This window comes from Sus scrofa, chromosome 2 (assembly GCF_000003025.6).
Source record: "Sus scrofa isolate TJ Tabasco breed Duroc chromosome 2, Sscrofa11.1, whole genome shotgun sequence".
Classification (NCBI taxonomy): Eukaryota; Metazoa; Chordata; class Mammalia; order Artiodactyla; family Suidae; genus Sus; species Sus scrofa.
In genome coordinates this window covers 61,417,558-61,476,504 of record NC_010444.4, presented here as the reverse complement: position 1 = coordinate 61,476,504, position 58,947 = coordinate 61,417,558, and the positions used below count along the sequence as shown (strand labels likewise).

General features: G+C 50.5%; 3 protein-coding genes across 6 annotated transcripts in view; all 3 read left to right on the top strand.

Annotated features, from left to right (window-relative positions):
• TPM4 (tropomyosin 4) overlaps window positions 1–22,784 on the top strand; it is a 23,061-nt gene extending 277 nt beyond the window's left edge. Inside the window, exons 1-9 of one of the 3 annotated variants that reach the window (XM_005661198.1) lie at window positions 1–28; window positions 5,314–5,439; window positions 10,517–10,650; window positions 13,001–13,118; window positions 13,683–13,753; window positions 14,814–14,889; window positions 16,594–16,656; window positions 16,742–16,811; window positions 21,344–22,784. The exon at window positions 1–28 is cut by the window's left edge and continues 277 nt beyond it. In XM_005661198.1, coding sequence (XP_005661255.1) covers window positions 1–28; window positions 5,314–5,439; window positions 10,517–10,650; window positions 13,001–13,118; window positions 13,683–13,753; window positions 14,814–14,889; window positions 16,594–16,656; window positions 16,742–16,811; window positions 21,344–21,426 — 769 coding nt within the window. In that variant the 3' untranslated portion in view covers window positions 21,427–22,784. 3 annotated transcript variants of the gene reach the window in all.
• Window positions 26,154–45,825, top strand: RAB8A (RAB8A, member RAS oncogene family). The gene is given in 8 exon segments (NM_001243802.1): window positions 26,154–26,302; window positions 30,952–31,012; window positions 32,791–32,851; window positions 36,683–36,760; window positions 38,242–38,331; window positions 38,832–38,897; window positions 40,390–40,440; window positions 44,455–45,825. Coding segments are annotated over 8 exon segments (624 nt in total). The 5' UTR covers window positions 26,154–26,178; the 3' UTR covers window positions 44,548–45,825.
• HSH2D (hematopoietic SH2 domain containing) lies at window positions 45,710–58,463 on the top strand. 2 transcript variants are annotated; one of them, XM_021077864.1, is made up of 7 exons: window positions 45,710–47,451; window positions 49,361–49,677; window positions 51,814–51,961; window positions 53,449–53,538; window positions 54,463–54,628; window positions 55,182–55,313; window positions 57,766–58,463. In XM_021077864.1, exons 3-7 carry the CDS (start codon window positions 51,837–51,839, stop codon window positions 58,330–58,332), a joined length of 1,080 nt encoding a protein of 359 aa, XP_020933523.1. In that variant the 5' UTR covers window positions 45,710–47,451; window positions 49,361–49,677; window positions 51,814–51,836; the 3' UTR covers window positions 58,333–58,463. The 2 variants fall into 2 exon arrangements, with proteins under 2 accessions (XP_020933523.1, NP_001230755.1); NM_001243826.1 differs by lacking the exon at window positions 45,710–47,451 and having other exon boundaries at window positions 49,612–49,677.

Genomic DNA, 58,947 nt, shown 5'->3' with positions numbered 1-58,947 from the left:
GAAAGCTGCTGAGGAGAAGTGCAAGCAGGTGAGGTAACTCCCTGGGCCACCCCGCGGGTTGCCTAGCACCCTCTCTGAGCTGGGGAGGTTCTGGGGTCCAGGGTGGGGGTCTGGGAAACCTTGGTACGTGGGGGTTGGGCGGAGACAAGGGGTGATGCTCTAGCTGAGAAAGAAGTGAGGGGACCATTGTCTTCCCTGGAGGGGTCCCCGAGCTGAGAGAGAGGGAGCCAGCTGGACCCACTTCCTAGCGGGGACCGTAGGAGCAAAGAGACTGAGAAAGTGTGAGAAACCGTGTGAGAAAGCAGGGGTGTTTGTGTGGGCTGGTTGTGTGTGTGCAAATGTGAGTGTGCGGAGGTGTTTTGTGGTGAGTGTATGCTGGGGGAGCTGAACTAGATGGGGGATGCTCTGAGTGTGTGTGAAAGCGTTTGAGCATTTGTGTGTCCACATGTGCTGTGTGTGTTTCGGCTATGTGAAGGGGTGAAGGTGACGGAGAATATGTGTGCAGAGGGTGGCCTGAGCATGTGGCTGTTGGAAAGTGGGTATGAAAGAGGGAGGTGTTTGTGAGTCTGTGTGTGTGTGTTGATGGTGATATTGGCAGCGGTTTGTGGCGGGGGGGGGGGGGGTGGGGGAACTGGTTGTGTATCTGCTTGTGCTAAAGTTTCGTGGCACTAATGGAATGTGCATTTGTCAGGTTGAGTGTGTGTGTGTGTTGAGGTGACTGAGCTGGTTTTGTGTGTGTGTGTATGTGTGTGTGTCAGGACAGGTGCAGGCCTGTCAGGGTGACTGTGTTTCTGTTGTGGCATCTGTGTGGGTGACCCAGGGCCCGTGTCAGGACATACTCAGGTGTGACTGTGAGTGACTGCCCAGGGAAGGTGGCCAAGTGTGGGTGTGTGCGGGAGTGGGAGGGCGCTGTGACAGGCTGCAGGGGCAGCTGGGTGATGGGGTCTGGGTTGCATGGAGATTAAGGGTGAACCTGAGAATCCCAAGATGTCACTGTGTATCTGGGGTGCCCTTGCTGTGAGCCTGACAGGGGAAGGCCAGGGTGCCTGTGGCAGGCAGAGGCCCTGGACCCTGAGCTTTGGGGACAAGATTCTCAGGAGGCTGGGGAAATAAGGGTACACCAGGGACCTAATGGAAGGACAGTGGGCAGAGGGCTGGGCAGTCCCAAGGCCATGGCTTAGAGCAGAGCTGAAGTCAGTTGTCTGGGTCTAGGTGGCCAGAGCAGCCAGTGAGAGGGAAGAAGGGGGCTCTGCCCCACAAGGTTCATCCACACCCCTGGCGCCAAGCCCTCAGGGGCATCAGGGTCTTGGATAAGCCCCAGGATGGTGACACCAAGTGCCCAGCCCTGCCCAGCCCAGGCGCCAGGCCAGCTCAGCAGGTAAAAATGCAGGCTCTGAGCTCAGACTGGCTCAGTTCATAGCTCAGTCACTGAGCACCCTAGGGCAAACACCGTCACCTCTCTGTGCCTTGGTGGCCACATGTGTGAGATGGGGAAGTGACTGGTGCCTCTCTCACCACCTTGGGAGGACTAGAAGTAACCATGCAGGTGGAGCTCTTGGCCTGGTACCTGGTGCAGTGTAGGTGCTCAATAAACTCAGGATTCTTTCCTGCCCTGCCCATGGGCCTCCCCATCCCCCAGTGTCCCAGAGCTGCCCTAACAGGCTGACACATCCGTACAGGACAGCCCCACCCCAGTGCTCCCTGCCACAAACCTTCCTCCTCCCTCCCTGGCAAACACAAACGCCCATCCTGTGCTGACCCAGAGCTGCCGGCTTCCATCCATCTTTTAGCCCTTACCACAGGGGGCTTAGCTAGGGAATCAGAGAAAAGCAACTTCATGGCTCTAATTTTCACTAAGGTGTGAGTGACTGATACAGTATATTCTACCAAAGCAGACACAAGTTCAAAAAGGAAGGCTTCTCAAAACCCAGTCAGCTGCCTGGCCAGGGACAGTTTCTCTGGTCTCCAGCTGGATGTTCATTCTGTTCTTTTTTTCCCCCACAAAGCTGCCCACTAAAGCAGATGTGTGCTCAAATCCAGCCTAGGTCATCTTCTAGCTCTGGGATTCTGGGCAGACTGCTGCCCCTCTCTGAGCCCTCAGTGTTCTCACCTGAGAAGTGGGGACAGGGCATGGAACCCGAGATTCCAAAGGTCTAAAGTAGAAGCCTGAGCCCCATAGTGCAGATGGTCGGTTCTGCCTGGGAACAAAGGCAGAGGGTTGTAAAGATTTAACTTATCCAGAGTGCCTTATGCTGCTGGGGCCAGAGAGCATGGGGGACTCTCAGGGACACTGCAGCAAAGTCCCAGTTGCAAGCCCTCTCTGTACAGTATGGGGATAGGACCAGGAGGCCCAGCCTGCCCACTTCCTGCCCGATCCACTCCCAGGGCAGTGACATCCGCCACAACTGGCCTTTGACCCCACATCCTGCCTCAGCCCTGCCCAAAAGCCCCATTTACAGGGACAAAGATATATGGTCCGTGACCCTCCAGGCTGTTTTACAGGCAGGGAAACTGAGGCCCTAGAAGGAAGTGACTTGAGAGAGACTTTCCAGAGCCAGGGCAAGGCTCACCTCCACCCCACCCTCACCCCAGCAAGGCACCACGCACCCTTATCTGCTTTGTGTGTGGAATTCAGACAGAGGGAAGGAACCCAAACTGTGTCAGTTTTATTTATTTTTCAGACCCAACACCAGCCACTGAAGGGTTTGCACTTGTGTCATTGATTCTTTCTGTAAACTCCCTCTACCCCTGGGGTTCGCCATGGGCCCAGCCCTGTGCTGGGCAACGCTGGAGCTGGGCAATGCTCAGCAGCAGGTCTGTCTCACAAGGAGTCCCAGGCTGGGGGAGCCAGAGACAAAGAGACCCCCTGCCTCAGGGGTCAGGGTTGGGCCAGAGGGTGAGACAGGCACTGGGGGCAGCAGTGCAGGCTGCCCAGGGGAGGGGGCGATGGTGCTGGGTGTAGAGGGTCAGGGAAGGCGCGTGTGCTGGGCAGTGGGGCACAACATAGCCTGGCGGTTGCACAAAGCAGCTTTGGAGTTGGTCTGACAAGAGTTCAAATACCCTATCTATATGGCCTTGGGCAGGTCCCTTTCTTGTTTAGGAACTCAGTTTACCCTTCTGTGACAGGAGGCTTCAGTGTGATGGTATTTGTAACGTGCCTGGCGCATTCTAAATCCTTCATGGCCCCTTGTCCACCTTATCACCATCCCATCTACTGTTGTCCAAACATTGTCAGAAAAAGGCACCAAAACCCAATAGTCTTTACACCCAAATGAGCCCAATGCTGCAGAATTCAGTGTCACTCTTGCATGTTACAAGAGTGCTGTGCTTGGCACGGAGTTGGCCCCATAGTAAATGCTGTATGCCGAAGGAAGTCATATGGGCAGTGGGTCAGGCTGACCTGTCTTTACAGAAATTGGTTCATTTTCTCAGTCAAGGTGGAAGTTCAGGGCCCTCAGAGACCACCATGTCAATTTTGCAGATGAGGAGACTGAGGCCAGAAGAGGGGACGTAAGTCTGCACAGCTGGTATTTGGAGTCAGGCTTCTGGGCTCCTTGTCTAGAGGTCAAGGTCAGGACCAGTGAACTCTGACTTAAACTGGAGCTGCTGCCACCTTCCTTTGACCCCTCACTCCCTCTCCCATTCCCCAGCTCAGCAGTAGGACACTCAGCAGCCCTGGAAATGGGGATAGCAGCCTTTAAGAACTTGCTCATGCGTACACACAAGCACACACACAGCACCTGGCACATTTTGCACATCTTGGTAATAAACATGAGCAAGTCAGGGAAGGATGCAGAAAAGTGGGCCTGGCATGAATGCCTGTTCAGAAGTGGGTTCAAATCTTGTGCTGTGTGACCCTCAGAAAGTCACTCACCCTCTCTTAGCTTCCTGCTGTGAGGAGGAAGCAGGAGGACCATACAGGGCCCACTGGGGGAGCATGGACAGGACCAGGGGTCTAACTGCCTGAGACAGAGTCAGATCCAAACCTGAGCTGGACTGCACTCCAGCCTAGAGTTAGGGGAGGGGGATAGAGGTACACAGAGGAAGTGAGGGTGACAGAGGCAGCTTCCTGAGCTGACCCTTGACTGGTGCAGTGGGGCAAGAGGGAGGAATAATGGAGATGGAGAGATGAAGGGGTCTGTGGTTTGTATCGCTTCTCATATTGTGGTTGCTAGGCGGTGGGCAAGGATCGCAGGATAAACAAAGAATACTGAAAATTTGGAGAATGTAAGGGACATTTTTATTAAAAGGAACACGGGCCAAATGCAGAAGAATTAAAAGCTTTAACCCGAGCCTTTCAAGAAAGTGATCTTTATTTTTTTATTTTTATCTTTTTAGGGCCAGAGCTGCAGCATATGGAAGTTCCCAGGCTAGGGGTGGAATCGGAACTGCTGGCCTATGCCATAGCCACAGCAACACCAGATCCAACCAGGTCTGCAACCTACACCACAGCTCACAGCAATGAGGTATCCTCAACCCGCTGGGTGGGGCAGGGCGGGCGGTGGCCAGGGATTGAACGTGTGTCTTCATGGATACTAGTCAGATTCCCCCACTGAACCACGACAGGAATTCCGAAAGGGATCTTTAGAGTAGCTTTTGGAGTTCTAGTTGTGGCTCAGTGGTAATGAACCCAACTAGTATCCATGAGGATGCAGGTTTGATCCCCGGCCTTGCTCATGAATTAAGGACATGGGTATCGCCATGAGCTGTGACATTGGCTGGCAGCTGCAGCTACACATCCTGGGAACTTCCATACGCAGCAGGTAGCTCTCTTCCAGAAATCCCCCAAAGTCCAGAAGAGGGCAGGGAATTGGGCCTTTAAACCCTTCAGGGTTTTTTTATGAGAACCACTCTTTCAAGCAGTAGGGAGCCATGGCAGGTTCTAGGCACAGGGAAAGTAAACATAAGCTTAGGATGCTTCTCTGGCTGCCAGTGTGGGACACAATTAGGTTGAGGGTAGGAGAATGGTTCATGTCCAGGGACTGAGGCTCCCCAGAAGAGGCTGCAAAATTGAACTCGTGTTTCTAGGAAACGTGTCGGGACTTGTTTCCAAAAAGCTGCGAGCAACTCCTCAAGGGTATCGGAGGACCCCAAGAAAGATAAGTGCAGCTGGTCCCAGGACAAGGCAAGGATGTGAAAGTCATATTAACAGGTAGCATTTATTGAGTGGTGCATAACATTGTTATCCTGTTTTACATATGAGGAAACTTAAGACCAGAGAGAGAGCCAGAGGATTCTTGTGAATGTGGGGGACACCCCTGCACCGGCGGGGACTTGACCCCCAGGCTGACGTGTCCCCCGATCTGTCCCCAGGTGGAGGAGGAGCTGACGCACCTCCAGAAGAAGCTGAAGGGGACAGAGGATGAGCTGGACAAATACTCCGAGAACCTGAAGGACGCGCAGGAAAAGCTGGAGCTGAGCGAGAAGAAAGCCTCCGACGTACGTGTCCAGTAATGGGGGCGCCCGCGACAGGGCCAGGCAGGAGCCCCGGGGCCGGGCGGGCGGGAAGCGCTGGAGGAAGAGGAGGAGGAGGAAGAGGAGAAGGCGGTGCCTCCCGGCGGTTTCTCCAAATAAGTCCTGAAAAGGGGCACTTTCCAGCAGCTGCGGCCAGCGGTGCCGACGTCAGGCCCTCCCCCAGCGGTGCTGACGTCGACGGCCGGGCAGGGTGACCTCATCGCCCCGACGGCGGCCCTGCCGGGGGCGGGGAGAGGCAGGGGCGGCCCCCCGGCGTAGGCAAAGGCTCGGGGGCCGGGGCGCGGCTGCTGCAGCTCTTGCAAGAGCAGAGCCGAGCCGAGCGCCCGCCGCTGCCCGCCGCCCGCTGCGTGCGCCTCCGCGCCATGGCTGGCCTCAACTCCCTGGAGGCGGTGAAACGCAAGATCCAGGCCCTGCAGCAGCAGGCGGACGAGGCAGAGGATCGCGCGCAGGGCCTGCAGCGGGAGCTGGACGGCGAGCGCGAGCGGCGGGAGAAAGTGAGAGCCTGCACCCCGGCCCCGCGCGCCCCGGTTCCCGCACCCTCGGCCCCAGCGAGTCCTTCTTTCTTCCCTTCTCCCGGTGCCGCCCGCTTCCCGCGCTCCCCGCCCAACTGCCTACCGCTGTCGGCCCCCCTTCCCCCATTATCCCACCTTCACACCCTTGGGCCACGGAGCTTCCGATCGTAGACCCGGAACCCGAGACCCTCTGCTGAGACCCCTTCCTCCATCGCCTTCCTTGTTCCCTGGCCTGGGAGGGGGCGCCGCATCCGGATCGGGCGGGGCCCGCCGAGAGGGAAAAGGGGGGTTGGGTTGGTGGAGGGGATTGCGTGATCCTGGACTGGGGAGAGAGGGGTTGGGGGCACCCTGCTGCCTTCTGACTCGGGGCTGGCGCCGGGGTCCGGGCGGTGGTGGCGGGGGGAGAGCTGCGACTCGACCTGGGGGCGGGAAGTGAGAGTGGAAACGTTGAGCTTCCATTGTCTGGAGTTGCACAGGCCGGTACCGAGAGTGGGGGTGGGGGCGTCGCACTTTCTCGCCTCTTCCGAGGTTTCCCGGTTCCTGCTGAACTTTCCCAGCTGTTCCCAGGGGCGCGGCGGCGACGTGTCTGCTCCAAGCGGGGGAGGGGGGGCGGAAGTTCAGTACCGAGCCGCCGGCCTTTCTCTCCCCAGCTGGCCCCTGCAGGAACGAGGGCTGTGAGACCCTGACTTTCTCTAGAAGCCCCTTGGAATGCTAACAAGGGGCCCTCGACCCACGATCGTTTTGGGTGCCTCCGCTCCAAGTCGCGGGCCCTGAGGCAGATAATGGGGCTGAATGAGAAGGGGGCCTCAGCTCCCTCTCCATGCCCTGACTGACTGCCCCTTGGGACGGGACAGGGGTGGCAACCCCTGGGGCTGGAGAGAGACCTGTATTCCAATCCCATCACATACCACTTCATACTTAATTCCTAGGAGCATGTCTCCATCTGTAAAGTAGGGGTGACAACAGTGCTGACCCCTAGGATAGCAGTAAAACCATCCTGCATAGCATCTGGCATATAGTCTGTGCTCTATTCCTGGTCTTTTTTCTTCCATCCCTCCATCCCCAGACAAGCTCAGTCTAGTGGGGATAAGTGGGGCTGATTAGCATTCCAGGGGCCTCTGTGTTCTGTAGTGGGAGCATGGCAAGCTAGCAGTGGGATAAGACTTCAAAGTGGAGGTGGGGCAGGGTCTTATAGAAAAAAATTAAGAGTTTGCTGGAACAAGAGAGTTTGTGCAAAGACTCATAAGCAAGAAAGTTGGGGAAAGGTGTGGGAGCCAAGGGTTCCTGAAGGCTGGAGCACTGAGACTTGGAATGGGGACCCCAGAAGTGGAAAAGATTCCCAGCCAGATGGAACTGCCATATGTATTGACAGTTGTGGAGAAGGGCCACAGACTGCCTTGCTGCTGGCCGGCGTCAAAAGCGTTTAATCTTGTAAGGACTGCTCTGGCGTGAAGAGGCCTCAGAAACCTGGTGTAAGCCTCCAACAGTAGCTGGTTTGGCCTCTTTCACACACGTACCCGGCATTACCCTCCCTCTGATCTCATCCCAAGTCATCTCGCTGGAGGACAATTACTTCTGCTTAAAAATGGCCCTGAGCCGTAAGCCAAGAATTAGAAGTGGGACAGTCCAGTTGGGAGGAAAGATGTTTTTGGAAAGTTTTGAACTTCTTAAAAAGTTCACTTTTCAAAGCGTGCTCCTCTCGGTCAGAAAAGGGAAAAAGCCTTAAGAAGTTTCCTGGACTAAAGGAATTAAGCCCAGGATTGGGGGGTGGGGATAAAAAAAAAAAAATCTTTTCAGTCTCTTGTAGAGAAAGCCAAGAGGCAGCGTGTGGCAGACTTCTGGGTCTGCCTCCCGACAGCTGGTTTCGTTTAGATTTTTGTGTGATTAACCGACATCTTCCTGTTTCTTTGCCACATGTATCTAGCAAGCCTCTTTTGCCTTATAAGGGAAATCCTTTGTAGAGTGTAGAAGCTTTGATTGCAGGAAGGGGTGGAGCCCAAAATGACTAGCAGTGACTAGCAGTTTTTCAAAAATACGTATATATGTATGTATGTACATATATGAATGCATCTCAAAGCTCGTTTGATTCCAGATAGTTGAAAATGTGCCAAAAGCGTGGTTGTCGGGATTCAGAATCCCTCACGTAAGAAGCTCTTTTTTTTTTTTTTTTAAAGACAACTCATGAACCAAGCACCTCAGCATGTTCTAAAAAATCAATTCCTTGACTACTAATGGGCATGAGGGTTTTTTGGAAGTGACAAAACTGTTTTAGAATTAGATAGTGGGGGTTGCACAATTTTGTGAATGTACTAAAAACCATTTGGGGATAAAAGTCAATTCTTGCCCCAGTTGCTAAAGGAATTAAGATTAATGTAATCTAAAAAGAATAAGAGTTCCCATTGTGGCTCAACGGATTAAGAACCCAGCTAGTATCCATGTGGATGTGGGTTCAATCCCTGGCCTCACTCAGTGGGTTAAGGATCCAGCATTGCTGTAAGCTGCAAAGTAGGTTGCAGATGCAGCTCGAATCTGGTGTTGCCATGGCTGTGGCTTAGGCTGACAGATGCAGCTCCAATTCTGCCCCTAGCCTGGGAACTTCCAGTTGCTGCAGCCCTAAAAAGAAAAAGAAAAAGAAAAAAAAAAACCTAAAAAGAATAAAAGACACTCACTCATTGGAAGGAGTGGGTGACATTTCTTTTTTTTTTTTTTTTGCTTTTTTAGGGCCATACCCAGAGCACATGGAAGTTCTCAGGCTAGGGGTTGAAACCGATCTATAGCTGCCAGCCTACACCACAGCCACAGCAAAGTGGGATCCAGGCCATATCTGCAGCCTACACGAAGGCTCATGGCAATGCTGGGTACTTAACCCACTGAGCAAGGCCAGGGATCAAACCCGAATCCTCATGAATCCTAGTCGGCTTCATTACCACTGAGCCATGACGGGAACTCTGACATTTCTTACACTAGTTCATCAGTGGTTTAAATGGTGTTTCAGATGAAGTTGTGATGAGAAACACCTACAGGAATTTCCTCTCTCTCTGCTACTAGGACTCTGGAACTGAGAAAAGTTCCCTGACTCTGTTTTTTAGCAACTCTGGCCTCATTCTACCACTCCACTAATTTTTACAGCCTTCCCAAATTTGGAGATTCTTTGTCTTGTTATGAAGAAGCCAGGGTGGCTTTATACTTTTCATATCAGTTGAGCTCCATTTTACCAATTCTCAATATTCCCAAGTGTGTGGCCTTGAAGCCCCCGCAGGATTCAGGGTATAGGTTCAGCAAGGGGAGAACCCTGGGCTGGAGCTCCGGAAGCTCCATGACACTGAACAAAGCTGCTTCCTCTCTCTGGATCTCTCAGTTTCCCCAACTATAAAATGGGTGAGATACAAGAGGATCAAATGAGGTGAAATCATGGCAGTAAGAGCAGTCCTTTGTGGGACTTCCCACGTGCCAGGTGCAGTGCCACACCCTTCTGTTACAGTCCCCGCAGAGGTGCAAAGGAACCAGGCCCTGGCATAGGGAGGCTCAGACAAGCGGTAAAGCATCCTGCCCTATGCCACATGGCTGCAAACTGGCAGTGGGGACTCTGACCCAGCAAGATCTCAGAATTCTTGCTTTTTTGATCTCAGAATTCTTGTTTTTGGAGTTCCCTTCATGACTGAGTGGTTAGCGAATCCAACTAGAAACCATGAGGTTGCAGATTCAATCCCTGGCCTCGCTCAGTGGGTTAAGGATCCAGCGTTGCCGTGAGCTGTGGTGTGGGTCGCAGACACGGCTCGGATCCCAAGTTGCTATGGCTCTGGCATTGGTCAGCAGCTACAGCTCCGATTGGACCCCTAGCCTAGGAACCTCCATATGCCGCTGGCGCGGCCCTAGAAAAAGACAAAAAAAAAAAAAAAAGGAATTCTTGCTTTCACGCCTGCCACCATATCACCTTCCTTGTAGATGAAAAGCCTGTATCATCATTCTGACATCTCTCCCACACCGGTACCTAAGTTTTCTTTCTTTTCTTATATCTCTTTGTTCCAACATCTCTCAGCCAGCCTGTGGTTATGGATGGAATTCCGACAGGGCTGCCCTTATCTCCCGCATCTCATTCCCAGCTGTATGGGCAACATGTAACTGAAGCGTCCAGATTCTTGCATTTATCTTGCCATTTGGGTGACAGGAAACAGACCTTATGTGACAGGGTGATCCAGGTCACTGGTGGCCTTGCTCTAGAAATCCCAGGGAGAGGCCATGGAACATACCTGTCTCTCTCCTGTATTAACTTGACAGCCCATCCTGTTGTGGGACACATGTCTTTGTTGAGCAGTTGATGTTCGACAACCTTTGGAGAAAAGATCACACGGAAGATTCACATTCTCCAGATAAGATAGAGTGAATTCCTTACCACCTGGATTTCTGGGTTGGCTTTGGCGGGAGAAGTGTGTTAGCAGCAGGGAAAGAGTACTGTGTGAGTGCAGGAGGCTCCCACTGCTGGCTGGCCTGTTTCCTTCTTAACTTGGCTCCACCTCTCACCTCCCTAGGCCGAAGGGGATGTAGCAGCTCTCAATCGGCGCATCCAACTCGTTGAGGAGGAGTTGGACAGGGCTCAGGAACGACTGGCCACAGCCCTGCAGAAGCTTGAGGAGGCAGAAAAGGCTGCAGATGAGAGCGAGAGGTAAGAATGCTTTGAACCTTTAGTGTCTGCATTAGTGTTTGCTTCTGGGAAACGGGGATCGTGCTATGCAGCCAACCTCCCAGGGCTGGAGTGATAATTAATGAGAGCACATGGACTTGCGCAAGTGCACATATGTACACATGCATGATAACGCCTTGTAAACCATCATGCTGCATGTAGAGGCATCTGACCTTGTGGAGGTTTATGAAGGAAAACTCCCAACAGGCAGAGGAAGGCAAAAAATGGGCAGGTGTAAGATTGCAGCTGTGACTGTCACTGGCAATTAGTTTGCAGAGCACTGGTTCACATAGTCTCTGGAAGCTACAGTGCATCTTGTCCACGTTCTCGAGACATCAGTTTCCAGGGTCCGGGATGAAAATTTGGAAGGAGTTATCTGCAGACATGATCGTTAATGGTGCTTCAAGCAGGCTTTGGGCTACTGGGCAGCTGTATGTCAGAAACATGCACAGACTGGTCCCATTAATGTACTTGCAGCTGATAGAAGTACTCACCTCCAGGGCATCTTCCTGCTGCCTCCAGCAGGGTACTGTGTCCTCCAGGGCAGGCCAGTTCTCTGGCACCTCTTGGCGCAGGTGCTGGGGGACTGAGGGCAGATCGTGTCATTCACAGAAGCATCCATCTCCATGTGGTAGTAAATGGGTTCCTTCTGTGGTGATGGTGAGGGCTGGGCCAGTGGTCATCTCATATCGGCCACACCATCACACCAGAATTCTCACTGGACCCATCCACCATCGCTCTCTGATATAAACTCCTCCCAAGGATTCATTCCTGATGGTACTGTTGTGACCATACACTGGAGATGCAAAACCAACTGGGGGAGTCTTGGAGATTGACTTTTTGAGTTGCCCAAATGGGAAATTTCTTCATGTGCAGTGGAGTAGCCCCTACCAGAGACACAGATTCCAGGGCAGGCTCTGCTTCAGCCACTTAATAGAGGAAGAAAGTGGAAGTTCAGAATGGCCGCAAGGAAGTGTGAAGGACCCAGTCACAAGTTGTTCATGGCTGTGCCTGGGGGCTAGATTAACTGCTACCCTTGTTCATTTAGGCCAGCTTGGCCAGATATCTCACTTCTAAGACCTCCCCAGGGCAAACCAAGAGAGCCTGGGATGGTCCCACACTTGTTGGTATTGTGTTAGCAGAGGCTTTTGATGGCATCCTTGTTAGAGACTGCTGTTGAGATAGAAAGAATTCTTCTATACTTGCGAGCTAGAGGATCTATATACATCTTTCCACTGCCACTCATCGTGTGGTCTTGGGCAAGTCACTTTGATCTCTCCGTTACTGCAGCCAGTTTTCCAAGCTTGCTGATCTGGAGGCCTTGTACATGTGTGGAGGACCTTTTGGTAGTTATCTGAGAATGGTAGTGATAGCCCCAAGGTAGGCGTTGATTGGACAGCAAGAGGTATATGGTCCTCTGCTGTGGGCAGGCATGACAGACATCAATACATTATCCTGGGCTGGCCTCTTCTTTGGAGGTCTCTGGTCTTACTTTGGCCACTCCAAGCAGTGCAGGCCAGAGTGAGCTCCATTTCATGGTCAAAAGATGTATGGGACTCCCAGCTGTTCCCAGGACACTGTCCTTTGCAAATTACATGTATCCACTTCAGTTCAAGCCATCCTCACCTGTCTCCTTGTGGGCATTTACCTGCCTTTAACCTGATCTTCCCACTGCATTCTGGTTTCCACTTACTCCTGTTTTAGAAACCCTCCTATGGTCCACCCACTCTGACCTTTCTGCCATAGTCTTTCTTTTCTCTGGGGCTTTTTTGTATAGCTCTTTCTCACTGAAGAATGACTTTCCCCTCCTTATTAATTTGTGGACTATCTTCTGGAAAGCCTCTCATCACACACACACTCACACTCACACACACACACACACACACACACCCTTCCCTCTGCAGCAGAATTCATCATTGCCATAGCCGAGCTGGTCCCAGCCTCTGATCACATCGTTATAACTATTGGCATACAAGTTCCCCCGTAACTAGTTAGAGATTATAGGCTGGGAATGTGGACTCTGGAGCTGCATCACCAGGGCCTAAATCCCAGCTCCACCACTTACTTGTCTATATAAGCTTGAGTAAGTTACTTAGCCTCTGTATGCCTCAGCTCCTCCCTCTGTGAAATGGGGGTAATGTACCTGTTTCTAGAGGGGTTAAGTTTAAGGCACTTAGTGCCTGGCATTCAGTAAAGAGGAAGTGTATATGAGCAGCTCGACAGTGTCCTCTTTGGGGTATGGTTCTTGGTAAATGTCAGAGCAGTTCCATGGAGGTGTGTGATTAGGTGGTGATGTGTGTACGGAGGTAATGACGAGGTTTGTTCCTCGCAGAGGAATGAAGGTGATAGAAAACCGGGCCATGAAAGATGAGGAGAAGATGGAGATTCAGGAGATGCAGCTCAAAGAGGCCAAGCACATTGCCGAGGAGGCCGACCGCAAATACGAGGAGGTGAGTGGGGATGAGTGGGGCTGGCAGATGGCAGCAGCAGGAAGTAGGGAGGAAATGGATCTGTGATAGGGAGAACCCTGGGGCTGCCTAAAGGAAGCTCTTGGTTAGCTCAGCTGTCCTTCTGCATCCGATCTGTTTTTCCTGAGATAGCCACTTGGCCAGGAAACTGTATCAGCCACAGAGACAAAAGTCCTGGGAAACTCTGTGACACTCAGACAAGTGGGTACTTAGTGGGAAAACCAAGTGATCAGATCAGGTCCTGCAGCTGGGCATTGTGACACAGCTAGGCTAAAACGGGGAACTGTGGTCCCCAGCCATGGGTCTTCAGACCAGAAAAGCTCAGTTGTTTCTTCCGCCCGCCCCCATGGTCCCATCTCAGCCTCACTCCTGGGGCCTAAGGGAGAGAAGTTAGATTTTCCCCAGCACTGTTGGAGTCAGAGCATGAGCAGAAAGCCCCACACTGTAGTTGGTCTGGGCGTGGCCTTGCTCTCTGCATGGGGGAGGGCATCCTATTAGACATGGCTGCTGGGAGTCAGTCTTGGTCAATCCTTCCTGTCTCTGCAGGTAGCTCGTAAGTTGGTCATCCTGGAGGGCGAGCTGGAGAGGGCAGAGGAGCGTGCCGAGGTGTCTGAACTGTGAGTAGCAGGGCAGGACTGGGGCCCAGCTCAGCTCAGGGGTAGAGCGGGAGGGAGTTGGTTGTGCTGGGCATGGACACCTACCAGGGTCTCTGGTCCAGTGGCTGGGCGTCTGGGACTCATTGCTCAGTCCCTCTGCAGCTGACAAAGAGTGGTGGCGACCGTTCTTACTGCCCTGGGAAGTGCTGCCCACGTGTTGACTCTTCCCACAAAGGTATTGGGAAATAGGAATGAGGCAGGCAATAGCAGAGAAGCCCAGAAGTCCCATTTTCCCAGAGAGGACATCTCAGGAGGCTCTGTCTTCTTAAGAGAACACTGACCTGGAGTTCCCTAGAAGCTCAGCAGGTTAAGGATCTGGCATTGTCACGGCTGTGTCACGGGTTCAATTCCTAGAACTTCTGTATGCCGCGGGCACAGCCAAAAAAAAAAAAAGAGTACTGATCTATAGAGGGCAAGTTACCCTGTCAATGTCAGTGTTTAAATGCCTTATTCTTGATGTCATTGTTTGGCTGTGACACATTCCTAGGGCAAAGGTGATAAGCTTGACCAGAGTCCTCACAAGCTCCAAAAAAAAAAACCAAAAGTCTCTCTCCTCAGACTTCGGTGAGGAATCCATCTCCCATCTCTCCAGAGCATCCCACAGTGCTGAGAGAGAACTGGATTCAAAAATCCATTCCAAGTTTGCTTCCTGGAGTGTCCCGTGTAAGCTCTAATTGCTGTCTCCCAGCCTCCTGCACTCCATCTCACTCTTAAAACACCTTCCGGAGTCAGCCTCATCAATCACAGATTTCACAAGTCCCGGTTGCCTCAGACTTGGCGGGAGCCCAGGAGTGCTTTACAAACCTTCCAAATACTCCTCAGCCTGCTGCGCCTTTGCCTGGCACGATAGGGTTTTGATAAGTACACAGTGCAGTGTCTCAGAAAAAGCCATTAACATTTTTCCCTGCATTCCTTCTGGGGGCCCCTGGCAGCATGGATTCCTTCTTTTTGAAGACTTCTTTTAGGGGAATTGCCTGTTGTAAGGGGAGATAAGACACAAAAATCCTTTGTCTTTGTGCAGAAAATGTGGTGACCTGGAAGAAGAACTCAAGAATGTCACCAACAACCTGAAGTCGCTAGAGGCTGCATCTGAAAAGGTTGGTGGTTGGCTTGAGCTGGAGGGTGATTTGCCAGATTTTCTTCTTTTCTTGCCCCCAGGTGCACAGGAGCATGCCAGGGAATCAGGGATCTGACCTCTATTTGCTAACAGTAGTTTTGGTGTCCAGCAGCCAGGTTTTTTCCCCCTATAGAAAGGGATGTTCGGTGGCTAGATTTCCTTCCTTCGTGGGGTCTTAGCACCATCTTTTATCTCCACCTCCTATGAAGGTGGGGATGGAACAAGAGTTCAGAACCTGGTCAGGCTCCTTATTAGGGAGATCTGAGCATCACTGTACACATAGAGCTTCACTCTCAACTGAACCTACAAATTCCTCTAGAAATACTTTCTAGAAGGTCGAGTGGCAGTCACAGGTGGAATTGTGCTTTTTAGGTTGAAACAGTACCCAAAGGAGGGAGTGCAAGGAATAACACACCCACTGCTTCCACTTACCGTCCCCCCCGCCCCGCCCCCGCCCCATTGAGCTTATTTCAGAAACATTCCATGTTGGTCACCTCCAGTGTTTTGAACCTGCTGTCCACTCAGCCTGGGGTGGCCTTCCCTTTGCTCTTTGCTCAGTAACCCCTTTCTCATCCTTTAGGTTTCTATGTAAGAGGCCCACCCCGATTGCTCATTTAAGTTAGTTGTTTCTTGACTGCGTAGCCCTAACTATTTCTTTTCCTATCATGATGGTTGATCACATTTATCTTAATTCATGCCTTCCTTGCTAGATGGTAAGTTTTAAGGACAGGGACTCTGCCTATCTTGTTTAGAGCTATGTCATTAGTACTAGCGTGGTGCCTGGCATAGAGTTCATATTAGAATAGTGGGTGAATAAATGCAGTCTGGGTGTGTATGCCAGACGCGGCCCTGGTCACAGGGATAGATGCTGCAGGGATGGTATGCCTTCTGCTCTCCAAGACCTCACAGTCTAGATGAGTAGAGGGGGTGACAAAGTTAACAGAGTGTCGTGGGGCTTCAACAGAGGGACTTTGGAAAGTTGGGAAAGGTGTCACAAGGAGGTGACGTTAGAAAAGACTGTAGAGTGAGCGTGATGCTGGCCAGGAGCTCAAATTACAGAGTCAGGTTCCGGTCACGGCTTGGTCACTTCATAGCCATGTGACCCTAGACAAAGTACAGAACCTGTCTGTGACTCTTTGCTCATCTGTAAAATGGGAATGATGCTATCTAGCAACTAAACAGGCATTTGTTTTACCTAATTAAAGTTTACCTAATATTCACTGGAGTTGAGCCTTAAAAGGTAAATACAACTTGCGGCCGGTAGCAGTGTTGGAATAGAACATTCCATGCTGGGGGAGCCCCCGTCGTAGTCAAGGGCTAGGAGACCAGAGTACACAGAATGTGTTTAGGATATGGCCAGCTTCTTGGGGAAGCCAGTGGGAAGAGGACTTGGAAACATAGGTTAGGCCAGCTGCTGTGGCGGGCCTTGAGTAGCATATTTCCATTCCATCTGACCCATCTTCATCTCAGGCCTTGAGATCAATCCCATCCCAGAGGGATCTCCCCCAGATTCTCTGAGTTTCACACATTTCTTCTGCAGGGAAACGTGCCTGTCTCTACTTTGCTTCTTGGGGCACATTCATAGTTTCTAGCACACACTTTTTTCCAAGGAAGAGGGGGTGAGCATTTTATCCTTTTTTTCCCCCCTCCTTTTTAAAAAGCAGTGTTTTGGTCTCTCCCACAGTATTCTGAAAAGGAGGATAAATATGAAGAAGAGATTAAACTTCTGTCTGACAAACTGAAAGAGGTAAGTGTGATCCCACCCAGCTGGGTCAGGTTTCTCTGGGGGCTGGTCATGAAGCAGTCATAATGACTCCTTTCTTTTGCCCTAGGCTGAGACCCGTGCTGAATTTGCAGAGAGAACAGTTGCAAAACTGGAAAAGACCATCGATGACCTGGAAGGTATGAAATTACCATCTAATGCTGTTTACTCTACCTCCCCTTACACGACACATCCAGAGATAGTTGGAGGAGATCCAGAAGCACTGAGTTGGGCTCTGATTGCCTTAGGATAGTGAAGTGCACAGTGATGTCACATCTGGAGGCCTCAAGCCCTGGAAGGGGACAGTGAAAATCAGATTCAGACTAGGGTTGCCATTTTTTTCAAGAAGTAAAATATTTCTGCTTAATTAGCTCCACATGTGAGTACAAAGACCCAAATATGGCTGATTTTTTTCAAGTCTTTAGAATTTCCTTCAATTTGCTCATTTCTGAGATGCCTTGCATTTTTTAAATGCCTTACATTTTTACAGAAGCTCTCCCAGAGAGAGCAAAGCTTATCACTATATGAGAAAATGGAAATTTAGAGAACGTAGAGACCTGAATAAAGACTCCAGTCTGACAGCCTGGTGCCCACATATCCCAGAATGGAAGATTTCCATCTTTAAAAAAAATTCTGTCCCGTGTTCTTCATGAAATAACCCGGAAATTCCAAAATCTTGGGGTTCAAATGAAATCTCCCAAACTGCATGTCCCACCCAGAAAGGGTATAAAACTCATTCCTCAGACCCTGTGTCCCAATGTTTGGTTTGGGACGTGAGGTTTCCATAAAAGGGAAAATGCCCCATTCCAAAGTATAACCTTTGGACTGGATGAGATCACTAAAAGTCGGAAATAACCTGGGGGTGGGAGATTGTGGGGGGAAGCTCTCTCCATTTCTGGTCACCATTCTGTCCCTTGCCACTTAGAAATCACTCCATAACCTGTTTTCTCATTCGTTTTACCTAGAACACACTTTCTCCTAATTCATGCTTTGTTTTCTCACTTTTTTCCTTCCTCTCGTTGCTTATGTGAGGCACTCCATTCCGACCCTCGAATTCTGTCCCCTGTACCTCTTCTGAACTCTCTCCCTGGGGACTTCCATCCTCTAGACGAGCTATATGCTCAGAAGCTCAAGTACAAAGCTATCAGCCAGGAGCTGGACCATGCTCTCAATGACATGACTTCTCTCTAAGAGGCAGCAGGGGTGCCGCCCTCTATCCTAGCAATACTGAAGTCTGCCTTCTCACTGTGGTGCCTACACTCCCGTGGGCTTCTAGAAGCTCCAGTGTCCTGCCTCCTGGTTTGATCTGTCAAGCCTTCTTCTGCTGTGACTGTGTGACCCAAATAAAGATAGGCAATCCTCTTCTTCACACCCTCTTATTTTCATTTTCTCCACTTGCCATTTTTGAGCTGTAGCTGTTAAGCCCTTGACCATGGCTGCAGCCAAGAGTGAGTGGTTCACATGAAGAGCTCGTTTCAAAAAGAAAATTATGCCCACTTGATTCTCTTCTGACAATGTGAAAACAAAAGCCATTTTGGCCTGAGCTCTCAAATGTATTAGCTAATTGTATCTGCATGCCAGTAGCAGTTTTTCCTTAAACTGAAGTTGTTTTGGAGACTCATCAAACCTCTTAAGCAGCTTAACTTGCAAAAATCAGAAGGTTTTTCTCTAAAAAGAGTCTACCCTTGGATGGGGCTCAATCTCTGGATTCAAACAGCAGCAATGACATTCTGGTCTTACTCCTCCTCTTCTTGTTTTCTCTGTGTTATACGTGGAGAATGGTGCCTGGGGTTCCCTGTCTTTGCTGTTCACGGAACGTCTCTCAGCTCTCAGCCCCAGGAGGAAGTTCACCAGTGAAGCTCACCTCTTATCCCCTGCCCTTAGAAAACAACTCTACGAGGAATTAAAGGGCATCCCATTTGCAGGGAAAGGGAAAGGAAACTGCTGGAATGCCAAACAAAGGAAGTGAGGTGCTTCTTTCCTGAGTTCCAAACAAAGTTGCCTGAGATGCTGCCGTCTCACCCCTGATATTTACTGTGAACCAGGAATTTGGTTTAGTTGGAACTCATAAGGTTTGCATGTGGCTGTTAGTAGGTCACACCTATAGTGACGAAGAGCTCAGTGGCTTTCCCAAGGGAATCCAAATTTCAAAGAGCCTATCCTGTTCTCCCCTGCACCTCACCACCACCACCTCAAATTGTCCCAGAAATACAATTTGAAGTCCAAACCGTCTTCCAGACTGCCCCTTGAACCTGAAAATGGCATGAAAATCTCCAATTAGAGCATTAATGTGGGGTCAAGAGAGCTTGGTATTCCTCATCCGGTAATTTTTTATTCATGTAGGAACCTCTGTCACAATTCTTTATATTCATTTCTCCAAAATACATTTTCCCTGAACTACCGACACCCAACCTTTCTCTGTTCCAAACTGCCGTCCACCATGAACTTCTGCGTTAACCACTCCCCTCACATATTGCCATACATGTACCCCTGGAAAGATTATAAACTGTGTAGGGGTGGGTGTCTTTTGTTTGCTCTGTGTATTTGCTCCTGGGATTTTTCCAGACATATGTAGCCTCCGCCCTTTGAAGTAACTGCAGCCCTGCCTATCCAGTCATTCTGCCTAACTAAGCACTTGAGTGGAACTTCATTTACAGAGATTAGGGCTGTGGACATCTACTACTACCTGTTGATAGTGTGTGGTCCTATCACACTTCTCAAAGGCAATTAACTCTTTAAGGGAAAGTTATTTTCTCTCCGACCTAATAACAAAGTAGATGCCGGGGAATCAAAATGGCAAGCAAGGTGCAATAAGGTCAGGGTTTGTAGTTGAGGGACCTAAATTCAAATCCCAGCTCTATCATTTTTGGCTTTGCAACCCTAAATAAGCTACTTAGCTTTTCTGCAAAATAAAAGTGATAGCTCAATTGGAGAAATTGATTGACACACAGTAGGCACTCAGTTACTCTCTGTTAATCCAGACTGGAGAGGCCCACATCACTGTTCCGACAGAATTCTCTCACCTTCAAAGATTAGATTTTTAAGTGCCACATCAAATGAAAGGCTCAGGAGTTGTAGTTGAAAGGCTGACATCTCTTACAGTCATTTTTTTTTTTTTTTCCTGAAAATTTCCAAGCTGATCATATCACAGTATATGAGGCATTTTGCTTTCCTCTGGTATTTTAATGAGCCTTGGCCTGGTCCCTTATCAGCCATCACTCCATGCAAACCAGTCCTCTCGTGCTCTGTCATGCATAGCTCTAAATGGCATTTTAAGCTTTGGGGTCTTGTTGGATTGTTTGTTTTTTTCATTTGTTTCATCAAGCCAGTCACTTAATAACATACCTATAGTCTGGCTTAAATTTCAGTCATGTTGCATTTACCTGGGGTTTGGTTACATTGCTGTGGACACATAGACACAATGATGCAATTATGCCTGGAATTTAAACACTCATTTCCAAAAGCTCCAAATGAAAGAGGGTTACAGGATTATATTTCCCTACCATAAATTCAGTTAACCTGCACTAGGGAGAAAATGTATTAAGTCATCCATATTTCAGACTAAAATCTTACATTCATATAGCATTTCCTAAGTTCTGAAGTATTTCTCATTTGTTCCTGATAATAACCCCCATACTACACATTGATATTATTATCCCCATTTGACAGATGGAGAAACTGAGACCTAGAAAGGTTAAATGGCTTACTTTAACACATGACTAGGGCATAAATCCAGGTGTTCTGACTCTAGGATTGCCATATTTAGCATATTAAAACACAGGAGACTCAGTTAAATTTGAATTTCAAATAAGCAATGAATAAATTTTTGGGAGTTCCCGTTGTGGTGCAGTGGTTAACGAATCCGACTAGGAACCATGAGGTTGCGGGTTCAGTCTCTGCCCTCGATCAGTGGGTTAAGGATCTGGTGTTGCCGTGAGCTGTGGTATAGGTTGCAGACGCGGCTCGGATCCCGCGTTGCTGTGGCTCTGGCGTAGGCCCATGGCTACAGCTCTGATTCGACCCCTAGCCTGGGAACTTCCATAAGCCAAAGGAGCAGCCCAAGAAATAGCAAAAAGACAAAACATAAAAAAAATAAAAAATAAAAAAATAAATTTTGGCATAAGTATATCTCAAGGAGCATCTGGGATACACTTATGTGGAAAAAAAAATTTTTTTTTTGTCTTTTTTTCTAGGGCCGCACCCGCAGCATATGGAGGTTCCCAGGCTAGGGGTCTAATCGGAGCTATAGCTGCCAGCCTACGCCAGAGCCACAGCAACCTGGGATCCGAGCCGCTGCAACCTACACCACAGCTCACGGCAATGCCACATCCTTAACCCACTGAGCAAGGCCAGGGATTGAACCTGCAACCTCACGGTTCCTAGTCAGATTCGTTAACCGCTGAGCCACGACGGGAACTCCTGTGTGGAAAAATTTATTTGTTGTTTATCTGAAATTCAAATTTAACTGAGCACTCCATATTTTATTTTGCAACCCTATCTGACTCCTTTATTCGGTAATTAGCATCTACTAGTCCGTGGTGTTCTGTTATAATTAAAATGCAGAGTATTTTCTTTGCTCTTTCACTCTAGCAATATGGAGTTTAGCAATTTTTTTTTTCTTTACCAAAGATGCTTATTAATTTATTTTTCCCTCATTCTTAATTCTCACCAGAAAAACTTGCCCAGGCCAAAGAAGAGAACGTGGGCTTACATCAGACACTGGATCAGACACTAAACGAACTAAACTGTATATAACCAAAACAGAAGAGTCTCGTTCCATCAGAAACTCCAGAGCTACGTGTTTTTCTCTTCTCTTGTAAGAAGTTTCTTTTGTTATTGCCTCTTTGCTTTGCTGGAAATGTCAAGCAAATTATGAATACGTGACCAAATATTTTGTATCAGAAAAGCTTTGAGCACCAGTTAAATCTATTCCTTCCTTTTTTTCAAGTGGCACCAGCTTTTTCAGCTCTATTTTTATCCTTAAATTGCATTTATTCCTAAAGTAGGCAGGGTATTTCATATTGAGCATACTCTCTTAAGACTGAGGGCATTTGGTTCCTGGGAGAATAGACAACCCCACACTTTAAAAATACAGACTCCAATGTCTAGTCATGGGTCAATTTAAAAAGTTGAAGAATATCCACTGCTGGTCACACTATAGGAGGCCAGGGACCATCACATTAAAATGAGTGGGGATTTTCCAGCCAGAGTAAAAAAAAAAAAAAAAAGAGGGTGGTGGGGTTTACTGTGGGAAGTCATAAACCACAGAGAGATTAACCTAATCATCCTGGCTCCTTTTCCACCCTCCACCCGTGCAGAACAAACATCCTCTGAGTGGTCAGCATGAGAATGCCTGGTAAAAAGTCATAATTACCCAAATATTTTTCTGGATCCTTGACATGCTCCTCTATGTTTCTTTCATTCTAGAGTTGTTCTCTGAGGAGCTGTCTTATTCCAATAATGACCCATGCTTGTCTGCTCTGATATGAGGCCATCCACTTAGCAGGAGTGAATATTGTAGAATTCAGTCCCATTCAGAGAAGCTATATCATAAAGACTGCCAGCCATCAATAATTGAGCAAGATTGTTTTCTAATAAACAAATATTGGGCAGAACGGGCCTCTGACAGCAAAGTAGATATACCAATGTAGCTGGCCTAACATCATCTCCTCTATACTCTGGGAATGGCAAATTAGAGATTTACTTATCTAGAATTTAATCCCTTCTTCAGGGTCAAGTTAATAAATAAGACCAAGAAACTCCTGATTAAACTGGATATGGAGTATTTTATAGACAGGGCTGCACATTTTGGCTTTATTATATTTCCGCTTTCTCAGTTAACATCTCAGAGCTGAAACATTCCATACGCCCCAGCAGTGTGGGGGCCAACTCAAGTTTACAATTCTGACTAAAAATCACCCTGCTTCTAGCTTATCTGAACCCTCTGCCCCTCACTCCTATTTATTAAGCGTCACACTACCCAGGAGATACACTAGCAAATTGTGCAATTGAATAAAATCCACACTTTTCATTTAGATTCTTGCAACTGTATCATATGTAACAGTATCACTTTTTCTACATTTTGGTCAAATAAATTTTTACATAAACTTCAATTTGTGTGAATTTTAGAATGTGTGAGGACATAGACAGCATTTTGGTGCAACAAATGTGAATGGGATAGAAAGATAACTGTGCCAAGAAACTCAAGGGTTATTGTTTTGCTGTATACTATGCTTCATAAGGATTATTATCTCTATGTTACAGGTAGGAGCCCTTTGCCTTAGTAAATCAAATCTCCTGTCCTTTGTTATCCCCAATCCTACCTAAGCCAGACTAAAAGAATGAGTAAAATTTTAGCAGACCAGATAGAGCAGGAAAGATGGTCCCTGTGCTTGAGTAAGGTCCCTGTGCCTGGGTAAGGTTTTCTCTGTGTTGCATTTACAAAGGGAAGAAGTAGGAAAGCTAGAAGGTAGGTGCAGTCCACACTGATGAGAGCCTGAAGTTAATTTGGTCAGGAATGAAGAGCCACTGATCAATAATCAATAAATTAAATAAATACATTAGGAAAATCCACTTAGCATTCATTCTGAGGAAGGTCTACAGAATGAAGACCTTGAAGAGTCAACAGACTAGAGGTAAGAAGATCAGTTAGGAAGGTATTTCAGTTAATCCAGGTATATGCTGACATACTGGAAGAAGAAGGAAGAAGTGATCTGAAGGAAAGTAATCTTAAGACTTAGCTTACTAGATGGCAAGGACTCCAAGAAGAAAGTGCCAAAGATGACTGCAGTTTCACTACCTGAATTGCTTTGATATTTGCCTTCAAATATGATTTTGGGAAAGGGAATTAGGGAACTAAAAGAAGAACTGAAAGCCTTTAAAACATTAAACAATTTTTTGTTACCAAGTCCAACTAAAAACATTTACTTCATTTTAATTCAACATTTAACTGACACTGTGAGCTTGCTGATATGGTAGATGCAGGGAATGTCTACGAATAAAGTATAATGCTTCCCTTTAAGTGCCCTACCATTGCTAGACTGAAGTTCCTCCTCTCCCCACTGCCTTGGGCTGTAATCTAATCTCAGTACACTGTTTTAGTCATCCTTGTGCCTCAGTACCGAATGTAAGTATTTAATGTTTGTTAAACTAACCTGTCTCTGCTCTTGGGGTGTTCCCAATCCCATGAGGTGTGGGTGGGACAGAGGGTGAGGTTAGGACCAGGTTGTGAGGACTCTGCCCCGCCAGTAGACCCTGTTTTAGACTGAGCACACTGCAGGGTGTAATCTGGATTAGTGAATGATCAGGGAGACCAGTGGAGAGATGTGATGATCTGACAGGCATTAGAAACAGAAGAGCAAGATTCAAGAGCTATTTAGAACCTCCTTAAAAAACCAGGATGAGTTCCCATCATGGCACAGCAGAAATGAATCTGACTAGTATCCACGAGGATGCAGGTTCAATCCCTGGCCTCCCTCAGTGGGTTAAGGATCCAGTGTTGCTGTGAGCTGTGGGTGTAGGTCACAGATGTGGCTTGGATCTGGCATTGCTGTGGGTCAGATCTGGCATTGCTGTGGCTGTAGTGTAGGCCAGCGGCTACAGCTCCAACTCGACCCCCTAGCCTGAGAACCTCCATATGCCTCGGGTGCGGCCCTAAAAAAAAAAACATAAAAATAAAAAACAGGATGAGAGGGATGAAAGAAAAGTGTTGGAGATGACTTGGGTTTCACTTGGTAATTAAAGACAAGCTAGTGTGAGTAGATGACAAATTCAGTGGAGGACATGATGAATTAAAGTATCTGACAGATCCAAAAGCAGGCACCCTGAAAGCATTCGGGACATGGAGTAACAGCTGGACTATGGGTTCTCTAAGAACTGAGAATCACCAGCATGGAGATGGTAGAAGCCACGGGAGTGAGTAAGATCACCATGAAAGCAAGAACAGAGGTAGAAAGAACCAAGAGAAACACCAATATCTAAGGGAAGAGCAAAAAATCCCAAAGTAGACTGCAATGGAACCTTAGAATTAGAAGCAGCACCCTGAGAAGGTAAATAGAGGGAATAAAAGAAGCAGGCAAATAACATGGGAAGAGTACAAAGAAAAAGATCTGTGAGAGGAGGTGGTCAATAGTATCAAATGCCACAGAGGCTGAATGCAGCCAGGTGGTCATTGCCTCTGGTTGGTTGAAGCTTTTCCTAACCAGAGCCAGATTAGCCAAAGAATGTGAAGTGGGACAGTGAGGAGAGGCAGCAGTCATCTTTTGTCAAGATCCTTGGGAAGCCTCCAGGCCTGATAGCCCAGAGTGACACATGGCGGTGAGTCCACCCAAGTGATGTGGCTCATCCCTACCACGCAGAAAACTATCTGATCAAGACCTTAGCCTCTGAAGCTGTTCGGTTTGAGTTCAAAAACCAATTTATCTGGTTAAGAGCCTGGGAAAGTCATTTAACCTCTCAGTCTTGTTTTCTCACCGTAAAACTTGGTGGGGGGAAGCGTGAACACACACAATAATACCTACCTCGGTGGGTTGGGGTGTGGACAAAATATTTTATAAATTTTTTTATAAGTGCTGACAACACTGGCAGGCACAGAACCAAAAGCTCTTTAGTATTCCCTCTAATTCTCACTATCCGAACTCTCTCGGCGGGTTCCAAGGCTCCAGGGTGCAACTCAGACGGCTGACTGGGTCGCGGCGGGAGAGGCTCTGGGACAAGTCCTGGGCAACCTCTAAATAGATCCAAGGGAGCATCCTGAGGAGTCCTGCGGACCTCGGGGCGCAGCTTGTGGCTGAGGCCTGGGTGTCTCTAGGAAGATCCGCTGGCCAGCGTCAAGGCCCCGGAGCAAGTCTCGAGGGGGCCTCGTTTCGACTATGACGGTACTTCTGCTCTCCTATCTCTTCGGCTCCGCCCGGTCTGACACGGAAGCCTGCAGACCGCACCACCACCGCCACGCCACATTCCCGCGCTGGACCCGACGCTAATTGAACTTGCTCCGGCCTGGAACAGCAAGAGCCAGAGAACACCCCCACCACCCGCGTGCGCCCTCTGCTGGCACACTACGGCCTTCCCGGCGCGCTTGCGCACGCTCCCCAGACCCCGCCCCAGCTTGAGGGCGCGCGGAGCCGTTGGCCCAGCTGCCCGCCCTCCCCCTCCCATCGGGGGGCGTGGCCGCCCTAGAGTCAGAGGAAGAAGGCGGGGACACAGAGATGCCATGCCCCAGCCTTGTCCCCATTTGAAGCCCCTCGACTCCTCACCACTGGCCAATCGCAGTCCGCCCTGTCCTGAGCGCCGGCCAATGAGCGGCGCCCTCAGGCCGCTTCCGGCTCTGCGCCCTGCTCGCCCCTTCCCCACGTCTTCCTGAGACGGGCGGGGCGCGGGGGCGGGCGTCGGCCGCGGTGACGCGCGGCGGGCCAGGAGCCAATGGGGGGCGGGATCGGCGCTGATGGACTGGGCCAGGGGCCAGTGGCGAGGCGCTGGCCGCACTTCCCGTCGGGGAGAGAGTGTAATATGGCGAAGACCTACGATTACCTGTTCAAGCTGCTGCTGATCGGGGACTCGGGGGTGGGGAAGACCTGTGTCCTGTTCCGCTTCTCCGAGGACGCCTTCAACTCCACTTTCATCTCCACCATAGGTAGTGGGGCCGGGAGCGCGGAAGGCCCAGGCCGGGCTCTCACCCTGAGGGCTGGGACTGAGGGAGCTGCTGAGCGGGATGGACCCGAGATCTGAGAGGGTCGAGAAGGCCGGAGCGGGAAGGAGCAGTAGCCTGCACCGCCCTTTGGGGGTTCCTGGGCCATGGGGCGGGGGTGAGGGTCAGGTACCCAATTTGCAGATGGGAATACTGAGGCCCCAATCCTCAGCCTACTTGTCAGGGAGTGTATGTCCTGGACAGAGTCTTGGCGCCCTGTCATCTTGTTCTTGCATCGGCCCTCGAAGCAGTCTTTGGGGTCTTTGACTTATAAACGTAGAAATGTGGAGTTGTCCATGGGGAAAGGACAGTGACAGGTGACATCTAACTTTATTGAGCTTTTATTGTGTGTCAGGTGCTTTACGTGCATGATCACACTTCCTGGTCCTCTGTGTCAAGTGCTGTTATGAGTTACTTTCACAGAAGAGGCATTTGAGGCTCAGGGAGACTGTACTTGCCCAAGGTCACACAGTCTACTGGTGGCAAGGATGGTATTTGTACCCAGGTGTGTTTGACCCCCCAAACTCAAGGCTCAACCGTCCCAGAGAGATGTGAGCACTCACTCCCCAGGACAAGCATAGCTGATCCATGTCTAAGCCAGGACTCCAACCCAGACCTCTCCTGCTCTTTTATAATGGAATATTCAGGGGTTGAGCCCCCTCCCTGATCCTATTTCCCCTAGAGATGAATTTCTTCTGGAAAGAATGATGAGAGGGAGTCCAGAGACTTTCCTTGCCCAGCTTTCCATCCCACTAGAGGGTAACAGAAATGGCAAGTGACAGCTGTCTGCCCTGGGACCTGTCATCCTGAGGAGATGCCAGATAAAAGCTTCAGCTTAGAAACCAAAATCAGCCACTGCCACAGACAGCCCCAACTTCCCTATCACTAGGGCCAGGACACCAGTTGTCACTTTGCAAAACAGCCTTGCCCACAGGGCCAGCCCACACTGTGGTTGAACAGAACTGACCTGTTGCTTCTCAGTTCTGACATCCACAAAAAGTGGGAGCTGACTTCTCACCAGAAAAAAGGCCATTGCCTGCATGAAAAGGTTTGACTGGGAAGTAACACCCATCAGGCAGAGTGGCCTCTAAGCTCTGCAGCCCTGCTCTGGATGGGGAAGCAGAAGAATGGTCACCAAGCCCAGGGGTTAGAAAAAAACTAGGGAGTAGGTGTTGCTTTACCCCAGTGTATGTTATCTCCCTGAACCCCACAGTGAGCTGCTAATTCCATCCTTGCCAGCCTCCAAGAGCTGCACTTTGCAAGATACTTAGGTGCCAGATGTAAAGAGAATTGGACTAGAACTCATCATGCCTGTTTCCCAGCTGCTGTTCGTCCTTTAACAAGCACTTTGCCTCTCTGAGCCGTAGGACTAGTGTTCTTTGCCTTGGCCAGTACCCTGGATGGTTGAGGATCAGAACTGTATAATGATAAGGGGGTTGTCACCACTGCCAGAGGAAGGAAGCAGAATGTCTCTTATAATGACAGTATTCTTCCCTGGGCACAGATGTTTCTGATTCCTCCCCTTCCCTAACTCCAAGGTCAAATTTTGGGGTAACCCTTCCATCCCCACCTATCAGGAAGTGATATCAACTCCTGGTAGACTGCAGCTCACCCTCAACCCAGACTTCAGTTTCCCAGAGTCAGAACCTTCCTAGTGAGATCAATTCGGAGGTTGAATTTTTTTGTTGGGTTTTAAATTCTTGACCACAAAAGCAAGGCTAGCCCTTTAGGGCTCTGAGAAGGCCGGCCTCCATTTCCAGATGAGGATGTAATTTGGGCAAGGTCATCTAAGGAGGTGGATGTGACACATGAACCCAGAATCCCTCTCTCCTACCCTGATATTCTCATTATATTTGTAAACTTCCTGCAGGCCTCTGTCTTCTAGGAAAGTTTAATTCCCTTTGACCTTGAAGTTATGGCCTCATAACTCTTGGGCCTCATAAAGTTTACACTTCCTAATTAAATTTGGTGTGTTAATAAACCCCAGGAGGAGGGTAGGACAGAGTGATGCTTTGGGCTCTGTTCATTGAACAGAGCTTTTGACTTTGTATGTCCCTATGCCATCTGTCACAGGAGTGGGGATGTTTTAGGAAGAGTTAACACTGCGCAGCTTAGTCCTGAAATACAACCTAATGCATAGAGGCTATTCTCTATCGGCACTGAGCGTACCTCTGAATTTTCTTTATAGATCAGAGATTAAGTGACTCTTCATTTTGTGCCCAGGTTATGTTTTGCCAAAGACTGTTCTCAAGAGCTCCATCGATCATTTGTGGTGTGAACTTGGCCCGGTGGCTCCTAGAGTCAGCTCTCCCTAGCCTGGCTCAGCCCCCATCTCCTCCTCTGGGCCTTGTTCATTCATTCCTTCAGGGAGACAGATGATGTACTTGAAAGTGCTTAGTAAATGGTGCAGCACCACATAGATCCCATCGCTCTTTATTCTTGCATCCAACCATCTTTCCACAGTGCCCACTGCGTGCCAGGCACCCGCCTCAGTACAGGGGTTGCAGGAATGACTTGGATGAATCGGGGGAAGCAGAACTCTAACAGGGCCTGTAGTTAGGATGTGTGTGCCAGTCTGGGTGATCAGCTTCTAGCAAATACATACACAGCACCTGCCTGCTTAGTCACTGAAGATGCAACCATGACTAAGACGTGTGAGCCTCTACCCTCCTGGAGCTTAAGTTCTAGTGGGCAGAATTTAAATGCAGACTTAAATTCCCTGTGATCCCTAGGACAGCTTCTGAGCTGAACAGAGATGGAATTAGCATCCCCATCCTGGGTTCTAAGGGGTCAAGCCAGGACTTAATCTCAAGGCTTCATAGGCGGAGATTTAGAACACCCCCCACCACCACCGGCCCCAGGGGCAAAGGCTGGATATGGCTGTTCCGGCTGTTCCCCCTCCACACAGGTCATTCAAATTTTGCTTCTAGGTTCATGGAACACATAAACACATAGAGGGAGGAATAGGGCATGAAGAAGGAGAAGCAAGCAAAGAGAGAGAGAGGATGGTTAGAAAGGCTGCCCTGAGGAGGTGACTTGAACAGATACCTGAGAGAAGGAGAGGGGGGAGCCAAGTGGCGATGGAATGAAAGAAAATTTCAGGAGGGGAGAGAGCAAGGGTCAAAGGCCTGAGGCTGGAACATGCTTAGGCAGCGTGGCCAGAAAGGAGGGCAAGAGCCATAGATGCTGAGCAGTTGAGGCAGAACCTTGGAGCACTCAGGCAGCTGTTTTCCCTTTACTCTGGGGCCAGGGCGGTGCTGGGAAGCCACAGGAATGTGTTTGGGGGAGCTTTTTGACCCTTTCATTGAGATACGACTTAACTCACCATTTAAAGCATACAAGTCTCTGGTGTCAAGTATGTTCACAGAGTTGGGCAACTATCACCACAGTCAATTCCAGAACATTTTCATTATGACAGAAAGATACCCCAAAGCCTTAGGTCCATCTCACCAGTCTCCTCATTACCCCACACTGCCTGGCAACCGCTCATCTTCTTTCTGTCTGGATTCACCTGTCCTGTATATTTCCTATGAATAGATTTACATACTATGTGACTGTTTGTGTCAGGCTTCTCTTGCTCAACATTATATTTTCGAGATTCATCTACCAAGGTTCATCTACCAGGCATGTGTCCGCACTTCATCCCTTTTTATGGCTGAGTAATAGTCCACTGTAGGGAAGGACTGCATTTTGTTTATCTACTCATCCCTTGGTGGACACTGGAAGGTTTGGAGCAGAGGTTAGCTTAGTGACATGGCTGAGTGTGTGTTTTTGAAGCCGGGGAGGGGGTTGAGGGGACAGCAGTGGCAGCCTGAAGAGCAACCAAGGAGGCTAAAAGGTTGCCCTGGTTCTGGGGAAAGGGGACTCATGCCAGAGGGCAGGTGAGAGGTAGGGTGGGGACAGGAAGGCTACTTGGTAAGTGACCTTCCAGAAGGTCTGTTTTTTTGTTTTGTTTATGGCCACACCCATGGCATATGGAAGTTTTTGGGCCAGGGATCAAACCACCTCCACAGCAACCCAAGCCACGAAGTCAAGTTCTTAACACCCTGTGCCACAGTGGGAACTCCCAGCAGATCTTAAAGGAGAAGTTTGCCAGACTGACAGACAGGCAGGCAAGGGCGGGGCCACCCACAGAGATAGAACAGCACATGCAGATGCTAGAGGCCCACCTGCATCTCGAGGCACAGTGCCCCGTGTGTTTGGAAGCCCTGGTGCAGGTGGCGGGAAGGGCAGACCTCTGGCCTGAAAAGGGCTCTAGAACCCACTCCATGAGGCTGCATCCCAGGGAAGGGAGAACAAGACTTTGGCACTGAGCTACCTGAGTTTGTCCGCCAGGTCCGCTCTGCACCAGATTCAGTCCGGGCAGCTCCTGTCTGCCCTCTGAGCCTCAGCCTCTCCCTCTGTGAGAGGAGCAGGTTCACCAGGTGCCTCCAGATTGGTTTGAGGGATTCCAAGATCCCACATGCCCAGTGCCAAAGAGGTGCTCCAGAAACCATGGCAGCTGCTAACCCGCACAGCTTGGCAGCACCCGCCCCAGACACATCTTGGGAAATGGGCTGGCAATGATGTGCCTTTTTTTTTCCCTTTTCTTTCAGGAATTGACTTTAAAATTAGGACCATAGAGCTTGATGGCAAGAGAATTAAACTACAGATATGGTAAGAGTCATTGCCTCCTTCAGCCCCTCTCCCAGCGAGTGCTTTGAGTCAGAAGCCCCTGTTCCCCCCCTACCTGGCCCCCTTCCCTGTGATTGAAGCCTCCATCTCTTTGTGTGCAGCCTGGACACGTGGGCCTTTCTTCAGAATGGTGCTATGCTGGCTGCTGGGACTTAAGAGTTTGTGTCGGCCCCTTCTGAGGACATAGCTACCAGTTCCAGTTAACTCTGTATTCCAGTGTGGATTCAGCCTGGGTCTGGGCCTTAGAGTGGCCTGCTCCCATTAAACTTGGAGAGAGCCTTCCTGGTGGTGGTAAGGGCTACCAGGTAGCAAGATACCTCAGCCCAGCATTTCCTTCTGAGCCTGTCAGCTCGCTAAAGAGGGCTTGACATCACTTCCTCTTTTCTCTCCTGGGGAAGCCCAGGCCTCACTTCCTAACAGACCTGAAACCCCAGAACCGAAAATAAGCTGAGGCCAGGCCCGACAGTGAGACCCGTTTCCATTCTGCTCACCTGGGGCTGACTTCCCCTGTTACATAAAATCAGAATTTGTGAGTCTCTGTCATGGACACCAATGCCAGGCTCCAGCCCACTGCACTAGGAGGGCTGAGCACAGATAGTCGGATGCAGGAAGGTCCTTCCCTGCAGCCATTTCACTTGCAGGGAAGCACGAACCCTGAGCAAATGAAAGAAGTCACATTTGGAAGGATGTCTCGGTCCTTCTGGTCCAGGCAGGGGTGCCATGAGATGGGCTCTGAAGCCACCCGGCCTGCCTTGTGGGTCCCTTCAACTTCAGTGGCATTAACCTCTGGACCTGACTTTCAGAATAGAAACCTGGGTGTGGCCTAACCGATCCTCCCAGCTCGTAAGTTAACAAGCCGTCAAAGTTCCCCTATATCCAACACGCTGGCGCCCCAGCAGCCTCACCATCCAAGTCCAAGGTGACACTGTTATCAGCAAGCAGAAATTTTGCTTTCCTTTCCTCCTGGTCTCCTGCTTCTGCTCTTAGCAATCACAGCGGGGTTAATGACTCTCTTAAAACACCTCTAGAACAGCCATAAAATAGCTGATCTTAAGCACTAACATCATCTGCTGTCAGTGTCAGGAAGTCAGCTTGGCCCCACAGAAGGTGCGTCTGTACAGTCCACGCATGCAGAGCCCTGCACAGGGGTTGCTGCAGGGTCACATGAGGAGCCCTGGGCCCAAAGACCAAAGACACGGTCTTGCCCTGGCTCGGCCACCAATCAGTTAAGTCACCTTTAAACCAAACACTGAATACCTCCCGGCCAGGAGCTGGGCTGGGCATGGGTGTGTCCAACCCAGGCGTCCCACGGTATCGATGAGGAAGGACTTTCCCCCTGGCCTCAACCAACGTGGCGAGCGTGGAAGTACCTCCTGAGTCCCATCAAGCTCCTCCGGCTCAGCCCACCAGCAAGGGCTGTGTTCCCGTGCCACGTGACCAGCCCCGTCCACACACGAGGCCCCAGATTGTCGCAAATAGTAACATCCAACTCTAGCTCTTCTGTGGCTCAGAAACTCTGGGGGAGGTTCCCCAGGAAGCCAAGGTGTAGAAAAGGAGTCATGGTTTTGCCACATCCCTGGCCAGGAGACATCAGACACCCACCCAAGCCAGAGTTTCCTGCCCCACAGCAGGACAGTGAATCAGAAGGTAGCCCAGGAGAAAGCCACGTGCCCATCCTAGGACAGTGCCCCTCCTTCTCACTGTGACAGTTGTTCTCATTCTGCACCACTAATATCCCTTCTTTTCCTTCTCATCTTCAGGGACACAGCTGGTCAGGAACGGTTTCGGACGATCACAACCGCCTACTACAGGGGCGCAATGGTATGGATTGATTGGGGGGAGGGGTTGTCCTTTTTTAAGTCAAAATGGAACAGTACTTGGAGAGTGAAATCTGGATGTTTCCGGGGAACCTGTGCTCTGGGCCCTTGGGGGTCCTTGGTTCCTGGTTAGTTTTGGGCAGAGGCGGCACCCCCGCCCCCTTGTCCACACATCCCCTTCTGGCTCCAGAGGCAAGGCAGGGTTTAAGGAAACTTAATTCTCTGGGAATGAAGGATGACACAGGAAGCCGGTTCTTCCAGGTGAGGTCAGGGCAATAGAAGCCAGCATGCCCTAACACCTAGGAGCACTCACATGGCCCGCGTCAGCCTTTATGGAATTTGCTACTAAAAACTTGAAGATTGTCCAGGAGCTGACTTGGCTCCAGGCTGTTGGCCGTTATATCTGTTGCCGAGGCCTGAGGTGGGGTGATGGTTAGGCACGCTCATTCGTCATCTCCCAGATATTTTTACTGAGCACCTCCTCCTGGCCAGGCCTGAGCAAGATGCAGAGGGCAGCCTAGACCAGGCCAGGATCCTGTCCTCCAGGGCCCCAAGCAAGTCATGCGTCCGTGAGGGGTGTAGAGAGCGGGGTGCTCAGGGGCTGTGGGCAGTGGGAGGCAGGTCTCCAGGACCTGGCTCAGCCCCTGAGGCCACCATCAGAGCTCGGTCCCCTTACTCTGAAAGTGGAACCAAGAACAGACGTTATGTCCTGGGCAGCTATAAGGATAGACGGCCAGGTCCCACAGCACCCCATCTTTTCCATGGTGCACCCCCTCAATCAGCACATAGACCTGTTTCCTCCACTAGGTCATAAGCTCCAGGAGGGCTGGGCCACTTCTTGGTCCCTGCCGTGTGCCTGGTGCCTGGGACCATGCTGAGTACGCAGTAGAAGCTCAAGAAATACTGGCAGAGAGCAGAAATGAATAGAGGCATTAAGTATTTAGAGCATCCCACGCAGTATCTGAGCATAATAGAAACTCAATCATGTAGGTTGCAACCTTAGTTCTCCTCATTAAAATTAATTTAATTTTCCCCTCACCTTGCTGTGCTATGGTGGGGCGGGGGCCTTGGAGCGCTGGGGTCCTGGGGGAGCTTCTGCTCTGTGGCCTCAGGTGGGTCCTGTACCTCTCTGGGCAGAAATAGCATCCCCAGCCCCATTCACTGAGGCCTTCCCTGAAGCAAGGACTAGGACCAGGTCTTGAGTTCTTGCCTATAAACCCCTGAATGTGGGTCCCATAGTTATCCACATTTTCCAGATGAGGAGCCTGAGGTTCAGCACTATTGCAGGCCCTGCTTAAAGTCAGAGGGTTAGACGGTTGGGCCAGTAGCCTCTCCAGCACCTACATCCCCAGTCAGCCTCTGAAAAGCCTGCCCTGAGCCATCTGTAAGACCCTTTCCAGCCCGAAGATGACTGTATCCTTCTAGAACTCAGCTAACCCATGTAGAACCTGCTAGCCTGTGTGGGCTATTTGAATTTATATCAGTTCATGTAGAAGCCCAGCCCCTCGGTCACGCCAACTGCATTTCAGGTGTCCCAGAGCCATGTGTGGCCACTGGTGGCCATACAGGACATCATAGAGAACAACATGGTAGCCCATCATCATCTTTGTCCTTATGGCACTAGACCCTTGGGTCCCAAATTTGAGGAGCATTGGCTGTCTGCTGTCCTTTTGTGGGCTTACAAACAGGTATGAGGAGCTGTGCGCAAGCCAGGGCCAGGAAAATGGTCACTTGGAGCCCCGAGTGGAGCTTCAAGGAGGAGCTGAATAGGGTGATACTGTGGTTCCCAGGGATTTCTCTTCTTTCCCAATAGAAAATCTATCTACTCCCCACCAACCCCTCATAGGTAAAAATCTAAGGCCTTGGAATCTTGCACACATGGTGCCAGCCTAGTGGTGGTGGTGGAATCCTGGGCCATCAAAGGCCCCAGTCCCTGGATAAAGGGACAGAAAGACCTCACACACCAGTGGTATTTCTTGCCCCTGAAGCGGGGGCGGGAGAGCTGCTGGGCAGAGGCCCCAGTGATGCTTGACTCATAGGGTCCACCCACCAGCATCTGCTACTCATGGTGGCCTCAGCTAGGGCGTGGCACACATCACAGCCACTGAAACTCCCCCAAGTCTTCCCATCAGCAGCTCTATTCAGTCTCCCCACGAGACCACTGAATGAGGGTTCCCAGGTGACACCTCTGAGAGTTTGTGGCCATGGTTGTGGCAGGCTGTAAGACCACTGTCCTTATCCTCAAAGTCACAGTGGGGATTTGGAATTGCAGTGGCTCACTTGCCCTGTCTGTGTGGTTTTGTCACACACCCTCACCCCTGCGGTTATCTGCCTAGCACACATGGCCCAAGTTCTTACTCTGCAAATTCAGGCGGGCTCAGAGACGTCTTGGCCAGCACCAGAGCTTGTGGATGGAGGGATGGGCCCTTGGAGCAGGGAGAGTGAGGGAATGGAATGAGCCAGGCCTGGAGAGGACAGCTGGGACCACATGTGTCAGAATCCAGAGGCTGAGCCACAAAAGAGCTTGTGAGAGTGTTGCAGGCTGACTCGCCATGCACGCCCTTCTTGATGTCCAGGGCAGCATGGAGACTGTTGAAGGGTGGCTCTGAGCGTTGCTTGATGAGGACCCAGGGAGGTTCCTTTTGGGAGCCAGTGTCATCATTGCCTTTACAGCAGGGCTTGAACTATAAAGGTCACTTCTGTTTGCAGCTCAGTTTCCCCTTGTATCAAGTGGGAATATTTGGGAGTTCCTGTTGTCACTTAGTCGATTAAAGGATCTGACTTTGTCTCTGTGAAGATACAGGTTCAATCCCTGGCCTCGCTCAGTGGGTTAAGGATCCACTGTTTGCTTTGGCTGTGGCATAGGCCGGCAGCTGCAGCTGTGATTCAGCCCCTAGCCCAGGAACTTCAATATGCTGCAGGTGTGGCTATAAAAAGAAAAAAAAAAAAAAAAAAATTGGGGTATTTGCCCTTCTTGGTGATAGCGAGATCATGGGCTCAAGCAGAGGCGGGTTCGCGCTATCTTAGGATCCATGGACTGTCCGCCAGGTGCTCACACATTATGGAACCACAGAGGCCTCAGTACTGCCTGCCCCAGTCCTTGAAACCAGCCCTGACTCTGGTGGGGTCACTGGAAGGCACATGGGCATTGAGGTCTCTCCCCCCCTGGGCTTAGACCCTAGTTGTGTCCTTTACTCTTGTGTGACTGGAAACGGGGACCTAACCCCCCCTACCCCCCCAGCCTCAGGTTCCCCATTCTTACAGTGGGGACAGTGGAACCATCCAACCCAAGCCTGTGAGGCTTCCAGGAGACCCGTGGCAGTGCCTGGCACATGGTAGGCACCAGACAAAGGGTGATGCTGGGACACCCAGAAGAAGTGGTGTTCACCAAGCCCAGGAGATGACTCAGGGCAGGGTGGAGGGGCAAGTGAGGGTGTGGAGGAGGCTGAGCGAAGGGTCCGCTTGAGGGGGAGCATGATGGGCATCAGCTTGTAGAAAAGGGGCTGCAGGACACAGCTGGGAGGTTGGCCACTGGGACCTCCCTGGCTGCCAAGGCAGGTGGGCTGTACTTTTCTGCCAGCAGTAGGGGGCCAGCAGGGCTCCTTTGTAAAGCACAGGTTGGTGGGGTCTCTTCTGTGGAGTGAAGGGTCACATCAGCAGAGGAGCAGGACTGGCGCCTGGGACACCAGAGAGAGGCTGGTGCTGCAGACCAGCAGGAGGAAGGCGCCCTGGGAGGGTGTCGTGTCCGGGTAGAGGCTGCCCCGCCTTGTTGGGGCCCCCCTCCTCAGAGAGTTGGCGGCTTATCCAGAGTGTGTCTCTGTCTCCTGCTGCTCAGGGCATCATGCTGGTTTACGACATCACCAACGAGAAGTCCTTTGACAACATCCGGAACTGGATTCGAAACATTGAGGAGGTAAGGCCGGCAAACTTTGCCAGGTGTCCGCTCCTCTGTCCTCACCCCCAAGCTCCCTGGTTTACACAGGAGCCACTGGGCATGGAGGCAGCTAGAGGTAACTCACCAGGAACAGAGTCAGGGGAACAGGAACCCACACAGTCTACCCTGGAAACCATGCTGGCCTGGCTTCATCACAGAGCAGCCCCGAGAGCCCATTTCCCCAGCTGGGCTGTTGCGTTTGAGTGACATCGAGGTCATGGAAGGGAAGAAGGATATCTGAGCTCTTGGGCACCGTGAGCATTTGGTGCTTTCTAGAGAAGGAAGTTTCTAGAATTAGCACAACCTTTGTATGGGGTGGGTGTGGTGAGAGCACGTGTCAAGGCTGGACTTTGAGCCACAGCAGAGCAGCTACCCATGTTCAGCTCGTGCTGTGGCTACCTGTGGATGGAAACCTTGAACAATGGAGGGAAGAGAAGGTGGCCAGCCCTGTCTCCCCATCCCAAAGCCAGCATCGTCACCTTCCTGCTCTTCAGAGAGCTTGCCCTCACCCCCAGGCCTCCCTGGACAATATGTCTGTGGCTTTTGATGACTCATTCAATGGGGCTTTGGGCCTGAGAACTTTACTACCTGCGAAGCCAAGGCAAGAGGTCACGTCACAACCAGTATCTGAGCAGCTGCACTGGGCTGCCTCCACATGACCCATATCTGTTGGCAGGAGGCTGCACCCAGCCTGAGGAAGGGGACCTCACGCTGGTCCCTGGAAGCTCTCTGTTGCAGCCAGTTAGCGAGAGGGCCTTCTGGTTAGTAGGAAGTTAGGGAGCAGTGGAGTGCATTTCCCTGAGACCAGATCTGAGCTGTAGCAAGAAGGGCCTTTCTGATGGCCCAGTCCTTCAGGAAGTGAGGCCCACTGCATTGGGGTGTGGGGGTGGGGGTTGGAGGAAAGAACTGTTCCAGGGGTGAGGGCAGAATTAAGGGAACACCAGGGGATGGCAAAGCACCCAGGGCTGGTGGTGGCCAAGGGTGTGACACCCCCGCCTGCCCCCCCCAAGAACCACCCATATTTGGAGCCTGGAGAGAATGAGCTGGAGCAGGGCAGAAGGTCACAGGACAGCAGCTGGGGCCTCCAGCAGAGTTTCCAAGGAGGGAGGAAGACGAGCAGGGGTCAATATCCCAGCCTTGCTTACTTCCCCTAGGCCAGGCCTTGCCAGGAGCCCAGGGAAAACCTGATTGACACAGCCCTGAGTACTGTAGCGAAGCTATCTTCAGCAGCCAGAAAGCATGCGCTTGGTCAAAGTAGCAGCCAGAACCCTGGACTTGGCCCTGCTTTGGCTGTGTGACATGGCACAGGCCACTCAGCCTCTCTGAACTTCAGCTTGTCTTCTGTACAGGATGTGCCTGGCAGTCCTGACCAGGCACTCTGATTTGGGGGGACGGGCTCCCAGTTGGTCCGTAGTCCGGTCTGACCTCACCTCTCACCTCCCTTCTGCCCTCCTCCTCAGCATGCGTCTGCAGACGTCGAAAAGATGATACTTGGGAACAAGTGCGACGTGAATGACAAGAGACAAGTTTCCAAGGAACGGGGAGAAAAGGTGAGCACACGCTGCCAGGCACCTGGAGACAGAGGGATTTTAGGGTCTGGGGTTCCCTGCATGGAGGCAGCCCTATCCTGCCCCACAGAGCCCCTAATTGCCCATTGATGGGGAGGCCAGTCTTTGGGGGAGAGTCCCTCACAGTCTTTATGAGCATAAGATGACTCACCATTCTTTCCTGTCCAAGACCAAGGGAGTCCTGGGACACAGTACTTGGCTGGGTACGGGGACCAGTGGGAATCGGTTGCCCCAGTGGGGCACGGGCCATGAGAAGGGAAGGTGGAAAGCTCATGCCCAGCTGGGCTTCAGGAAAAAGATAGGAAGCAGTGAGGGCTTTTGAGTGTGTTCTGCTCGCTCCTGCCCGGCGTCTCCTGGGACCTGTGAAGGCCACAGTGGGCAGAGAACAGAGCCATGGTTTGAGCCAGGCCCCTTCAGGGCGCTGGGTGGGGGTCTGGGCACTGGGTGGCTGATGAGCGCATGCGTGTCTCTATCCCTCACAGCTGGCCCTGGACTATGGAATCAAGTTCATGGAGACCAGCGCGAAGGCCAACATCAACGTGGAGAACGTGAGTCCTGGGCCCACAGCACTGGCCCTGCGGGCTAAGGGTTAGGCTGCGCCCTCCCGAGAGGCTCTGCTGCAGGGACTGTCTGAGGGGCACTTCTTAGGCAGCACCATGTGTCCAGCCCCTTGCCAGGCCCAACCTGGGAGAGTCACCCCCATGTTCTGACAATCGCAGGTTCCAGCCCTGGCTAGGCACTCCGGGCTTCATCCCCCTGGCTCTTGGGCAGCCCTGGGGAGCAGGCACAGTTTTGCAGATGGGAGACTGAGGCTCAGAGGGTCCCAGCTGGCTGATACCAAGGCCTGGCTCCGGGTTTGTGCTTTCAGTCACATCACTTGCAATGACAGGCCCTAGTCACAAGCCCATGCAGAGGAGGGGGCTGTGACCAAGCCTTAGCCCAGGCCTCCCCTCCTGTCCACGAGCCACACCAGCCCCTCAGCTAACCTGCCTTCCCCATTCTGCCATTCCCAGTATCTTTCCAAAATGGATCTTTTACACCACACCTGACCTCAGTCCTCAATGAGAGACACAAAAGGTCCTCCCTAGCTGGCCTCAGCCAGTGTGTGCCACCCACTGCTCAGTCCTCACTCACCGCTCTCCATTCTTGGCTGCCTCTGCCGCATCCTCCTCCATGCCTCTGCCACAGTCCCAAACCCCCCAACTCCCTTTACCATCAGGGCCCAGCTCATGTGGCCCTTCCCCAAGGAGGCCTCTGCCATCCGCCAGACCCTTAGACCCACCACCTTGGGTACCCCCAGGACCCCGAGCCACCTTCCACCCTAGAACTTTCCATGTCACATGGGTATTTGCTGAGACTTTGCCTCTTACCAAAGCAGGAGCCCCTTGACTGCAGATACTGAGGTCAGTTCATCTCTAAGGCCCAAGGTTGGTGCCAGCATGGGATTTATGAGTATTGTCCAGAAGAGGGAAGGGAGGACAGTGGTCAGGAGACTGTGACAGAGGTGGCAGCCTAGGGTCAGGCCAGCTCAAGCTTTCATCCACCCTGGGAAGATGAACCTTTCACCCCACCCATCAGGCCTCTCAGGCCTTCCTACCTGGCCATGACCCAAATGAAGCTTGTTTGGCCACAGTGCCGCTTGGCTTTCTGTCCTGCCCCTGACTGTCAGAAGTGGGCAAAGCAGACAGAGCACAGGATTGGGGACAGAGCTCCATCAGTCAGTGAGCCTCTGGGTGCCTTGGGATAAGTCATTCAGCCCGTCTAAGCCTCCGTTTCACCTTTGACCAATCAAGAGTGATCCTACCTCCCAGGGTCATTGGCTCAGGGGAAGTGGTGGTCCAAGTGTGGGCCATTGGTACCCGGGGGTAGGGACAAGAGATGAAGCTGGACAGGTGAGCCCCAGGCCTTCGCTCTGTCCTAACACTGTTACTCCCACTGGCGCCACTGCTGAGCCACGCCCACTGTACAGAGATGGCCGGGAACCAGCAAGCCCCCATCTGTTTCCCACTCAGGGGTGCTAACTGTGTGCTTATTCCACAGGCCTTTTTCACTCTCGCCAGAGACATCAAAGCAAAAATGGATAAAAAATTGGTGAGTGTGTGTCCTTCCCAGTCCCCACAAAGGTCCCTGTAGGCACTGATCGGTGTCACCCTCAGTGATATGTGCATCCCTGGGCAGATCCTGCTTTTGAGGGCTCAGCTGTACCTTATAGGGCATCGCTAAGAAGGGGAACAAGACTTAGCAGGTGTGCTGGGGGCATCTGCCCTGGGACACTCATCTGCTTCATCTCCTCTGGGGCCCTGGAGCTGCTCAGAGCCAGGGACTGCTTGCTGAGCACACAAGCTAGCTGGGGACACCAACCCTTTCCATCCCTCTCGGGAGCCAGGCACACATGAAGAGAGAAAAGCCCCCTCCAGGCAGGCCCAGAGCCGTAGTCGTCCCCAATACGAGGCTCCCAGCAAGGCTGGTACCTAATAGCCACTGGTTTCCTTCCCATCCTGACAGGTCTGGCAGGTCGATAGCCTTTTTTTCCCTTCCAGCCCCAGATTCTGCAGATTGACAACCTTCAGTGTGGGTCCCAGGCCTCTGAGGCCTCAAAGAGGTCCTGCCTGAATCCCTCCCTGTCCACCCTGTCATCATTTCTGGCTTTTCTGTTTATCACGTGAGCAGTTTGATTGTCCCCAGCATTCAGCATATTAGTGTTTCCTTGGAGTCTGAACACTCGACTATATTCTAGGCGTGTTTAGCACCTAAACACTGTCAGGAGTCTTGCTCCAGAGTCTCTGTTCCAGTGACCACTCTTTCCCCACCAGTAATGCTCCCTGTTGTCTGATACAAGAGAGAAAAGCACTTTATTTGCATCTGGTCATTCCAGATGACGCATATAATACAAAATGCCATTCAGGTAGTTCACGTCTGATTTAAAATGTTATTTTCCTGATTCTAAGATGCTGTGAGTTGAATTGTGAGGTACATAATCAATTTAATAGCAGCACTTTGTCCATGTAAACCAACTATACTTTTACAAAAATTTTTCTTACAATTGTAACTTTCTTAGAATTCTTTTCTCTTCAGTATAATGGAAATGTTTTGATTTTTAATGACCCTTCTGACTCACTTTTTCCCACCAGAAATAACAGTGAGCATCACAGCAACACTTTGCCTGCACTTCTGATACCCACCTGTTGATTGCCTCTGGAGTGTACCATCTCCTTCTAAGGCATAAATTGTCAAGTCTGATGTGCAGCCATAATCCTTGCGATTTCTCTTTTTTTCTTCACTAAGTTACAAATCACCAACAGTTAAATTCTAACCATTTCCTGCCACATTTGTTGATGTTCAGAGTTGCAGCCCCATACCATTTCCTATTGTTCTTCCTTTTTTTTTTTTAATGTAATTGATATAGGATATTGTGTAAGTTTGGGGTGTACAACATGTTGGCTTGGTATTTATGTATTCTGATAGGATTACCACCACAGTGTTAGCTCACACCCTTATCACATCACATCATCATCATTTCTTCTTTGTGTTGATAACAGTTAAGATCTAGTCTCTTAGCCACTTTAACATTTATACAGGCACACCTTGGAGGTATTGTGGGTTCGGTTCCAGACCACCACAGAAAGGTGACTATCCCAATAAGGCAAGTCACATGAATTTTTTTTTTTGTTTCTCAGTGCATATAAAAGTTATGTTTATACTATACTGTAATCTCTTGAGCATGCAATAGCATGATGTCTAAAAAACCATTGTATATACCTTAAGTAAAAATACTTTAGGAATTCCCATGGTGGCACCATGGGTTAAGAATCCAACTGCAGTGGCTCAGGTCACTGCAGAGGTGCAGGTTCGATCCCTGGCCCAGGAACTTCATATGCCACAAGTATGGCCATAAAAAATTTAAAAATTAAGAATAAATACTTTATTGCTAAAAAATGCTCACCATCATCTGAGCCTTCAGCAAGTTGTAATCTTTTTGCAATAGTAACATCAAAGATCACAGATCACCATAGTGTAATGAAAGTTTGAAATATTATGCGAATTACTAAAATGTGACACAAAGTGAGCAGATGCTGTTGGAAAGATAGACTTGCTCAACACAGGATTGCCTCAGACTTTCAGTTTGTTTAAAAAAAAGAAAAAACAACATGTCTGTGAAGCACAATAAATTGAGGTATTGCTTTAGTACAGTATCGTTGGCTGTGGTCACTCTGCAGTGCATTAGATCTCCAGGACTTAAGTTTCTACTAATTGCAAGTTCGTGTCTGTCTGTCACATCACCCATGTGGCTGGCCCTCGCTGACCCTCCCAGGCTCTGTCTTCTCTCTAAGACATCCCAGAATCCAGGCCCTCTGAGACCTTGGGTGCACCCCCTGAGAGCAAACTCCATACCCCATACTGGGCCACCTGGGCCTTGTACTCTGGCTGTCACCTCCCACTCCACTTGTCACCCTGACACTTCCCTGTCATCCCGTGTGCTCCAGCCACACTGGCCCTTTCTTGTCCTTGAGCACCACATGTACATGCAGACTTGTCTTTCCCCTCCACTGTGGCTGCTCACCACCTGCATTAGGAGCTGCCTTAACAGATTCCCATAGCAAACCTAGCAGTTTAAACCATACACATTTATTATCTTAATGTCAGAAGTCTGAAACGGGGCTCAACAGGCTGAGATCAAGGTGTTAGGAGAGCTGAGTTGTTGGCTGGCGCCCCAGGGCAGGACCCATTTCCTTGCCTTGTCCAGCTTCTAGAGGCCACTGCCTCCCTCCCCTTCTGACCACCATCTTCCAAGACAGCCACTCAATGTCTCTCTGACCCTGCTACCATCCTCACCTCTCTTCCTCAGCCCACCTGTGTGATCTGCGATGCTCTCCCCCTCTCACCTTAAGCACATCTACAAAGTCCCTCCTGCCACATCAGGTTCTAGGGCTGGAGGCGGACATCTTTGAGGGCAGTTATTCTGCTGACTACAGCCCCTGGACCATCCCCAGCCTCACTCCCTCACTTCACAAGGTCTCTATTCAGAGATCACCATCAAAACACCCCTCCACCACTTGTCCTGCCTCTTCCGTGTCACTACTCATCACATGGGGAATCACAGCTTATTTGTTTCCCCGTGTAATCTCTGTCCCCCTATACTGTATTTGCACCCCAAGGCAAGGGAGCTTGTCCTCCTCTGCATGCCAAGTGCCCAAGCAGCACCTGGCACCTTATAGGCATTCAGTAGTTACTGTTGAATAAATTCGGGTTTTACCCAAGAGTTGAAAGATGAAAAGGAATTAGTCAAAGAAAGGGCCGAATCTTTCCAAACATGGTGACGGGAGATTTCAGTTCCCAGGGTCAGCAGAGGCCAGATCAGAGGCTTCAAATGCCAGATGACAGCACTGATGGGTTTTCACCAGGGCTTGAGTTTAGGGCTTATCTTACCTGCAGCAAGGTGGAAGGTGAACTGAGGGGAGAGGTGGGAGCCAGAGCTTCGACACAGGGACAGGGAGACCAGCTGGTGTGAGTAGCATTGGGACCTTGGACTCAGCCTTTTCGAATCCCAAGAGATAGAGCCTTTCTGCTGCCCCTCAGCTGCCTCACTATTCAGTGCTCAGCACCAAGGGTAGATGGATGGAAAGGAGGGAGGGGGTGGGTGAATAGAAGGAGGGAAATAGGGAAAGAGGAGGAGAGTGAGAATGGGTCAATCAGTGGTTGGAAAGATGTTGAAAGGGAGAATGGAAAGGGGTGAGTAAGTGAATGGAAGGAATGAAGGGAAGGAGTGATGGGTGGGTAGTAGATGAAAAGCAAATCTGTGGGTTTGTGAAAGATGAATTGTCAGTTGGAAGGGACGGATGGATGGATGATGGAAGGGGGTGGTTCATTGGAAGGGGATGGATAGATGATGGTTGGGAGAGGGTTGGTTGGTTGAATGGAAGGCGATGGATGGATAGAAGGAAGGAAGGAGAGAGAAAAGTGGGTGGTTCATTGCAAGGTAACAGATGGATACATAAGCTGGTGGATAGATGGTTGGTTAGTTCATTAGTTGACTGGCGGATTGGTTAAAAGACGCAGTGCTCATGTTGCTCAGCCATAACCTCAGAACACCTTTTGTGATTTCAGGAAGGCAACAGCCCCCAGGGGAGCAACCAGGGAGTCAAAATCACACCGGACCAGCAGAAGAGGAGCAGCTTTTTCCGATGTGTTCTTCTGTGAGGAATGCCGCCTTACTCTGAGCCTCGCTCAGCTGAGCTGACTGTGCCTGTCCTGAGTGAGCCCCTCACTCAGCCGGGGCCCTCCCACCACCACCAAACCCCCGCCGTGCCGCGGCCACCAGGCCCACGGTCACCGGGCCCACGGCCACCAGAACACAATCGAGAAATTGTTTATTTTAGTAACTGATCTTTGTCAACTCTGGAGATGGAGCGAGTTAAGAATCTGCTATTTCTCCTGCGATGTCCACTGAATGGGTCCACGCATCGTGTAACTAGAGAGAGAGATGGAGTTGAGGCGTGGCCACCAGTAGCAGCCAGCGTGGCAGGCCTCTGCCTCTGAGCCTCGACACAGCTAGAGCCCCAGCAGGAAGCCCGTCCATGTCCTCCGCGGCAGAAGTGAGGCCCCCAAAAGCCAACGACAGCTCCAAGAGCGCCAGGCTCTGCACCCTGAGCGAGGCGACTCACATCAGGCCCGGGAAGCATCTGCCCAACACGTCTGACGCCCACTTTCACCTCTTCTCTCAGTTTTTGGACAAGTGACAGAAACTGTTATACATCCCACTGTCCCCCTCTACCCCCATCTCATTTTAACTGTCAAACCAAAGGGAAGCACAAATTAAGGAAATCCTGAGGAAAGAAGCATGGAGTGGCCTTTCCTGTTTACAGCCAGGTTTGGTCCCATGGTCCAGCTGGGCCTTGGGCACAGCCAGCAGGTCTCTCTGAGGTCCCCACCTGAGCACTGAAGGGTCACCATGTATGCCACAGGTGACCCCCAAAATGCAAAATCACACATGGCCCAGCCCTGAGTGGGGCACTCACTTCATCCTCCACCATCTCCAAATCGGACATTCTTTTTAGAGATTTTTATTTTTCCAGATCCATAGTGTAAGGAGATGATTCCGTCTTTTGACTTCCAGTAGCAGACCTAGGTGATAGGGCACAAACATACATACACGTACACACACACACACACACACACCCCGCCTGGATGTGGCCGAGAACCCAGCTGGCGTCCCGGGGCCTGACTGCAGAGCAGTCTGGATGGGTTTTTGATTGCCGTCGTCCAGTTCTGTTTTGACCACTCTGCTTTCCCGTAGAGACTGCAGTCAGAATCAGGTAACCAGGTCAGAGGGATGTCACCAAGGAGCCTTTCTTCCTTTTTCTTTTTTTTTTTTTTTTCCTGCCCCCCCCCCCACGAGCTGCTGTCAATCCAAGCCATTGGCATTGTAGTTTGTTTTTTTTTTTCTTTTTTTGAATTAAAACCAACATACCAGCAATAGTCTGCTCTCCCCTTGGAATCTCTTAACATGCTCTGTTTACATTGATAAATGCACTTAAGGAAAACAGACAGATTAAAGTTCATTTTAAAGTTAACAGATTTTTCGGTCCACATTTTCCATGTAGGTACACACATGTGGCCAGATGTTGGGCAGCAAATTCACACAAGATGCCTGCTGTTTAAAACATAGCCCAGGCCAGCAGGGGGCCTCAGGTCTGGCCAAGGTTAAAGTAGAGGTGACAGTCACCCCAAGCTCTGAGGAAGTGACACCATCATCACAAGGCTGACTTGGGAAAGCAGGTGTCCCAACCTCACCCCCTCCCCCAATGCACACACACAGCACAGGAAAACAAGGTGTCTGTCCTCAGCATTCACTTTGTACATCACACCCTCGGCTGAACCCACTGGGTCAAACTTGGTGCCCATCATGCCACCAAGATTCTCCCCCAGATCCTACTTCAGACCCTCCAGCACAACCTTGGACTGAGCCTCAGTTCCCTCATCAGTGTCTTGTTAAATGGGTGCAATGGTAGTTCCTACCTCAGGGTAGCTATGAAGAACTGGTGAGGTGGTGCATCCAAGGCCTTGTAGCCTCCATCAGCATCATTCTTGTGCTGAAAGAGAAAAACCCACCTTTCTTTTTACTACTTGACTGTAATGGGGAACAGGTCATCCAGATAGCTTACAGCTTTGAGCTGTATTTGCCCCCATAATGCCCCAAACTTCTGCCAGTCACCCACATCCAGGTCAGGGGGAGTCCTTAAACTCCTTGGTCCCACCTTGTACCCAGCCTCTTGCTCAGAGTCGTAACTTTTTCTTATTTCTAAGGACTTTGGTGGGCAAGGGGCTCCTCGGCTACCATCCCCTTGTCTTGAGACAGATGACACCATAGCTCTTTCTAATAACAGCTTTAATGAGATGCCGTTCACACACCATACAATTCACAAACCAAAGTGTGCAGTTTGGTAGTTTTTAATACATTCACAGCGTTGTGCAGCTGTCACCACAGTCAATTTTAGAACGTCTTTATCATCCAGTACCCATTCGCCATTGCTCCCTCTTCCCCCTACCCCACCCGCTGCAACCACTAATCTACTTTCTGTCTCTATGGATTTGCTTATGTTCGGGACATTTCACATAAATAGAATCATACTCTGGTGTTTTGCATTCTGGCTTCTTTCACTCAGCATAAAGATTTTGAGATCCATCATGTCGGCAGCATATTGGAGCTTCATCTCTTTCCATGGCTGAAGAGTATTCCATTGTGTGGCTGGCTCACATCTTTTGTGTGTTCATCCACTGATGGATGTTCGGGTTGTCTTCACCTTCTGGACATCTTGCGTGTTGTCTGCTTCTCAAGCATGCCAAGTGTGTTCCTACCCCAGGACCTTTGACCCTACTGTTGTTTCCTCTTCCTCCAGCCTCTCCGGTGTATGGACTTGTGTGGCATTCTTCCCCCTGCGGACTGTGAGCTCCAGCAGGGCAGGGACAGTTCCTGTTTTGTCTTTTGCTTCATCCCCAGCAGCTGGCATGGTGCCCACCGTTGGGGCTCAGCCAGTGTTTGTGGAGTGAATGAATGAATGAATAGAACGGAGGCATTGGAGAACGAAACAACCACGAAACTGAGTAAGGCCCAGAGTTACCAGAGCCTAAGGATTCCCCCACCCCTGACATCTACAGTCCCCTTGTCTGAGATACCATTGTGGCCGCTACCCTAAGGGCCACCCCACATGGGGCCAGTGAATGTCCCACTCCCCAGCTGAGGCACCCAGACCTGACTGGAGGGATAAAGGGCTGACCTCAGAGGGACAGAGGCCTTGGGGTCCCAGCCCCACCATCTCCCTGCTGGTCCCCTACTGGAAAGTTCTTCTGAGGGCCATGGGTCTGTTCACAGGTTCCAAGACTGTGGCCACCAAGCAGTGGGGTGTGACTCTGTTGTGACAGTCTCTGAGGAGGACAGCAATTTGTAAAAGACCATATCCCCCAAGCAGGTCAGGGTAATCAGGGCATTGCCTTCTGTGTTGGGGCCTCAGAGGGGCAGGCAGGTGGTGAACAGAAACACCCTCTTTCAGGTTTCTGGAGACTGAACTCCATGTAAATGAAAGGATGAGATGCCCCATGGCCACACCTGACACACATGGCAAGGGTCTCTTGGCACTTCTGATCCCCTCCCCAACAGCATTAGTCCTCTCATCGAGACTGGGAACTGGTCCACTGGGCTGTGGAAGGCATGGATCAGAGAGGTGATGTGAGTTGCCCAAGGTGGCCCAGCTCATGAGGTCTGGAGGCCAAGCTTGCCTCTCCTCCAGCCAGGCCCAAAGGTATCACCTTAAGTCACGGTGAAGAGACCTAATAAAATTGCTCTTTATTGAGCTCCATGCTGCTTGCCTGTAGATTGTCTGGACTAATCATCCTCATGTGCCTAAGGAGGGCTAGCTTCATACCCACTTCACAGATGAGGAAACTGAGGCCAAGAGAGTTCTAATGATTCACCCAAGTCTACACAGTGAATGAGTGAGAAGCCAGTTTTCATGTGTCTCCTGTTTGAGACTTATTGACCCACAGACTCCAGGACAAGGCCACCCTTCCCAGCCCCAGAGCAAGGATGACGGGGACCTCCAGCTTGAGCCTGCAAGGGGGGCTCTCTAGACAGCTGGGCCATGGTGATAGGCCCAAGGGGAAGCCCCCAGCTCAGCCACAAGGATCTGGGCCGTTTCTGAAAAGGGAGGAGGAAGTGGTTTTGCTAGGGTGCTGGGGAGGGGTGAGGCTGCCCACACGCATCTGGGGCTAGCTGATCCGTTAGGCAGGGCTTCCCACACTCAGGGCCCACCCTATGTGTGGGGACCTGAGAAATGTTGTCTTTTTTAAAAAATCAGAAGAAAAATTGGGTAAAAGAATGAATATATGAAATGAATCCAGCCTGGATTACATCGATCTTGGTGTCAATGCAACATAAAATATAATTTTAAATGGGTGTGTGTGTGTGTGTGTGTGTGTGTGTGTGTGCCTGTGTATTTTAAAATAGAGGAAGTCATACTATAGCCCTGTACACACAGTGAGGCCTCAGCCTGTCCAGGCTCAGTCCTGCCTCAGGGTCTTTGCTCATGCCCTTCCCACCCCCTGGAGCACTCTTTCTGCACAAACACCTGCCCCCACCCCTGTCAAGCTGATTCCTACCTGTCCACAGGGGCCCCTTCCCCCATATTAGTTAGGCCCCCTCTGGGGGTTCTGGCAATTCTAGTCCCCCCCCTTTCTGACAGGCTGTCCACTTTGAGTTGTTTTTGTTTTTTTTTGTTTGTTTGTTTGTTTGTTGTTTTTTTGTTTTTTTTTTATGGGATCCAAGCGTTTGTGACCTACGCCGCAGCTTGTGGCAACGCCAGATCCTTAACCCATTGAGAGAGGTCAAGGGTTGAACTCGCACCCTCCTGAATACTAGTGGGTTCCTAACCAACCGAGCCAAAATGGGAACTCCCCAGGCTGTCCACTTTGAAACGATGACATTAATCATTTCCCCCTCCTCTTCATTTCTCCCTAGGTTATAGATGCTGGGAGGGCGGGGCCTGCACCCATCTTGTGGTCACCTCTCCATCTGAGAATCTGGCACATGATCCTCAGGCTTGTCAAGGTCTGGATGGAGCAAGGATGTTCCTCCACCTGCACCCAGCGGGACTACAGACTGAGGGGAGGAGGGGGGAAGAGTCCCCGCCCAGGGCTCACCTGCTCAAGGAAACAGGAACCGCCTGGGGCCGCGCCCCGCCCCGCTGACGTGCAGACCCTGAACCGAAACCCAGGCTCCTGCAGGCACCAGGCACAGCCAGAGTGAGGGCTTCGGGCCCCCCAGGGGTCTCCCAGGTACGTGCCTACTTTTGTGCCCACCCCAGGCTGGCTGAGACTGGGGCCCCCAAAAGCCTCAACTTCATCTCTACCAGGGAGAAGACAGAGTATGGGGGCTAGTCTGGGCCAGAAGGGGACAGGGCTGGCAGGGTCCAGAGAAACATGAGGAAATTTCTAGGGGCACTGGTAGGTGGCCATTGGAAAATAGAGCTGGAATCAGGGAAAGGGCCTTCCTGGCAGGGGCACAGCCTGAGCAAAGACATGGAGAGGAGAGAGAATATGATCAGTTTGGGGTAGAACAAGGATGTGCTTTGGGCTTTAGGGCTGGAATGTGAGGGATGAGGAGGTGGGGGAGGCCCTAATGCCAGGGTCAAGAGTTTAAAACTTAGTATGACTTCATTCATCAGCCAACAACTCTGCACTCTCTTCTATGCCCACCCAGTGCCAGGTGATGCTAGGGATCTAGACAAATCCAAAAGAACTTAGCCCCAGACCCAATATGGGGGAAACAGAGCCAGCCACAGACACTCCAGCTTGGCTAGGCCAGAAGCAGGAACGGTGGGGAAGGGAGGGGACAGAGAAGTGTGCCAGGCTTTGTCTTGGGGAAGAGGCAGGAAAGCTGCTTAGAGGAGGGATGTTTTTGTGGGGTCTTGATGGATAAGTAGGAGTTCTCCCAGGTAGAAAAAAGAACGAGCCTGTAAACATGCCCTCATATGAGCTAGGTCACTACTAGATTCATTAATATTTATTATTACATACAGTGCTTAGCTCTGTGCCAACTGTAGCTTCTCAGGTAATTACTATCATTAGCCCCAAATTGCAGATGAACATTCAGGCACAAAGAGGTTAAGTGACTTGCCCAAGGTCACACAGCAGCTAAGTGGGGGAGCTGAGGTTTGAACCTAGGTTGTCTAGCTCTGACTGGGCTCAATTGATTTTTCATCCTGCTTTATTATAACATTTCTTTATAGATCTATTTCATTTCACTCACGGCAGAATTCCTTTGGGTCCTTCCCTGGAGGGCATGCTTGGCATCTGTCTTCTGGCAGGAGAAATTCAATATTGACTGGGTTGGTCATGCCCCCTCCCTGTAGAAACAGATCAGTAACAAAGACTTTCTGAGATACTGAAAAATTAGACCAGTGCAGGTGCAGAGCCCGAGCTCCAGTTTGGGGACAGAATTAAGGGTGAGAGTAAGTGGTTCATGTGTGGACAGATGAGCAGGGCACAACCCTTTGGCTGGTTCTTCACTGACTTAATACTGTTTTGCAAATTGCTGCTGTTTTTCTTTCTCTGTTTTCCAGCTCTGTGTCACTGGCTCACAGAGTCCAATAGTACCTGACCTTAAAACTTTTGAGAATGGGTGTAAATTAACCATGCACCTGACACAGTATAGGTGTCCCATCAGTGGCCACGACTCAGGATGACAATGGTGGCAGAAGCAGCTATTTGGGGCCATATCTCTGTAGTGTTTAATGAAACCATGGCAACCCTTTATGGCACCCACAGTTCATCTGCTATTTCATTCTTTCACTTACCATTCTGCTATCTCTACATCCTTCTAGGACAGTGATAGTTCCTTAATATTTAAATAAACTCAGGGTTTTGTTTTGTTTTCTTTTTAGGGCCACACCTGCAGCATATAGAAGTTCCCTGGCTAGGGGTCATATTGGAGCTACAGCTGCCAGCCTATACCACAGCCACAGCAACACCAGATCCTAGCCATGTCTGCAACCTACACCACAGCTCATGGCAATGCTGGATCCTTAACCCACTGAGAGAGGCCAGGGATCAAACCCTCATCCTCATGGATCCTAGTCAGGTTCGTTAACCTCTGAGCCATGAAGGGAACGCCCAATAAACTCAGTTCTTAAACACACATATTTATTTTTTTTAAAAAACTTTCTAACACTTGTAGTAATGGTATAATAAGAATAAAAGAAAAAGGAAAAAATCCTTGGCGGATTTTTGGGTTGTGTCAATGGATGAATCAGCATAAAGTGCCAGCACATAGTAGGTGCTCGAGAAACACAAGCCAGTTTCAATCTGTCTAGCCTGGAGGACTTCTCAAAGGAGGAGCCACCATGAACTGCATGAATAGAGCAAAGGTGGGAGGTGGACCAGGCTAGACTCTTTCCTCCCTCCCACCCCCAGGTCACCCTCCACCTCCAGAAGCCATGACAGAGGACAGAAGGCTGCCCCCACCACTGCCTCCACGACTGGACTGGTTCATACACACCCAGGTGGACCAGCTGGCCCAGGGAGGTGTCCCAGCCTGGTTCCACGGTGCCATCTCGAGAGAGTAAGGACCCCCCCACCCCACCCCTTCCACCCTGCCCTTCACCCTCTTTCCCTGTCTGCCCTGACCCTGGGCTGATTTTCACTACAGAATTCAGGGCTTAGTTCAGCTAAGTGTGTTAAGAAGGCAGGTGAAAATAGCTCTGGGGGTCCTAAGCTTGAATCCTGCCTCCTCCATGGACTCGTATGTGGTCTTGAGCAAGTTACTGGACCCTGGCTTTCTCTATACATGTGGCCACCAGTCCAGTACTGCCAGGGATCCGCCAGTGCCCCAGAATCAAGGTGGGGATGCAGCCTCAGAATCTTTCTTAACACAGTGCTCCAAACCGCAGCTCTCAATCCATCAGGGATGTAACCAAAGAGCACTGGCTACAGCAGACTGAGCTCTGAGGACCTAAATCCACCTAGTTGCCCCCACCCCACCCTGGGGGCTGGCTCTAAACAAATGGCAAAAAGGCCATTGAGTTCCACATTCTGCATGCAGGAAATGGAGGAAATACTGTAAAGCCACAGAGAAGAAGAATCAGGCCTGGTTTCTGAGTGCTGGGGTGCACCAATGGAAATATAATGTGAGCCACACATTGCAATTTTAAATCTTTTAAGTCTCTTTTAAGCTATGTTAAAAGGCGTGAAAAGAAGCAAGTGGAATTAATTTTAATTGTATCTTTTATTTAACCTAGTATATCCACGATATTATCATTTTAACATGTTATCAGCACTAAGTCCTCAAAATCCAGCATGTCTTATATGTCAAAAGCACGTCTCAATTCCTACCAGCCACATTTCAAGTGCTCAGCCTCCGTACATGGCCAGTGGCCTCTGTATTGGACAGCAAGGGGCCAAAGTCCCCATCTTGTCTCGTAGAAGGTTGCCTTACTCTGTGTGAACCCAGGATATTGGTAATAACAATAGTGAGCATCTTATGTGTTCTTATAGTTGGCGGTTCCCATGCTCATACTGCATGCTTTTCATCTGTCCTCAAGTGGGCCCTGGGAATAAGGGTTTTCTTCCCCCTTAAGGAAGCTGAAGGTCATAAAAGAACTGACCCCCATTTATTAACAATGGAGCATTTATTGAGTACCTGCTGTGTGCCAGGGGTCACACAGCTAATGAACAGCAGAGCTGGGTTTTGGAATCAAATGCATCTGAGAAAAGTTCCTGCTTTATTACCTGTGATACCTTGATCTAACCAAAGGTGCCTTAAGGGCGCCTTCCAGGCATTGGGAAGGCAAGCAGGGGCTGTGGAGATGATTAAGTTCATCAGAGGATTCCTGCCACCTCCGAGACAGCATCCTTGCCCTTGAATAACCCAAGGTCTGAAACAACCAAGAAAAAAAAAGTTTAGGTTGTTTGTTCATTTAGAAAGTCGAACAGCACAGGCCTCTCTGGCTCAGGGGGCACCGGTACTAGGATGACCAGGGTACCAGAAGTCTGGCCAGTATGCTGTGTTCCAGGACCTCAGCCATGTCTCTTCTGTATTTGCCCTTCCAGGGATGCCGAGAACTTGCTGGAATCACAACCACTGGGATCCTTCCTCATCAGAGTCAGTCACAGCCACGTGGGCTACACCCTCTCTTACAAGTAAGTTCTGGGCTAGGTGCCAGGGAAGGAGAAGGAGGGCTCCACAGCTTCCTTAGAGGATGCAAGCGGTGCTTCATACCAAAACTCCTCAATGAGCCCCCCAGAGTGAGGGTCTGGCCAGATCTGACTGAACAGCGGACAGCTGCAGGTCTGGCTCTAACCAGCAGACTATGGCCTGGTGGTAACTGAGACTGTGTATCTGAGAACAGGGGCTGCTGGGAACCCAAGAGTGGCTATTGCCTCTCCTCTAACTTCCCTTCTCCCCCCACTACTTAAATGGCAACTCTCTGGCTCCACCTGGGGTGGGGGGACATGTGGCTTTATTACAAAGGGAAAAACTGAGGCCCTTAATCACACAGTCCAAGGCTCAGCTCTGCCACTTATATGCTGTGTGATCTTGGACAAGTTACTCAGCTTTTTTGTGCCTCCCTTAAAGTCCTCAACCCTAACATAGAAATGCTAAAATTAGTTCAGAGTCTTGATGTGAGGATTAAGTGAAATATAGTAAGCATATCAAAGGCCATTAATAAATACATCCATTTATTAACAATGGAGCATTTATTGAGTACCTGCTGTGTGCCAGGCATACAACCTTAGGCTGGGGCCTGACTCAAATTTTCACTGTTATCATTTCTATTGATCATTTTCCCTCTTGCCAGCATGGAGCTAAGCTTTTACCTTCAGTAGCTTGTCCCAGCTTCATAAGATCTCCCCAGCTCAGCCTTAGGGGCCCCATGTTATAAAGGGGAAAACTGGGGCACAGTGCAGTCACCTGCCAGGTCTCACATGGCTAATAAGTGGAGGAGCCCACAAGGGAGCCTGGGCAGTCAGGCCGCAGCTGTGATGCCGCCAGCTCAAAGGCTGGGGGATGGGGAGGAAATGAGGGGGAAAAGGGATGGCCTAGCCTCAGCAATATCTCCACAGAGCCCAAAACTGCTGCCGCCACTTCATGGTGAAACTTTTGGATGATGGGAGCTTCGTGATTCCTGGGGAAGACAGGGTTTATGCCTCTCTAGATGCCTTGGTTGCCTTCCATCAGCAGCAGCCAGTGCGGCCACATGAGGATCTGCTGACGCAGCCATGCCAGCAGGTGAGGGTTGGGATACCCCTCCCCCGCCCCCGCCAAGGGCCATAGCCATCCTCTCAAGGACCAAGTATCCCATTCTCTTTTGCTCCCTCTCAGCCTCTTGTGATTCTATCACTCTTGTGGTCCCTGTTTCCCTGTGGCCTGCGCCCCTCCTGGCCTTTGTTATTTGCTGCCCTAGATGGATTTTTTTTACAGGCATTCATGAGCCAGGTATAACCTTGGTTGATCTATAGGAATAGCAAATCTCTTTATGGAGCTCAGTGGGTGGGCATAGCCTGCAGTAGCTGCTGTGGGAGGGGTGTATCTCTTAATAAGGATGAGAGGGTATGACCTAGAACTTCAGAAGGGATTGTGGGTGTGGCGTATTTCCGGTATTTCCTTATAAGGCTCAGCGGCAGGGCCTATCCCTCAATGGCTGCTGTGGGAGGGGCATGCTTCCTTATAAGTTTTATGTGTGGGGCAGCCTCTGAGCCTGGGGACTTCTAGGATCTGCAACCCCAGCCCCATCCCTGTCCTTGTCCTTTGGACTAAACTGCAGGTCCCCTCTGCCTTGCAGAAAGATCCAGCAAACATGGATTATGAAGATCTCTTCCTCTACTCCAACGCATTAACTAAGGAGGCCACCTGGTCCACCTATGGCCCCAGCAAACATCAGAATCCCTCCTGTCCCATGGCCACACCTGAGGAGGTATGTGACAGAAATCTGGCACCTCCAATCTAGAAGGGGAGATACAGGAGCATAGGTAGCCACCAGCTGCCGGAGGAGACTTTTTAGAATGAAGATTAGATACAGTAGCTCCAAGCTTAAAACCTTCTAGTGACTTCCCAAGGCACTGAGATTAAAATCCCAGCCATGACCTCAGCCCCTCCTACCCATCACAGCCCAACTTCAGCCACCAATGCTTCTGTTGTTCAGACACATCAGACTAACCTCAGGGCCTTTGCATGTGCTGTGTGCGCTGGCTCCAGATTTCCCAGGCCTGGCTTCTTCCACCACTTCTTCTTCAAGTGTCTCTCTCCAGTCTCCAGACCTAAAGTAGTCCCTCTGCAGCAGAGCACTCCTCAAATTTCGAAAGCCTTGCTTATTTATGAATTTTCCTGTTTCCTGCCTGCCTCTCCCATCACACTGTGAGCTTTAGGAGGTCTGGGAATCTGGCTTGTTCATCTCTGCTTCTCCTGTCCCTCAAAAACGACATGGCACTTAAAAGTTGTTCAACTAATAAATCTTTGGAGTAGATGAATGAATGAATGAATAAAATGAATAAATCCTATATGAATAAATCCCAGCTTCTCAGATCCAATTGGACCTTCAGGTGTCCCTAGGTCAAGGCCTAAGTGCCTTCCAGGCCCCCCTGCACAGCAGAGAAGTTCTGACCATAGTGGAAATGAAACAGGGGCTGGTCTGATGGACATCCGTGGGTTTTTGAATGAGGGTGGAGGCGACAGTCATGGAAGGCTTCCTGGAGCAGGGGCTTAGAATTGGGACATGCAGGATGAGAAGGAACCAGCCACACATAGAAATGCCAGGAGGGCTTTCCACACAGAGGGGGGAAAGCAAGTGCAAAGGTCCTGAGGCTCTGTATGAAAAACAGAAGAACAACAAAAGCTTGTGTGTGGCTGCAGTGGAGTGAGCAAAAGGAAGATTATTGGGAGGTGAGGGGCTAGGGTCAGTAGGTATCAATCATGCAGGTCCTTGGGGCCAGGATGAGGACCTGGGATCTATCCCAGGTGTGCCAGTGAGCCAGGAGAGAGCTTGAGCATGATCAGATTGATGGTGTTCAATGATCCCTGTGGCTGCCAGTCATAGAAGGAGCTGTCTGAGGGCTTTGGTGAGGGGGCAGGAAGGAGGTAGGTGGGAGAGACCATAAAGGGAGCCCTGAGGGTGGAGCTTGCTGATGGCTTGGAGGTAGAGGGCCATTATCAGGGTTTGAGGCCCTGGGTCCTCCATTATTTGGGAAGTACCCCCAGAAGGTGCCGCCAGGAAAATGGGAAAGTGGGTCAGGAGGGAGGGCAGCCAGGGGAGATTTGTTAGTGCGCAGGTTACCCCTGTGGACTCTGCATGGAACATGCGCTTCAGTTATCCCACCTTCAGGGCAAGGAGCTGGGGTAGTGACCTTCCACCTTCCATCGGTCATTGGCTAAGTGCTATCCCTGGAAGATTTTTAATTCTCTGGTACCTCTGGTCCGCCATGTGACCAAAGAAGTCCACTAGGCAGAGTCCCCACTGTTGGCATTTGAGAGTGGAGCTGGGGGCACAGAAACTCTAGGGGCCAAGGGATATGGATGGGGCATTGACAGCATCTGCTCCAAAGGACACCCATTTGAGGCCTGAACCACCAGGTAAATCAGGGTTCGGCAAACTACGCCCAAGGGCCACGTCCAGCCCACTGCCTGTTTCTGTATGGCCTGAGAGCTAAGCATGGCTTTTACATTTTGGAATGGTTGAAAAAAAAATCAAAAGAAGGAGTTCCTGTTGTGGCTCAGTGGGTTAAGACCCCCAACCCAACTAATATCTATGAGGATACAGATTTCACCCCTGGCCACGCTCAGTGGATTGGCATTGCCACAAGCTGTGGTGTAGGTCGCAGATGTGTTCTGTGGCTCGGATCCAGCATTGCTGTGGCTGTAGCACAGGCCAGCAGCTGCAGCTCCAATTCTGCCCCTAGCCTGGGAACTTCCACATGCTGCAGGAGCGGCCCTGAAAAAAGGAAAAGAAAAAAAACTTTTTTAAATTAAAAGTCAGAAGAAAAAGTATTTCATGATCCATAAAAATCAGATGAAACTCACATTTCCATGTCCATAAAGTGTTACTGGAACACAGGCACACTCTTCTCTGGCTGCTTTTGCCCTGTGACAGCAGAGCTGAGTAATGACACAGAGACTGTGGGACCTGCAAATCTGAAAATATTTGCTTTCTGACCCTTTATGGAAAAAGTATGCTGACTGCTGGGGGACATAGTGAAGCCATTTATTGAGATAGGAAGCACGGAAGGGTGGGGCGTGGGGTGAGGTTTGGGGGTTCTTCCAGGGACTTTCTTAGCCAAAGGGCATCTGGGTGGGACCCAGGTCCAAATTTCTCGGAGAAGACTCAGAGCTTTGAGGGGCAGGGTTGCCCAGGTCTCACCTACTCTTGGTTTCAGGACTCTGCAAAGCCAGTCCTGCTCCATCGGCCCAAGGAAAGGAAGCCAGCAACAGAGCTAGTCGGGACATCCACGGAGGAAGCCACTCCTTCCTGCCCCTCAAAAGCTCCTCTTGAGGAGACCCGCCAGAAACTCTGGAGGAACCTCAAGATGCTCCCCCAGACAGGCAAGAAGGTCCAGCAGCACCTGAAATCCCACCTAGGGGCGGTGAGCTCATCATCACGCTCAGACACCAGGGCTTCGGTGGTGACCCACAGCTCCAGAGCTGGGGCAGGCAACTCAGCCTGGGAAGAGAACATGTACACAGACCACTTTGAGGCCACGTCCCTCGCTGGCCCCTCACAGCCCCAGCCTCCAAGAGACAGAGGTGATCCCCCCAGGAAAGCCTTGAGGTCAATCAGCTGGAGCGAGGCCACCACAAGGGTCAGGAGTTGGCACCAGGAGGTGATGAGGGCCCTGTCCTCATCACAGGCATCCAAACCAGAGCCAATAGGCTCAAAAGGACCACAGGACTGGCTCCCTGAGGAATACCACCAACCGCCCCCCTTTGCCCCTGGGTACTGCTAGAGAAGACCTTGGCTCTGGGACCCTCACTTCCGGGGGCTGCTCATACTGGAACCCACTACCCACTAGCCCTCAGGGGCCTGAGGAATGTAATAAAGATGTTGCGTGGGTCTGGCCCTGCGATTGCCAGTGGAGTGACCTTGTCATTTTCTTTTTTCTTTTTTAGGCCGCACCTGCGGCATATGGAGGTTCTGAGGCTATGGTTCTCAGGCTGAGCCATAGCCATAGCTGCCAGCCTATGCCACAGCCACAGCAACGCCAGATCTGAGCCACATTTGCAACCTATGGTGCACCTTGTAACAACGCCAGATCCTTAACCCATTGTGCAAAGCCAGGGATCAACCCACATCCTCATGGACACCAGGTTCTTAACCTTCTGAGCCACAATGGGAACTCAGGACCTGGTTATTTTAATAACAATAATAATGATAATACTAACGATAATGTTACAACAATGGCATCTGGGACACCTATTGTGTGCCAGGCCCAACACCAGATCCTCCACATTCCTTGTTTCTTTCTTACCTCTGAGCAGCTCCATCAGGTAGGCTCCTGCACATTTTAAAGAAGAGACTGAGGTTCAGAGAGGAAGAGAGGTGTGGCCAAGGTCACATGACC

What these genes read in the sequence shown, in the direction of transcription:
- HSH2D (XM_021077864.1), top strand. Translation starts at nt 51,837, where the DNA reads ATGACAGAGGACAGAAGGCTGCCCCCACCACTGCCTCCACGACTGGAC. An exon ending in GGCTACACCCTCTCTTACAA is followed by an intron (nt 53,539 to 54,462) that starts GTAAGTTCTGGG and finishes ATATCTCCACAG; the next exon opens with AGCCCAAAACTGCTGCCGCC. An exon ending in TGACGCAGCCATGCCAGCAG is followed by an intron (nt 54,629 to 55,181) that starts GTGAGGGTTGGG and finishes TCTGCCTTGCAG; the next exon opens with AAAGATCCAGCAAACATGGA.